Consider the following 72,089-nt stretch of genomic DNA (forward strand, 5'->3'; position numbering starts at 1 on the left):
ATTCATATCCATGAATAAATATATGCTGTGAAATTATAAAATTACTACCTTGCCTGAATATGTTCCTTCTTTATAATAGTAACCCTTGCAGCTGACTCTGTTAAACTTTAGTCTGCGATGTAACTAACTCTGTCTCTTTTTTTGTTGCTGTTTTTTGGTTTTTGGGGTTTTTTTTGGATTTTTTTTTTTCGAGACAGGGTTTCTCTGTATAGCCCTGGCTGTCCTGGAACTCACTCTGTAGACCAGGCTGGCCTCGAACTAAAAAATCTGCCTGCTGCTGCCTCTCAGAGTGCTGGGATTACAGGTGTGTGCCACCAACGACTAGCTTGTCTCATAAACATTTTTCTGAAAGGCTGAAGATGCAGCTGGTCTAGAATATGTGTTCTCAGGGGGAAATTACTCTATAATTAAAAGATTAATTTAAAAATCTCTTTAATAATAGCTTGCATCCAAATCTGGTTTGTGGTGACATTTTTAAGAATCCTGGAATTTTTGTTTCTCTAGAAAACACAGAACTTTTATAAGAATGTGTTTTCAGTTTAATCACAGATGTAGGGATATAAGGCTACTTCTGACTGTCTGTAGCCCCTGACCATGATTTGCCTTGTGCTCTAGCAGAAGCATGGTTTTGCCAGCTACAGATTTCTGTGACAGTGTACATTTGGAATTCTGGAAACATTTTGGAAGGTACATAAATGTGAGAACCCCGAGAGGCAGGGTGTTGTTGTTGGCCTTTTAGGGAGGTTGGTTGTGGTTTGTTGGTAGTTAAAGAAACAAAAGGAAAGAAATTATATTCAAAGATCTCTTTCTCCTCTATCCTTGTTTCTCTCCTATCTAGTGTTAGGGGTGAAACTGGAGGGGAGCCAGCCCTTACTGGAAGGTTCCACATGATGAAAAACAGGAAAAGGAGGAAGTATAAAGTATAAAAGCTGGGGTGAGAAGGTCTTGTACAAGCTATTTCTTATGCTATAGTAAGCTTCTTAATAAGAATACCATCTTGTATACTACTTACATGGGGGAAATGAAAGGAAACAGGAGACTTCTATGAAGCCTGCGGAAACATAAAAAGAAACTATGAAGTCAGCAGAAACATCATACAATAGGACATACTCAGAAGGCGTCTAATCAAACAGTGCTGCACAAGGGGAACTCAGCGTATCTCAACATTCCTGACCAAGGGGAACTCAGGGAATCTCAACATTCCTGACCAAGCCTATAGTGGCCTTGGGACTGATAACCACACCCCATATGTTGGAAAGAGTTGTGTTCTCAGAATCTGAATTAACTCTACCCAAAGATCCTAGCACCAAACCATTACCTGCTTCTCCTGGGAGAATAATATGATTCTTATTAGAGAAGGGACTCTGTTTTATCTCTATACATTGGGGCCTTAGGGAAAGCTCCTAAGGCCTAGGCCTCAGAATGTTACTGGCTCTGCCAAATAGGTTTCTGGGTTTCAGAAGGACCTACGCCATTCTCTGTACATTCTTTCCTCAGGGAAAGAAAGCCTTGTTTGCTCAGGCCAGCCTTCAATACAACAGTGTTTTTCCTTTTCAAAGAGTTGTCACCCTGTGTAGTCTTGCCCATGTGGCAGAACTATGCTTTTCTTAAGAAAAAAGTTGGACCTTTATGGCACACCAGGCCTCAATGTTGATTATGATCCTGTGAGGCCACACTGAACAGCTTGTTAGAGGCCTGCTCGTTGATAATAGAATGGGGCTAGTAGCTGCCTGTAACCCAGGGTTGTCTTCCTTTGTTACAGGTTGGAGCCATATTTCTGGACAATCCTGATGAACAAACTTGTGTACCCTAGCCTTCTTATCTCTTAACAGGCCTGGTTAACATACAACTTATCTGTGGGGTATTGTACAGGCAGTCCTCTCTCAGCTAAATTCTACTTGGTGTGACTTACTATCTCTTAAGCATTAGTAAATCTTTACATCATTGATTCTACACTTTTACATCGCAGCTTAATATTGGATTGCTACCCAACACATGTGCCTTTTACAACCTCCACAAAATAAACTAAATGGATTGCACACCTTAACGTTAAATGCGAAGGACAGAACTTACAAAACTAGGGCTCGCCGAGTTTCTCATCCTGCCAAGGATGTTTCTACATACAAGCCACTGTTCCAAATGCTCTGCGCAGATGCAGCCCCTATAATGAAGTTATTCAGCGGCTACTGCTGGGGTCAGCAAGTGTCTAGGACCTCACAGGTGGCCGCGGTTCCCACCCATCCCCGGGAAAGGCACACCATACCAGCTCCGACTGGTCAGCCCCCGTTGTTGGCAGTGACCCCGTGCTCACCATGTCGCAACTTCGGGGCTTGCATGAGTTGCCTCAGAGCACTCAGCATCAGGGCCCAAATCACAGAATATCTATCTAATCATTCAAGCCTGCTTAGCAGCTAAGAGGAACCTGCTACAAGGCACCTGGAAAAGCCCGCCTCCTGTCCTGACTGGCAGATCCATTTGAAGGGTCTGATTGGCCAATAGTCTTGAATGATATGAGCATTTTCCTTAAAATTAGAGCACATCTAAAAATGAAGGTGCACAGCATAGTTAGTCTTAACTTAGCTTCCTTGTCTACCATGAGAGGATGTACTTAGTTCTGAGTTCGTGCCGGTGGCGTGTGTGTGTGTGTGTGTGTGTGTGTGTGTGTGTGTGTGTGTCTGTGTCTCCCCTTCTCAGAGGTGAAGGGGATGGAACTTGGGGGGATGGGAGGAGGGGAAGGCTACGATCAGGATGTAAAGCGAATAAATAAATTAATTAATGGGAGGCTAGGGGGAAACATATCTCAGAAGCCAAGAGCAACTAAGTTCCTTCCAGAGCACCCAGGTTTCAGTCCCAATACCTAAGGCAGCTCACCACTCTCTGTAACTTAAGTTCCAGGGGTCCTGACACCATCTCCTGGTTTCCATTGACAACAGACACAAATGGGGTACAAAAACAAACATACAGGCTGTTGGTACTGGGACCTCTGAAACCTGTGACAGGCTGTTGGCTTGCTGTATATCGCCTTTATTGTGTTTAGGTATGTGCCTTGTATCCCTGATCTCTCCAAGACTTAATGGGAAAGGGTGTTGGATTTTGTTAAAGGCTTTTTCAGCATCTAATGAGATGATTATGTGCTTTTGTTTCTTTCAGTTTATTTATATGGTAGATTATGTTGATAGATTTTCATATATTGTTTCCTCCATCTATGGTAATTGCAAGTTTTGCAGGGTGTAGAGTCTGGACTGGCATCTGTGATCTCTTAAAGACTGTAAGACATCTCCCCAAGTTCTTCTGACTTTTAAAGTTTCTATTGAGAAGTCTAATGTAATTCTAATAAGTCTACCTTTATATGGTATATGGCCTTTATCCCATGAGACTTTTAATATTATTTCTTTGTTCTGTACATTTAGTGTTTTGATTATTATATGGTGGAAAGATTTTCTTTTTTGGTCCACTCTATTTGGTGTTCTGTAAGCTTCTTGTCCATTTATAGGCATTTCTTTCTTTAGGTTGAAGAAATTCCCTTCTACGATTTTGTTAAAGATTTGTATGGGCCTTTGAGTTGGGACTCTTCGCCTTCTTCTATTCCAATTATTCTTAGATTTGTTTTTTTTTTCATAGTGTCCCAAATTTCCTGCATGGTTTGTGTTAGAAGCTTTTTAGCTTTAGCATTTTCTGTGGCCAATGTATCAATTTCTTCTATGGCATTGTCTACTCCTGAGATTCTCTTTTCCATCTCTTGTATTCTGTTGGAATGGTTTTGTCTGTAGTTTCTATTCTATTTTCTAATTTTTTTAATCTCAAGGATTGCCTCACATTGAGTTTTCTTTATTGCTTTTATTTCCATTTTCAGGCCTTGAGTAGTTTTATTAATTTTTTTCACCTGTTTGTATTTTCCTGTTTTTCTTTAAGGAATTTATTCATTTTCTCTTTAAAGGCCTCTATCATCTTCAAAAGATCAGATTTAAGGTCTTTTTCTTGTGATTCAGGTGTTTTAGAATATTCAGGACTTACTGGTTCTGGTGGTGAAATATTGCCCTGGATTTTGTTATTTGTGTTCTTTTACTGGCCTTTAGCCATCTGGTTGCCTCTAGTGTTGGTATGCCTGATTGTCCCTGATGCGAGTTCTCTGGGACTGCAGGTAGAGGTGGTTCTCATTGGTAGTAGCAGGAATGCAGGCAGAGCTGGTAGATCCTGATAGCTTCTGGCTGCTAGATATCCTAGGTGGGGGCAGGCCTTCAGGGATGCAGGTAGAGCTAGTGGTCCCTGATGATTACAGGCCTCTAGACGTGTATGTGACGTTGTAGCCCTGGAAATGGCGTGCAGAAGAGACTGGACAGAGCTTTGCCACTGCTGGGTTTGCCAAGAGGAACCATCAGGCAGGGGATTGGGGTTAGGCATCTCACCTAATGATCACTGATGGCTGTGGGTGTCTGGGGTTGTGGCAAGAGATGTAGAACCAGAAGATTGAGTGCAAAGGGGTCAGAACAGACCTCACACCTGCTGGGCTTGCCAGGAATCCAATGGGCAGGAATTTGGGGCTTGGGAAACTTACCTGGTTGGCCCTGGCAGCATCAGGCCTCCAGGAATGCAGGCGAAGCTGTGGCCAGGGAAATGGAATGCCTCAATGGTTCCTTTATTGAAGGAAATTATTGCTTTGGAAATGACACCCATGATATTCTTGCCTGTTACAGGTAAAAAGTCTTTCTCAGATCCTCTGTCTTGGCTTTTGTGATAGCTATTCTTTGTAGTCAAATTGTCTACATCTAAAATTAACTAAAATCCAAAGAGTTGGGTACTGTAAGAGATTTTTCTTATTTATAGCTTTGAAATGGGAAAGCCCTTTTTTAATTTGAATCTTTTGAGGTGATAAGATCCAGCTTTAATCTGGGCCATAGCTTCTGGTGGCAGCCTATGTTTATATAAAGGTCATTGAAGATGATAACTCTTTCCCTTTTTTTACACTATCTCTGGCTGGAAACAAGTTCATTTTTTATTGGCATTGGAGCCTATTTCTTCAGAATTCTGGTATATACTGAAGAGAAGCTGAAACATCCAGCCACATGAACTGAACTGCAACTGGATTCTTCAGCTTTCTGTTGGTACACAGCCTGGTTATTGGCCTAGTTGGACCACAGCCTGTGAGACATTCTAATAAATCCATTTTCTATATATACATAGCAATTCACTATATCAGGTCTGCTTATCTAGAGAACATTTACTAATACAGCTTCCCCCCCACACACATATGAACTGAGGAAGATGTGCTTGTTAACAATAGTGCCCCACAGTGTATGTCATCTGTTTTCTGCTTTTCTGTGAGGGTTGTTTCATACCTAACAGAAAAAGAAATTGCAGTTTACCTGAATGCAGCATGAAGCATTCAAAAATCAAATCAAAATCTTGTTTCCTAAAAATCCTTCTTTAATATTAATATTCTGGGCACTCTTCCAATTGTGGGATAGATTGATAACTCCACTGCAAGTTGAGTTATAGGCTATGCAAATACTATCACCACCATGGTGTGGCAGTTCACCCATGGGGCTAGGTGGTAAGCAGCAGGAAGATTCAGCCACCTATGAGGTCTCTTGTTGTCCTAGTTTCTCCCTGGACCTGGAACTGGCCTCTGAAGAATTTTACTATGGGGGCTGCATCTACACTAAGCATTCTGAGCAGGGGCTTGTATGCAGAAACATACTTGGTAGGACTCCAGACTTGGAGAGCCCTAGTTTCTCTAGTGTCTTCTACAAGTTCTGCCCTTAGCTGTTAATATTTATGTGTAAGATCCATTTGGAGTTAATTTTATGGAGGTTGTAAAAGTCATCTCATCTGGGTTCATGATGTAAAGGATTTAACAATGTTTATGAAATAGTAAGTGACACTAAGTAGAATTTAGCTGAAGGAGGCCTACCTCTAAAACACCCCACAGATAAGCAATATGTATGCTAACCAGGCCTGTTAGAGATTAGAATGTTAGGCTATACATATTTATCAAGATTGTCCAGAAACAGGGCTTCAAACCATAACAATGGAAACAACCCTGATTTACAACCAGCCACTAGACCCAGCCCATATCAAAGAGCAGGTCTTTAACAAGCTGCTCAGTGGGACATTGCAGGGTCACAATCAACATTAAGGCCTGGTGCTCTATAAAGGTTCACTTTTCTCCTTGAGAAAAGCATAGTTCTGCCAATGGGCAATACTACACAGGGTGACAACTCTTTGAAAAGGAAAAATGCTATTGTGTTGAAGGCTGGCCTGATCAAGCAAGGCTCTCTATGAAGCCCTCATGCATGGAAAAACAATGTAGCTCCTTCTTAAATCTGCTTGACGGAGCCAGTAACGGTCCAGGGCAGAGGCATAACTTTCCTTAAGGCCCCAGTATTCCGAGGATAAAATAAAGCTTGTTCTCTAATGCCAGAAATATGCTTAGGAGAACTGGTACTGGTCTGGGCCTTTGGGGAGGGGTTGCTTCAGATTCTGAGAACACAACTCTTTCTACCATGTGGTTGTGGTTATTAGTCCCATGGCTACTGTAGGCTTGGTCAGTAATATTCTTCAGATATGATATGTTCTGATTGTACAGCATTGTTTTATTAGACTTTTCATGAGTTTGTCCCACTGTAGATAGTTTCTGCTGACTCATAATGAAAGACCCCCAGAGAGGGGAGACCCTCACTCAACTCGCAGGATAACACAACCCCCAAGAACTCATGAAAAACTGTCCTTGCTGCAATCACACAAGGTTTATTCAGGAAACCAGTACACTGAGGTCGAGCTCATATCCCACGCAGGGGTAGAGGAGTTCCGACCCCAAGCAACTGAAGTCAGGGGTATTTAAAGGGGAAAATCTCAAGGCAAGGGGTAGAGGAAAAAACAGGCACAGAATGGGGAAGTACAGGATGGGGAAGTACTGGATGGCTCAAATTTTACCTAGTTGCCAGAGCAGGATGTTCTAGCCCTGGGGCCAGGCCCAGGTCAGCCTATCCCAGAACTAAGGGTCCAGTCAGGTGGGGATCAGCCAAACATTCAGTTCCGACTCTATTTCTGGCTCAGGCTCTAAGCTCGCTAGGGGTCTAGTTTTCTCATGAGGGGGCTTAGGTCTTTCAATAGAAGTTTCCCATTTCTTTCCATTTTTCTCCTGTAAGTAGTATACAATATGCAATTCTTCAGAAGCTTACTTGGCATAAGACATAGCTTATGTAAGACGTCTCCACCACAACTTTTATACTTTATACTTATTTTCTCATCTTTTGACACCACCAAGTTGGGACACTGTCATTGGGAATGACCTGTTTGAGGGCACTGATGTACTTAAGAAATAATCCTAGGGTGCCAGGCAGTGGTGGCGCACACCTGTAATCCCAGCACTCTGGGAGGTAGAGGCAGGTAGATTTCTGAGTTCAAGTCCAGCCTGGTCTACAGAGTAAGTTCCAGGACAGCCAGGGCTATACAGAGAAACCCTGTCTCAAAAAAAAAAAAAACAAAAAAAAACAAAAAACAAATCCACCCCCCCCCCCAAGAAAAAAAAAACCAAAAACAAAAAAAAAGAAAGAAAGAAATAATCCTGGGAATCTTTGCTGTGTAATTCTACCATCTGTTTAAGTGGCTAGACTTACGTGCTCCACTCCATAGTTATATGTGGAACATGGCTTCAGCCTTCAGACCAGAACAGGAGGAATAATTTACTGTGTACACTACAAGGTGAAACAAGGTAGGTTGCCGAGGACCAGCCTTTCCTAAATCCAGATTCCTGAGAGAAGGAGTGTCAGGGAACGGTGAAAACAAAGGAATCAGTCAAATCAGGCTGTGGTGTGGAGGGGTGTGTGTGTGTAGGGTGTCCAAACTGGCTGCTATGTTCTGCTTGAGTTGGATCCCTAGATAGCTCTCTCTTGTAGTCTTTTTGAGACAGCTAGATGTTCTGGATTGAGACATTGGGAGACCCCCAACTCAATGTTTTATACCTCTAAGCAACTAGCCCATCTCAGAGTAACTTGTTTTTCTGCTTTCAGCTTCCGAAAGATAGCCCACCCTGTTCTAGTTCCAATGTTTAACTACACACTGCCCCAAGGACGTTTGCTCCAGATAATCTCTAACCTTCCTTACTTCCTCATTCTGTACTTCCCCATTCTGTGCACTTCCACCCCTTGCCTTGTGAATTGTGCCCTCCAACCCTTGTCTTGTGATTTTTCCCCTTTAAATACCCCTGACTTCAGTTGCACAGGGTCCTTAGTCCTCTACCCCTGTGTGGTGTACCACTGTAGAACCCAGAATTCTGGAATGAATAAATCCTCATGCTATTGCATGGAGACTGTTTCTCGAGAGTGATTTGGGTGACGCCTTCTGAGCTGTGGGATGCTAGGGCGCCCTCAGTTTTGGGGGGGTCTTACAGCATCTCTCTCTTTCTGTGTTCTACTCTAGATAGCTTTTTCTTGTTATTCTAAAAATCTCTCTGGTGGAAACAGCTAGCTTTCTGCTCTAGACAGCTCTCTCTGGTTGAGACAGCTCTCTCTGCTAGTAAAAATTCTAAAATCTCTTTGGATAGCTCATGTGCTTTTTGACTAAAGTGAGAAAAGTTGCTATGAAAAATTCTAAAAGTAATTCTTGTGTTTTCCAATCAAAATCATAATGAAAAAGGGGCTGAAGAGATGGCTCAGTAGTTAAGAGCACTGACTGCTCTTCCAGAAGTCCTGAGTTCAAATCCCAGCAACCACATGGTGACTCACAACCATCTATAATGGGATCTGATACCTGCTTCTGAAGACAGCAATAGTGTATTCATATAAATAAAACTTAAAAAAATAATTAATAAAAAGAAGAAAAAATCTAAAAGAGCTCTTCAGACAGATTGCTAGATAGCTGCTAGAAAACATTCTAAAAGAGACTTATCAGCTCTCTTAGTAATTCATGGGCTTTCTGGCCTTTTAGAAAAAAAATTCTAAAAAAGCTATGAAAATTCTAAAGGAGCTGTGTTCATTCTACATGGACTTTCCAACCAAAATTAGATAGTTCAGCTCTCACTAGAGAAAAATTCTAAAAAAGAAAATAAAAACTACTATCATTTTCTGCTAGTTCATCTCATGCAGATCAAAAGCCCAGTTTTTCATTTATGTATCAATTCAGTTATTTTTTCCAGGTTCCCTCTTGTTCATACCAGGAATCAGTGACCTTAGCCCCTTGACTCTTTTCTTTTCTTTCTTTTTTTTTTTTTTTTTTTTTTTTTTTGAGACAGGGTTTCTCTGTGTAGCCCTGGCTGTCCTGGAACTCACTCTGTAGACCAGGCTGGCCTGGAACTTGGAAATCCCCCTGCCTCTGCCTACCAAGTGCTGGGATTACAGGCATGTGCCACCACACCCAGCTTGCCCCTTGGCTCTTAGGAAGAAACCGCAACCATAACCACAGACAGAAAGATAGCTGAATGGGACTCCACCCTGGAATTACCATTCCAACCACACCTGGACCTAAATTCACTCTGTCCTAGGCTGACCTTGAACTCAGGAACCTGCCTGCTATCAGCCTGTCTTTGTATCTACAAGCTGGCTCTGTAATTGACTCTGTTCCTTTACATCTGTGAAACTTTTTACACAATTCATATTGCGTCCTCATATTTTTGCATAGTTAGGAAATTATTTTCAAACTCATGTTTTAAGTTTTTTCCACAGCCTTAAGGGTTTTCATGAAGGTCCCAGTGCTTACCACTTTGCTAAAGACATAGACACACCCTCGACTCCTGGACTGCTTGGGGTCATTAACAGGGAGGACATTCATTGGAGGAATGTGAAAATATGTACATTAGTATGCAAACAATCCTTGTGTCCATACCAGTCAACTACAATCAAGGAGGCCCATGCCTGCTGGCCCTGTTCCAGGAATCCTGTCATTCCACCCTTACAGAGGCCATACTGGACCCAGTACTACCCAATAGCCAGATCACAGACTAAAGTTTAAGGGAGTCAGCTGCAGGGTTCATTATGAAGAGGGACCTGATTCAGGCAAAGTGAGTAATTTTGTAATTTCCCAGCAAATATTAATTCATGCATGTGAATAATAACAGAGCATATTGGTGGGTGTACACTTTGGGTAGGGTAGCTTTGTAAGTCCCTCTACAAGGGAAGGCCTGTTCTTTTTTCAAAATCAGTATAGCTATGTGTTTCTTTCTGTTTATTTTTTCAATTATATTAATTTTTGTTGCTGATGCTTCTTTGTAATTTCAATTGAGAATGTGGAAAAATGAGGTGAATAAATTGGCCATAGTTCTAAGGTTCACTGAAAATAGTAACTTAAATTTTGCCCAATTTCCAATAATATATCATACATTTTCTGGTACTATATTTTAGGCTACAGTTGGGAAGACCATAATATTGAAGAACAATGTCCAAGTTCTAGAAGACATGGAAGGTTATTTTCATGTGCAAGCCGATACAAATATGCTTCTGAAGAAATTTTAATGTGTCCTGCTTGGAAATTTTAAAGAAAAGCAACAGTGTAAAAAAGCATAGCCTTAAGTGTAGCAATGATTATTAAATTCTCACAAAATCATGTGCCTCAATGTCAGGTATCTGGTGTGTTTGCAAGGCATTCCTATAAAAAAGAAGAGAAGGAAATAATGCCTTAACAGATATCACCATTTGATCATTAACCCACTGGAGCTATGCTCTAGAACTGCCGGTCTGTTTAGTCTCATACCATTTAAATATTGCAAAAGATATACATGTTGAATAGGTGGTAAATATAATTCCAAAACCTTCTAATAAGCAAGTAGTTCATAGTAAAGCTGGAGTTACTCAGACACTTGTAGTAATTTTGCTAAGTTTGGTGAAAGGGGCAATGTATGAGTCAAGAATGTTGTATAGAAAACGTAATCCCATGGCACATGTTTATGTATAACAAAAAGTCAAATTGTGTGAATGCAATGTGGAACCCTTTCATTTGTTGCTATTCTTCTGTTGCTGCCTGCAGTTACTGCGAACTGGGTTCCTGGAACAGAAGCTGAGGGATGGATGGGGAAGCGGAGAAAAAAATGAGGGACAGGAGGATAGTTTACTGATTGAAGTCGAAACTTTAATGGAGGTCACACCATTTAACAGTTTGGGCAAGCTCCTCCTCCCAGACTCTGGGAGCTCCAGGGAAGTCAACTGGCGGTTCTTGGCTCCACTGCTCAGGCAGCTGGGCAGGTCACCTGCTTAATTCAGGAATTCTTAGACCTGGAGGAACAATGAACTTCACCTTCACTCTGAGCACTCCAACCTAGGTGAAGCAGGATCCTGAATAGCACAGGAATCCCTGCTCAACAAAGGCTGGGGGAAGAAGTTCACCTTGATTAATGTCAAGTTCCTACCAAGTAGCAAGACAGCCTGTTATGGCTTTGTACATTTTTCTTTTAATAGGATTATTATATGTCACAATGGATACAAGCCATGTGAGCATAGGGATATTATAGTATGTGTGCTGCCGAAGCGAGCACGAGCATAGGGATATTGAAAGAAGCAGTGTATCTCTGTTTTTCCCCCCCCCCAAAAAAAAAAAATGAGAAGATATGTAGCAGTATCCACTTCAAATAGACTTTCTGAGTGTGATTCAAGTTTTCAATTACTTGGTTTTTGTTAAGGCCTATGTAAAACATTAAGGCCTAGATGAAATGTTAAGACCTAGGTAACTGTTACCTGGCTAGCCTGCCATTTGTGCTGTTGCTAAGGAAACTTTCTCATATGTTGTTTCTGCTGTTATTATTAAACTTTATTGTGCCCAAGTTATTTGCATATTCTGTTATATTCTGTGTCCTTGGAAACCAATCACAACAGAAGTCAGTTAGCAGCAATTCCTGCAACTGTGTGTAAGTTTTTATGGTATTTGCCTTTATAAGCTGCCCTTGGGATAGAACCCAGCACAAGAGAGACACCTGCATCTATTTAGAATAAGACTTCCATTTTGGGTAGAGGTTGAGTAAAGTTTAATTTCCCAAGACCTTCCTGGGAACTGACATCTTAGTTGACAGAAAGATACTTGTACGTGAGTAACTGACATTCTGGTTAATGAGTTAAGACATGAAAGTTATATAAGGGAAGTTGAGTGCTCCAATTAATGGGAACAGGAACATTTATCCTGTTCCCATTAATTGGAGCACTCAGACATATTCCTAAGGAAATCCCCTATCCCTAATTCTTGATTGGTGGAATAACTTGATACAGATCTCAGGGTTAAAAATGTCCTGAAGGTTTTTAACTCAAGGTCACAGTTCAGCTCCCCAGTCTGAATTGTAGCCCTGGATGATCAGTCCTGGGACATATACTCAATAAACTATCCCTGCCTGACTGAGATTGGTATTGGTACAGTTTGTGAGGTGACTCCTAGACCATAACAGTTTTCCATTTTTATTGGAAACATTCACAAACTCACATTGCAGAAAATCCCCACGAATACAAGGAATGTGGAAATTCTTCTGTTTTTCGTGATTTACTTTGCAAATGTGGTATGACTCATATGAAAAATTATGAATGCCATCAGTGTTGTAAAGCTCTGAGTTATTCCAGTTCTCTTCAAACATGTGAAAAGCTTCATATAGAAAAAGAATGTTATAATTGTGAAACATGTAATAAATGCTCTTATCATTATAGGTTTCTTCAAAGATGCAAATAGCCCATAATGAAGGAGAACACCATGAATGCATAAAAATGATAAACCTTTAAGATCTGATACCTTTATATCATTAGATCAAATTAAAAAATTAACTTATACATGTAGATTCATCAGTGTAACAAATGTGGTAAAGCTTTCACATGTGCCAATTACCTTTGCAGGCATGAAAGAAATACTGTAGAGAAACCTTCTGAATATACTCAATGTGGTAAAGTCTTTGCATATCAGATTCATTCTCAAAGGCATGAAAAAACACATACTGGAGAGAAAACCTATGAATATAAGCAATGTGGTAAGGCCTTTGCATATTACAGTCATCATTAAAGTCATGAAAAGAAATCATAGTGGAAAGAACCCTGTGAGTGCATTTAACATGGTGAAGACTTTGCACACTTCTATAGTCTTCATCATCATGAAAGAATTTATCCTGGAGAGAAATTCTATAAAGGTATCAATGCAGTAAATCCTTTGAGTTATAGGATCGGTTGAGATCAAATACACCTGAAACACAGATCAGTGCAAATGACAAGAATTTATTGTATCAAGCCGCAACTGATCGATTAGGGCCAAAAACATGAAGCTGAATAACATGAAGCAGAGATTGGGAACTGGACATGGTGTGTTGGTGCACATTCTGAAGCCCACTCTAAGTAACATACTTCCTCCAGCAGGACAGCACTTCTGAACTCTTCTCAAATGATACCACCAACTTAGAAGGGTTATTTTTCTGACTTCAAGCCTATGTGTTGGCTTTCTGTTACATGAGCCAATTTTTGATGAAGAAAAACTCTGTAGATAAGCCTTTAGGCGCCTCAATATCTGGGTTATAGGAATGAATGCTTACACAAGAAAAACATTCATGAGTAAAAATTCACTTGTTTAACTTTTTTCACTTTAATTATGTGAGGCCAGTGTGGGTTTTTTTTTTGTGTGTGTGTATATGCACATGCATGCTGGTTCCCAAGAATATTAGATCCGTAGATCTTTTTGTAGCAGGAATTATACAGGAAGTTGTAAAAAAAAAAAAAAACCCAAAAACAAAAAACACCTGACCTTGATCCTGAGAATGAAATTGTCTAAACTGCCCAGCCATGTCTCTTGCTCTGTAAATATTTTAAAGCCTTTATATATCATCTTGATGTCAGGAAGTAGGAAAAAACACATGTTTGTACAAATGATTTGCTAAAGACTTTAAACATAGTTGTCTTCAGTTTCAAGGAAAAAAAAAATACTGTTTTATCTCTTTTTCATCATAGCCTTAAAGGAAGTAAATTATTTGCCATGTTCACTCAATTGTGGTTTTAGTTTGTATGTTGAATCATTTGGAGTAGGTATTGATGTTTGCTGTGTTTATGGCATATCCATTTAAAGAAGTTTATTAGTATATTTCTTCTATGACTTATGTTTATCTTATATTGCACTTTCACTTGGTGATAGGTATTTTTCTGATACAATGTATAGGATGGAATGCCTATCATCTAAGTGGCCCATTGTTTATTTAAATATAAGGCAGTGTGTGATCATACTTTTCAAGTAAGGGTGCCCGTAAAAGGGTGGTGGGTGGTTTCTGGTTTTGTTTTTCATATTTTCATAAATTTCCTTCAGATGTTGTTTGTTACCCAGCCTGGCTTGGATGTCAATCATTAGCCAAGGCTACATTTTAACTCATGTGTCCTCCTCCTGAGTATGAGTCCAAGTATAGAAGGTGTAACCCCAATGTGTCCTGTTTTGTCAACACATTTCAGCAATGTTAATAGAAGAACATATAAGAAACATCAAATACCTCATGTGTGTACCAAAGTAGCATTTTAATTCCTGGTAGAGATATAAAGAAGTAGGGAAATCAGCAATCAACTGTATATCACAGCTTGGTTGATGTGGATATGCATATATTATTTGATGTTCCATGAGAGTTCTTTAAAAAAAACATTTCTGGTGTGTGTGTGTGTGTGTGTGTGTGTGTGTGTGTGTGTGTGTGTGTGTGTGTGTGTGATGTGATGTGATTATAAGGTTTTAAGCTATGACATATATATGGGAACTAGAAGAAATTTTGTTGGATCTACTTTGGCCATCTTTACATGATAATCAAGGTCAGATTGCCAACTTTGCAACAGACATTTTCTACTGAGCTGTCTTACTTGTATAACTCATTTAAAGTATTCTATGTTTTCCACATGTTTAGTTACCTCTCCTGAGGTTTATGTGACTGTCTCCTCTAGAGTCCAAGGCAAATCTCCTGTGCCTCTTTCCCAGAATCCTCTCTCTTTCTCTGCTGGATGCTCCACCTCCCATTTCCTGACTTAGTTCATTGGCCATAAGCGTTTTAAAATTGACAGGTGACGCTTCCATGAAGCCTAGAAGAGATTCTCTCTGCAGCTCAGAGCTTGTGGGATTGTCCAGTCAATGACTGGTCTAACTTGAGGCACAAGCCAAGAGAAGGAGCCCATTTTGAACATTGCCTGGAAAGCTCAAAGAACCAAACACAACTGACCTAAAACAAAAATCAGTGAAATGATTCCTAATGATATTCTGCTATACTTATAGATGGGTGCCTAGCTCAGTCATCATCAAGGAGGCTTCCTCTATCAGCTGATGGGAGCATGCCCAAACACTAGGTGGAGCCTGGGTTAGGGTTAGGGTTAGGGTTAGGGTTAGAGGGTTAGAGGGTTAGGGTGCTAGAGAGTTGGGGTTAAGGTTAGTATATGACATAGAATAATCACTACATATGTTTATTATTGTTATATTATATGACAAAATGATAAATTGAAAATAAACACTGTAGCTTTCCAGATCATTCAAGTTCCACCAAACACAAAAACATACTTTGAAGTATCTATGATTTGAGGACATAATCAAGATTGTACTTCCTTACACTCCGTCTAGCAAAGGCACAGGGTGCTAACTGAGACAACAGCACATCACACATTGACCCTCTTCCTTGGCTCTGCCTTTTACTAATGTGGGAAACTTTACATTTTACCTCTGAGAGTACTTTACATTTCAGTGGGATGGTGGTGGATTTGAGATCTTTAAGCATAGTGTAAATTATGGAGAGGGACAGGGGCCATTAATACCCATGAACTTCCTTGGCATAGATTAAAAGAAAAAATGGGAGGGAAAAAACCCTTCTGCCAGTAATAGCAAGGAAGGAGCAGGTCCTCTTTTAGCAAGATGCATATATGCTAATGTTAAATCAACATTTGCCTTATACAGATGAATTATTTGTAAAAGGAAATGGGAAAGAAACAGAGAGAGAGAGAGAGAGGAGAGAGAGAGAGAGAGAGAGAGAGAGAGAGAGAGAGAGAGAGAGAGAGAGAATTTAAAAAATAAGAAGTACATTTTTGTGGAAAAGGTTGGCATGGAGGGTGGGTTCTAAGCCCTGTTACCCTTGGAAGTTGGATGTCTCTGGACAATGAAGATTCTTCAGCTGAACATGAGTGACTGGTTGAATTTTGCTAGCATATCTTACTTATCCTTATGCCCTGAGATGGGGAGGTTTACTCAATATATCTCAGTCTATTCCCCTCCACACTTAGCATATAGGTCTCAATCTTTGCTGCACTGAGCAGATTTTATCACTTTGTAATCTCTTAAAGAATAATAGACATAGGCCCAGAGCAGTAATTTATGTTTCTTTTGAAAACATCTTGCTAGGGAAACAAACTACTCTTAAGGGTAGGCCAGTTGCCTAGCAGTAGATGACTAACAGAAAACCAAAACCAAAACCCAACCCAACCAAAACCAAACCAAACCAAATCCTCCAAAACAACAGTTTCTGGTTTTGTGTTTTTAAAGGATTACTGAGTGTGAGCAAAAATGGGTCTTTGTGGCTATATCTGGATTTGTAGCTTTTCTTGGGCTCTTTTCTCCTGTTTGTTTTGTCTACTGCATGCCTGCTTATATTTTGATAGATAGAAAGGGTGTGGATCTAGGTGGGAAGGGAGGCAAAGAACTGGGGGAACAGGAGGGGAAACCAAAATTGAGATATGATGCATTAAAAAAATGATCATTTTCAGTAAAAGAAAGGAAAAAAAGACATGGGAAATACTTTGGAAAAACAGCCTGAAACAAAGAGTGTTATAGAAGATGTTTTTATTCTCTCGTGTAATCATAAGAGAGAAATATTTAAAATAGTTTGTTTTTATTTTCTTGAGATTGTAAGCACATTCCTCCCTAATGTTACTGCATGTATTGTATTTGGTTATCTCTTATAAGATTCATAATTATTGATATTGCATATGAAAACATATTAAATAAAAAGAAAGTTTGGCCAATGATATAAATTATACGATGTATCCTAATTATAGGTATGTTATAGTTTCGAAAATATGTGTAGGATGTAGAAAGTAATACAGAATGTCTAACCATCTCTTCTGCTATGTTGACAGAAAGTATGATCTCTTCACATAGTTAAAATACATTTCTTTGCCAGACAATTCTGATATTTTTGAATTCTGAAATTTACTCTGAATGACTTCAGGGTTTTTTATCTTTTTTCTTCCTTTTTTGATCTTTTATTTATTTATTATTATTTTTTTACAGGTGATGCTAGTGACAAAATCCCAGACTTCAGGTTTATGAAGGGAATTGATATTGATGGGACATCTTGATATTTTCTTGTGTGAGGCATCTAGTGGAGAAATAGGATAGAAGCAGATGCTCAAGGCAACTGCAATATACTTATATACTTACATAAAATACATAAGGATCTGCAATATACTTCACATATTTTCTGTTTTAATTTAATGAATCTAGGAATTAACTTCCTTTCAAATTTCTGTATGATATGAGTGGGCTGGACTAGCCTTTGAATGAGAATTTACTCTTGGTAAATATTTGAGATATGAAGAATAGGACTGGAGAGATGACTCAATGGTTAAGAGCACTGACTGTTCTTCCAGAGATCCTGAGTTTAATTTCTTAGCAACCACATGGTGGCTCATAAACATCTGTAAGGGATCTGATGCCCTCTTCTGGTGTATCTAAAGACAATGACAGTGTACTCACATATATAAAATAAACAAATCTTTTTTTTTTTTTTCCCCAGACCAGGTTTCTCTGTATAGCCTTAGCTGTTCTGGAACTCACTCTGTAGACCAGGCTGGCCTTGAACTCAGAAATCCACCTGCCTCTGCCTCCCAAGTGCTGGGATTAAAAGTGTGCGCCACCACCACCCAGCAAAATAAATAAATCTTAAGAAAAAAGATATGAAGAATAAAGGATTTTTAACTGTGATGGATTGATTAAAAAGATACGCAAGGACATCACAAGAAGACCTACACAGTCAACTAACCTGGGCCCATGAGGGCTCACAGAGACTGAACTATCAACCAAAGAGCATGCAGGCCCCTGACACATTTTTAGCAGGTACACAGCTTCATGTAGATCCCCTGACAATTGGAGTGGGGCCTGTCTTTGACTCTGCCTCCTGCCATTAGATCCCCTCCCCTAGCTGGTTTGCCTTGCCGGGTCTCAGTGAGAGAGTACCTAGTCCTGCTTCAGCTTGCCAAGGTAGGTGGTAACCAAGAGGGGCTTCCTCTCCTCTGAGGAGAAGGAGGGGGCAATAGGGGGAAGGGTTTGTGAGAGTAGGACTGGGAAGAAGGGGGGCTATGATCAGTATGTAAAGGGAATAAATAATTAATGAAAAAGGGGCACCCAAAACCTTCCTATCCCACTGTATTTATACAGACAGACAGACAGATGGATGGACAGACAGACAGATGGATAGATAGATGGACACACACACACATAATCAAGTAGGACACGGACATAGAGATAGCTAAGGAAAGTAAGCAGAACATGGACAGGGAGATCTCTTAGAATAGCAAGCAAGCAGAATGTAGACAGAAATCTCCAGAGAGAAAGCAGAACATAGAGAGAAGTAGACTGGAAAAGCTGTATCAAGCAGAACCCAAGTTGTTTGCTTTGATCCATGATTTGACTTCAAGTCGTTTGTCTTCTCCACTCCCAGTCACCCTTTCTCTCAGAACCTCTCTCCATGCTGAGGCTGGTCCTTGGCAAAAGACATATTTTATTAAATAATGTATATTTTTCAATTGCATTTATATGAAAAACATTTAAAAAAATCAGTGCATGTATGTTTAATGACAAATTGAACTCTCACCTGCTCCAAATCAGAAGCATTCTGAAGCTGCTGAATTTGAAATAGGTTCTTTCTTGCTTTGCTTTTTCTTTCCCATGGACTCTCATTCTCAGCTGAATATGACTTCTCATTAATGTCCTGTAGAACCCACAGCTGTCTCCTTACCTGTGTAGAGTCTGTGTGGTACTGTGGACCTGCTCTTGCTAGAGCATGAACATGGCACATGTCTCGCTGTGTTTCTTCTTTAGGGCAGAAAACACATGGAAGGGAAGAAGTAGGTAGATTTGTATTTTGTATTGGGGGCACAGACCCAGGGTCTTGCTCGAGACCTATCTTCTCTCCTTTCACTCTGTCCATCACTTCCCACACAATTTGATCCAAACTGTTCTTTTTCGGGTTGTAAGATGATGTCAGTCGATCTCGGGAACCTGTATATAGGCACATTTTAGAGATTGCTTTCCGGAGACGTTCTTTGGGTGAGTAGGGTTCAGACTCTGGAGCCAGAATCCTGATGGATGGCACATCAGTTGGGTCGAAATTCCAGAACATGTTGGATGGTGTGAACTTTTGGACAGGTGTCTTAGACACATAGGAGTAGAGACAGAAGAAAGCATCAGCAGTGACAGCCAGCGTCTGCACCTGCTTAAACCGGCCTAAATATAAGAAATAAGGATGGTGACTCTAGGAGCTCATTAGTAAAGTACATTTTTAAAAAAGATTTATTTTATTTATATGAGTACACTGTAGCTGTTTCCAGACACACCAGAAGAGGGAGTCAGATCCCTTTACAGATGGTTGCTAGTCCCAATGTAGTTGCTGTGAATTGAACTCAGGACCTTTGGAAGAGCAGTCAGTGCTCTTAACCACTAAGCCATCTCTCCAGTCCAGCAAATTATATTTTTAACATATCTACTCAAAAGCTTCCCCAAAGCTCTAATTTCAGAGAGAGGTTTATTCACTGGTGATCGTCCCATTTGGAGGTCAGGTACTCAGTGGCCCCTTTCTTGGCTTCCAGACTTGCTATCTCCAGTAAATTCCCCAACAAAGAGATTTTAAAATGGAATAAGATGTAAGAATTTCGTGCGGATTTGATTCAGCTGAAGAACAATAGGACTAAGTGTAGTGAAAATTTTGGTTTCTTAAAAAATTCAGTTATGGGAGGCAGAGGCAGGCAGATTTTTGAGTTTGAGGCCAGCCTGATATACAGAGTGAATTCCAGGACAGCCAGGGCTACACACAGAAACCCTGTCTCAAAAAAACAAAAACAAACAAACAAACAACAACAACAAAAACAATAAAAAACAAACAAACAACCCCCCCCCCCCAAAAAAAGCAGTTATATTATGTGGATATGTTCTTGTTTTAATCTAAGATGTAGGATATGGGGATGCTTCAGATTTTTCACAGCAGTGAACTGTGATTTTTCTTGTGCTTTGGCAGGGGTCTGATTCTACCAGCTGAAGATAACTTATGTTTGGAATTCTGGGAACTCTTCAGAGGTTATATAAATGACACAGTCCCGAGGCTGCTGGTCCCACTCCTGGTGCTGGTTGCTGTTGTTTTGGTTTGCCAAGAGGTTGTGAGAAAAGAGACAAGAAGGAAATGGCTGTCTAATGGCAAAGATCAAACTTGCCCCAAGGAACTTGATGCCCCTAATCAGCAGGAAGTCATTTAATAATATTAATGCCCCCTTTACCCTCTAAACTTTTTTCTCTTCTACCTAGTGTTGGGGGATGGGTGGTGGTGGTGGGAAGGATTGGGGTGGAGAAGAATGGTAAAAAAAAAAAGCACCCAGTAAAGTAGTCAAAATAGTAAGGGCACTAGGCTTCCTGAAGATTTTTTTTATTTTTAAAGAGAAAATAAGAGCAAATACAAGGTGCTCCATTTTTAGAAAAATATAAATAAAAATGAAACAAACAAAGGACAAAGTTAACCATGAAAAAATAGCGTATGGAGCCCCTGTTGCAGATGAGAGGAAGATAAAGGAAAAGAGGATACATGGGTCTAAAGTAACACTCACTGGCCAGCATCAGGCAGGGATCCTCCATCTCCATCCTTTGCACCTGAGACTTCAGGAAGAGCTGAAAGTCAATGCCCTTGGCCTGAGAAGGGTTGCTGAAAAATCTTGCAGGGATACGAGATGTGTCTTTGTGGTCCTCATGGCCGAAGCCCAGGCTGAAAAGAATATCTTCTGCATCTTCTTGTACCTGGTCCAAAATCTCTGAGACGCTGAAGAGAGGAAATTTTGGTACATAGGTCAACTTGGAGACATATGCAAATTTATAATATCTGTGATGCTTTGAGTAAGAATGGCCTTCATAGGCATATATGCATGTATGTATATATGTATATATATATATATATATACATATATATATATATATATATATATGTCACTAGGGAGTATTACTATATGAAAGGATTAGAATGACTAGGTGTGGCCTTGTTGGAGGAAGTATGCCACTGGAGGTGGGCTTTGAGCTTTCCAAAGCCCATGCCAGGCCTAGGCTCTCTTTCTTTCAGCCTGCGGATCAGGATTTAGCTCTAGGCAACTATTCCAGCACCATTCATGCTGCCATGCTCTCCACCATGAGGGCAATGGATTAAATCTCTGAAACTGTAAGCAAGCTCCCAATTAACTTTTTTTTTAAAAATAAGAGTTGTTTTGGTCATGGTGTTATAGTGTTTCTTCACAGCTATAGAATAGGACTAGGACAATGTTTAATAATAGTATTGTAGATTTGAAAAGAGCTCTTAATATTTGAACCTAATTTCTGTGTCTAGAGAATGGGGAAGTTTATTCCAGATCTGTTTATAAAAAAAACATTAGGATAGAACTTTAAACTGTTTATACAGCTGACAACAAATTTAAATAAAGATGAAAATTCTTTGCAGGTAAAAAGCAATGCAGAGCAAAGAAATATGCCTTCAATGTCAGTTCCCAGCTGCACAGAGTTATAGATCTGGCTTTTGCCAGGTTCTTTGGAGTTTGTCACTGTACTTGCCTTAGAAGTTGTGTGAGATGTCTAAACAATTAGTATGAAAGATCTCAGGTACATTCACTACCTGATTTAGAGAGGTGTTGCTCTTTCTAGCACTTTGTTTAACTGGAGAAGTGCTATTTCACAGAAGATCAAATACCTCTCCCTGCCATGCATTCTCTTATTCTGAATAACTTGACATCTGTGTTCAATAACTGATTCAACAATGGAGTCTTAATGATGATCCTATAAGAATTCCTAAAATTATATCAGTGATTATTAAGCTCGTTTATACTGGGACTGCTATTAGATCCTTTTCTGATAGTCAAAACTGTAATGAGAACTCTATCAGTCTCCCATATGTCACCAGTTAATTGCTTCTATATAGTAACCAGACTTTCTCCTTCACAGAGCATATTCTAAGAGGTTGTAAAACAATTAATCAAAGGTGATAAAAACAGTACTAATGATTTATTACAGGTGTTAGGACAGAAGACAAAATATTGACTGGGTTTATCTATACAAAACTTTACTAATAACTTAGTTATGGTTTTTAACTTTCAGTGAACCTGTGGAGCCATAACAGGTGATGGATGTTTGGCCAGATACTTACTCCAATGTATATGCATGTAAACATTCTCCTTTGTAAACTTCTATTTCAATTTATGATTTGATTTTATGTGGGAACTTGTGGTGAGCTTTTTACCATGTGATCATGTACTCTGAAAGATGTATAAGTACTGAGGACAAAGAGAGGAGAAAAAGAAGTTTTCCCTTGCCCCACTTAGTATCTTTCTGCTTCCCCCCCTTTTCTTAGATAGCTTTCATAGGAAACTTTTTACAATGTAGTAATAAATGCTATGATTACTTTTCAAAGTGTCTCTTTTTCTTCCCGCAGCTTCCAACTTGCATCAGCATTTCAGTACAGTGAGAGAGCTAGAACTTCCAGAGACCCTCAGACTTTAAAGCCACACCAGAGTACTACTCTGTGCCTTGATTCTACTCTCTCCAGGCCAGGAGGCTCCCAGCACTAATAAATGCCCTTTCTATATAGAGGGAGAGATTCATTCCTTAAGTCCTGTTACTCTAGAAAGCCCTGACTAATACAATACCTGAATCCTACTTCTATACATTTCCATTTAATTGAATTCTATATAGGTAGAGTTAGTCACATAAAAAGAATGTTAAGTCTCAGTACCATGCCTCAAGTTGAAAATTTTTCCTCAAGTTTCTGACATTCTTAGTATAGCCCACCAATACTTATCACTTTCCATCTTGTTTTAGATTTATTTGCATGGAAATATTGTACACTCTATGGAATAATTGAGATCCTAAGTCAAACTTTGCCTCAGCTTTGCAAGTTCCATACAGTTAATGCTTGGACTTAACAAAGCTTTGTATTGCTTCTACCAACAAATTAGTTGATTAAAAAAATGTAACTCAGTATAGGCGGAATGCCAGGACAGGGAAGTGGGAGTGGGTGGATTGGTAAGCAACAGGAGTAGGGATGGGTTAGGGGATTTTTGGATTGGAGGGGACCAGGAAAGGGGACAACATTTGAATTGTAAATAAATAATTTATCTAATAAAAAATACTTGCTGTTTATTGAACACCTATTATAGGACTAGGTACTGTAATAGTACTCTTACTAAGTCTCCTGGAGTATAGGTTCAGTGGAAGGAGGTTCCTGTGTTTTGTACATAGCATCCATTTCTTTTTTTGTTGCTGTTGTTTTTGTTGTTTTGAGACAGGGTTTCTCTGTGTAGCCCTGGCTGTCCTGGAACTCACTCTGTAGACCAGGCTGGCCTCAAACTCAGAAATCCGCCTGCCTCTGCCTTCTAAGTACTGGGATTAAAGGTGTGCACCACCACTGCCTGGCTCATCCATTTCTGAGTAGAAGGTTCCTCTATACCCCTTTCTCATCTTGGTACAAACGTCATCATATTTCTTGACTGTAAACCGAAAATGTATATAAGCTCCAATATTCAGAGCCTCAGTCTCTCATTCCCCAATGAACTTAACCCTCTAAAACTTACGTTGAACTGGTTTTGTTGGTCCCACCAGTCATGCTGCTGGAAGCCAAACTAGAGCCAAGATCAAGTAACTGGCATAGTCTGGATGTCTGGAGGAAATTCCTAAATAAATGAAAGGTGATGTCATTCAATTCCAATTTCTATTCTATACCCTGACCTCAACCCCCCCACCCCATGCCCCTACTGGATGTATTTTCCCTGTGCTGAGGAAACTTAGACTGTGCCTTTTTTTTCCCCTGGTTAGAAAGTCTTTCTTTTCTAGTCTTGCTGGGACTAGATGCCCCAGGGTGGGGTGATAACTGAGAGGGGTTTCCCCTTCTTTGAGGAGAAGGGAAGGGAGTAATAGGGGAGAGATTTGTAAGGGCTGGACTGGGAGGAGAGAAGGGATGCTAAGATGGGGATATAAAGTGAATAAAATAAATTATTGAAAAAAAAAAGCCTTTCACTTTACGGTGTATTTTTGGATTTTTCCTTAAAATTTCTGACTCTGTAACCTCATATAGTTCATTGTATCCTTGGATGATAGCATTCAAACTGTCTAAACTTTATACTTACCTAGAGAAGAGGTTTCCACTGGTGGACAGTAATGTGGCTTGAATAGAAACAGAAAAACAAAAACAAGTTAGATGGAAAACTAAAAGCCCACATGCTGTTTCTCTATCCATAAAATAGCTCTACTGTTTTCCTCAGTAGTACAGTGTTTGAGATCTCAATATCATCAAACATAGCCTAAGAAATGCAACAGACATGTTAGAGAACTTTGTCAGCAGTCTGAATTAGAGGTCTAGTCAAGAGACTCTCTGACCTAAGGGTCAGCATCACTCTGATCTTTAGGATCTTTTTTCTGCCCATCACATGGCTTACCCATCAATCACATGTCTGCCCATCTTAAAAGTATCTGGAAACACTGGGGAGAGACAGTTCTTCTATCTTTTATTTAAGTCCTTATCCTCCTGCATCAAAATATGCCTCTTAAAGCTTCTCAGGGATCGGGATGTAGCTCAGTGACAGGGCATTTGCCTAGCAGTATGGGGCACTGGGTCTAATAACCAATATAAAGGTGAAGTTGGAGGAAAAGGTGGAAGAAGCTCTCAAAAACTTCTTTTCTTCATAGGGCTTCTAATAGGGAAAAGAAGTCACAAAGTTATGTCTATAGCAAATACTATGGTGCATTGATACAGTCTCGAAGCACCATGCAAAGACTGTCAGGAATCATAAAAAGCAGGTTAAGAAATATTTCTAAATCTGGCCTACTTTCTGTGTTTATCATACATCAAAACAAATTAGAACACTAAGCTATTCTTTCCATCTAGATAGGACCCCAGAGAAACCCTGATTCTTTCTTGAGTTTTCCTTCCAGCCTATTCTTAGATCATACCATGTGACCCTCTCTGTCCTGATCCCAACACCACACAGCTGAGCCACTCACCCTCTGCTCCAAGACTCAAGTCATCCTCAAAGCTTGCCCCATGGCTAGAGTACCCTACCAAAAAAAATCAGACAAGAGTTGCAAAAAATAAAGGCAGAACACAACACAACACAACACACACTGCATACTTGAGCATCTAACCACATCCTTAGACTCACATAACTACACAAATATGCTAGATATTTACATATTCACAAAGCTTCCCCCAAGCTTTACATCAGCAATCACTGTCATGGTTTGATTCAAGGTTACATACATTCATTTACAACTTATCTCTGTATTTTGTCACCTATGATCATGTGCACAATCTTCTACTAAGTCGTTCACACACGAGGTGTCTGAGTACACATAGGAATCAACAAATATAAATGTATACAGTTCATGAGGTTATCCTCTTTTTTTCTTCTTTTAAATTTTTTTGTTTTTGTTTTTGTTTTTCGAGACAGGGTTTCTCTATATAGCCATAGATGTCCTGGAACTCACTCTGTAGACCAGGCTGGCCTTTAACCCAGAAATTTGCCTGCCTCTGAGGTTATTCTCTAATAGAAGCTATTAGCAAAGCAACCACTAACAGGTAAATTCTGAACATTATGGAACATTGCTTGAGGTAGTATTTCCATTTGCACTTTCTAGACTGTTCTATAACAAATAAATGGCATTTTTCAGAACTTAAAGTTACTCATTTTCAAGCATAAACATGAATGTGGATATATATATACACAGACACAGAAGCACACACACACACACACACACACACAGAGACAGAAAGAGAGACAGAGACAGAGAGAGTGTGAGGGCACATTGCACAGCATCCAAATAGAAAAGAAAATAGAATAGCTTACCACTGTAGTTAGATTGCCCTATTTCTTCAGAAAGTCCCTCTTCAGTGTCTCTACAACTAAAAATATAATTACATTTCCAACTGTCTTTCTTCAAATATCCCCCACATATTCACATAATTTTCCAATGAGAGTCAGAACTACTGAATTTGCTTTCATACTGAAGACAACTAGGTTGTGGTTAATTGTCTGATAGGTTCATAGAAGTAGTTGTGAGAATCCGAGATTGAAATGTGTTTTATTTCTAAATGTGCTACTATTGTTATGGCCACATTGCCTGAGGTTGGTTTTGCAATGGTTCATCAATCTTTTTTTAAAAGAGTATTTTTAATTAATTTATTTATTTTATGTATACGAGTACACTATAGCTGTACAGATGGTTGTGAGCCATCATATTGTTGCTGGGATTTGAACTCAAGACCTTAGGATGAGCAGTCAGTGCTCTTAACCACTGAGCCATCTCTCCAGCCCCCATAAATCTTTATCAAAATAAGAGAGAAACACAGAAGCAAAACTGGAGAAATATGTTATAATAGGACAGAGTTTTTTAATACTATAATTTCCATCACTTCCTAGTGATCTAATAGCTAGAGTTAGACAATTTCTGATGTTGTAATTTCCATATAATGTAAGCGAATGTCAGTTATTTTCAGGCTTTTGTCAGTTCACCATATCTACCCACATCTCTTTACTTTCCCAGCATTCATGTTCTTGCTTGAATATCACATCTTTCAAGAAACAGAAGAAACTGCATCCTGGGTAGATATTTTGAAAATTTGTAATGGTACTTTATCACTCATTCGCAATCTTGGCCAGAATAACAGTGGCAAATCAATATAACAGATAGTGAGAAGTAGCAGTAGTTTTATAAACAAAACAAATTCTCTTTGTTTGAAATAAATGAGTAAAGTAATCTATAAAAGAACCTTGAGCTGGAATCAAAGCACCTGGGATTCAGTCTTGGCTTCTCTTAATTTATATATTAAGTTACAGAATAATATAATTATTGGATACAGCTTTTTGGGGGATACAGCTTTTAACAGAAGAAAATTGTGAAAATTTTCAGGTTACAAAATCCATTACTTCATAACATATTTTCATTTTAAGAAATCACTTTTTCTAAGTAGCAATGTAACTTTTGTAATCAACAATGTAAAATATGTATTTAGTGACTTGTCCAAGTCTAATTCTAATTACACTAGTTAGTGGGGAAAATGTTTTTTTTTTAAAAAAGATTATTTTATTTGTATGAACATACTGTAGCTATCTTCAGACACACCAGAAAAGGGCATTGGATCCCATTACAGATGGTTGCTGGGAATTGAACTCAAGACCTCTGGAAGAGCAGCTAATGCTCTTAACCTTTGAACTATCTCTCCAGCCCTCAAAAGGCCTACCTTTTTTTTGTTTGTTTGTTTGTTTGTTTGTTTGTTGTTTTTTGAGACAGAGTTTCTCTGTGTATCCCTGTCTGTCCTAGAACTCACTCTGTAGACCAGGCTGGCCTTGAACTCAGAAATATGTCTGCCTCTGCCTCCCAAGTGCTGGGATTAAAGGCATGCACCACCACTCTCTGGCTCACCTAACTTTAATAATCCTTTCCTGGAAGAAATAATACAGGCTGGAGTTTTTCAGAATGTGAAGTTGGTTCTTACTACTTTAACACAGAGAAAGTTGAATGCACATATCCACCATGAAAATCAGAAATACTAGAACAGAGTTGAAACTAGAAAAAAAAAAAAAAACAGCATTATGTCCCTTTTCATGATTCTTGGGCTCTTTTGCCTAATTTATGTTTTACCTTATCACCTTATTTTCAAGTACTACTTCAGGCATTACCACCTTTGGATGCTATAGAGGATAAAGTCCTTTCCTTATATGGGAATTTAGATCTCCACTTCTTTCCCCAGGAACCCTAGAAAGGAAACTGCCACAACTGCCTCTTCTTAGGATCTAAAATGCCATATCAAAAGATGGAGATATCAAGGATTCTTTGAGGCTCATTAAGGAAAAATTAATTCTTTCTGGTCAAGAAATAAAATCTCAATTCTTCCTCTGTCCTTGAGTGGAGATAGGACATTTTGATCTGCTCCCAAAGATTAGAGAATTGAATATTATGTCTTTCCTTAAGAGCTATTCCATGGACTGGTGAGATGGTTCAGTGGTTAAGAGCACTGACTGCTCTTCCAAAGGTCCTGAGTTCAAATCCCAGCAACCACGTGGTGGCTCACAACCATCTGTAATGAGATCTGACGCCTTCTTCTGGTGTGTCTGAAGACGGCTACAGTGTACTTACATATAATAATAAATAAATATTTTAAAAAAGAGTTATTCCATCTGGGCCTGTCAATTATTTGGCCAGAAGACCACTATAATTCACCTGAGAACATGCTAAGGGATGGGAAGAACCCTACAAACAGTGTACTCTCTTACAGAGCTTCTGTCATGTAGTACTGCTAAGCTTGCATGTTTTTCTAGGTTATAACTCAAGAAGATTATAACTTTTCATCTTTCTTCTTCCTTTCTCCTTCTCAGATGCCAGTCAAAAGTCTAAGAAGGATTTCTCTGACACTGCAAATATCCTAATTCATTCTCAACATGCCTGATTCCTCTGGCTTATAGCTCCTTGCCAACTTCTGTGGATGAACACAATAGCTTTCTTGAACCACAACTCAAAAGGCATGTTATTTAATTGTAAAAACATTACATCATGAAATTTTCAGGTAAATACATGGAACTGAAAAAGATCAGAATACAAAAGACAAACATCACATATTCTCTTTTGTTGGAGGACCTTAATTCCAAATTTTTAGCTGTGAAGACATTTCCTATAATAACAGTAGAAATCAGGAAAGTAAAATCGAACCATTTCTGGAGTAGGTGTGTGTGTGAACAATAGTGATGGGGATAGCAGAGTTCAAGTGGGGAAAAATTGGAAAAAAGGGAAGGACTCTAATTAGAAAGGGAGGTTGCAGACAAATAGAGAAGAAGGGAGGAGGAAGGTAAAATGACAGGAAGGATGTTTGAAAAGTTATAAGGAATAGTACTAGATAACTAGATATTAGCCATCTACCTAAAGCATTTAAAAATTATAATACATATAGCTATGTGTAAAAAATACATATAGCTTGAATGGAATTCTCTCATCTGGGCTGGTAATGCTCCCTACATGAGCCAAAGACCATCTAACAAAGACTCCAATACCAAGCATGAGAAGACCTCTTTTGAGTTGTTGGACAAGGTTGTTCACGAGACTCCAAAATATTACAAACTATTGCTATTACCCTTGTTTTCCCCATGCTCAGAAGTGTAAGGTAAGTTCCTACTGCTGAAGATACCATGTACTTCAGAAAGAGAGCTAAGAGGTCCTTGTGCTGAAATTGACAGGAAAGCATTCACCCTGAGGATTAACTTTCATGGGAAAATAAGGTACCAGGCATGTTTCCAAAGAATGCAAAGTAACCTATATCCCTACCAGGGTATAGTGGCTGTGAATTGCAAAAAGGACCAGCACTGCAAAATAACCCTAAAGGTACAGTACTTAGCAGTATCCAATAGCTCTCTAATTTGACTTAAGATCTGCTCAACAAGAGGAAAATTATGTCTGATATGAATATCTATCCAAAAACCCAGGGATAATGAACTCATAGATTATAAAGTAGAACCTACAAGCATTACTTTACTAAATCAGCATAATCCCTAATTACACTCTAAGTATTTGCCCTTAATCCCACAGATAAGTGTAATCATCAAGCTCAGCAAGGAAACTTCTTTTTACAAAAGGTGGAGACTAATTGCAGAAAACTGCAACCCATAAAAATGCAGATATTTGCCTGGCTACAGATTCCATGTACTTCAGAAAGAAAAGTACAAGTGGCCACTTCAAGCCCCATATCCTCAGGGGCTTTCAGCTAGACTCACCCCCATATTCTCCCAGGGATCTCCCCCCTCCCAGATTTCTGGCTTATCTCAGAGCTATCCTCATTGTTTTCCTCTTTTTCTCTCAACCCTCTCAGCCGCCTCCTCTGCTATCTCAACATCTGATCCTCACTCAGGTTATTCTCCCTACTGCCTCTTCCATTTAGTTTCTTCTCTCCATCCACTTTCAGTGCCTGGGAGGAAACCAACCCACCCACAAAACCTTCAACCCCAAATTTGCCCTGCCTACAAAGATATTCAAGGATAAAGATGGAGCAGAGATTAAAGGAATGACCAAGCAATGATTGCCCCAACTTGAGATCCACCCCAAGGGAGAGAGCCAACTCCTGATATTATTAGTGAAACTCTGCTATGTTTCCAGACAGGAGCCTTTGTCATCTGAAGGTTTCATCCAGCAGCTGATAGAAACAGATGCAGAGACACACAACCAAACATTAGGCAGAGCTCTGGGAATCTTGCGGAAGAGTTGGGGAGAGGGGTAAGAATTGAGGGAGCTAGAGGGGTCAAGGATACCACGAGAAGACCTACAGAGCCAACTAACCTGGGCCCATGGGAGCCTTTAGAGATTGAACCACCAACCAAAGAGCATGCATAGACTGGATCTAGGCTCCCTACACATATATATCAGATGTGCAGCTTGGTTTTCATGTGAGTCCTTTAACAATTGGAGCAGGGGCTGTCTCTGACTCAGATGCTGTTGCTTGCCTTCAGATCCCTTTCCCTTAGCTGCGCCTCCTTGTCTGGCCTCTCTGGAAGAGGATTCATTTAGTCCTGATGCAACCTAATGTTCCAGGGCAGGTTGGTACAGTGGTGGTGGGTTGGTGACTCTCCTTCTCCTCAAAGAAGGGAAGTCGGGAGTACAGGGGAGGGGAGGGGGGCGGTCTGAGGGTAGGTCTTAGAAGAGAGGAGGGAGGGGGGCTGAAATAGGGATGTAAAGTGAATAGATAAATAAATTAATGAAAAAATGCTGAGTTTGGGGCCCAGTCCTAACTGATGTATCTATAACACAACTTCTACACCCAAGGCTCAGAAATGGGGTACGAAGATTGTAAAAGCCAGAGGAATAGGGAATTTTCTGTGAGATTGTATATTCTAGGAATTTCAAAAGCTACACACATAGTATCTCACCAACATGACTGCCTAAACATGGAACTGAACAAGGAAAACACCAATAGACATGCCAAAGTGTATGGAGAGAAGCCCATGAGATCTCAGTCCCACACAAAGAGCTATGCTCCCACACAAAGGAATGCTGAGAATGGGAAAAATAGTCTTCTCCAAGTTGGAGCACAACAAATGGTTATCCAATACCAAAGATCTGCTCTGAAAACATACATACAAGTAACATTACAGACTCATGATATTATATTTAATATATATATTATGTATATATACGCATGTGACAATTAATGTAAAAAGAGGCTATGAATTTGAGCAAGAGGAAAAGGTTATATGATATGGTTTAAGGGGAAAAGATAAGCAGAAATAATGTAATCCTCTTATAATCTCAAAAAAAAACACCCCAAAATAATTCTTAATTTTTTCTCTTCCTCTTTTCTATCTTGACCTAACAAAAAGCTGTCATTTTTAGCTCACCTGGCCTGTCAGTTTTGCTTTAAACTCTAATAAAATGGGACTTAAGCTTCCCTCTGACTCTATTTCTAAATTCTTTTAAAAATAAGAACCCCAAAAGGGAATTTGGATCTCTTTATTTTTATCATCACTTAAATCTATTTGAAGCACTGATGCGTTTTGAATTTTACAGTACTTGCTTTCTCAACATCCTTTAGAATGGAGAGATTTGCAGCTCAAAATGGTGCCTGATGCTTTGAATGTAGCCTCAGGTGGAGTCTGGAGTAAAGAACGAAATTGAAGAAGATATCAGAAGATGGAAAGATTTCCTGTAAGCAATAACAGACTCAATGCAATTCCCATACAAATTCCAACTCAATTCTTTACAGATCTTGAAAGAGCAATTCTCAACTTCATATAGAAAAACAACAGAGGCAGGCAAATTTCTGAGTTCGAGGCCGGCCTGGTCTACAGAGTGAGTTCCAGGACAGCCAGGGCTACACAAAGAAACCCTGTCTTGAAAAAAGCCACAAAACCCAAAACAAAACAAAACCAAAAAACCAGCATAGCTAAAACAATCTTGTACAATGAAAGAACTTCTGGAGATATCACCATCCCTGATTTCAATCTATACTACAGAGAAATAGTAGTAAAAGTCCCATGGTATTGGCATAAAAACAGGCAAATTGATCAGTGGAATGGAACTAAAAACCCAGAAATAAACCTATACACCTTGATATATGACAAAGAAGCCAAAACCATACAATGGAAAAAAAAACATCTTCAAGAAATGGTACTGGTCTAATTGGAGGTGTCCATGTAGAAGAATTCAAACAAACTCATATCTATCACCCTGCACAGAACTCAAGTCAGAGTAGATCAAAGACCTCAACAGAAAACTATAGTACATCTAATAGAAGAGAAAGTGGAAAACTTCCTTAAACACATTGGCACAGGAGACAAGTTCTTGAATAGAACACTTATAGCACAGGCACTAAGACCAAAAATTAACAAATAGTATGACATGAAACTGAAAAGCTTTTGCAAGGATAAGAGCACCATCAATAGGACAAAATACACACACACACACACCATACACACACACACACATGCACACAAGGACAACATACATACACACACATTGGATGGAACAATAGCCTACAGAATGGGAAAAGATCTTCTCCAACCCTACATCCAACAGAGGACTGATACCCAAAATATATAAAGAACTCAAGAAATTAGACACCAACAAAACAAATAACCCAATTAAAAATGGAGTATAGAGCTAAGTAGAGAATTCTTAACAGAAGAATGTGTAATGGTCCAGAAGTATTTAAAGACATGTTCAATGTCTTTAGTCATCATGGAAATGCAAATCAAAATGACTCAGATTCCATCTTACATGTTCCAGAATAGTGAAGAACAAAAACTCAAGGGACAGCACATGCTGGCAAGGATGTGGAATGAGACATCATGAAATTTGCAGGCAAATGTGTAGAACATCCTAAGTCAGGTAATGTAGACCTAGAAAGATATGTATGGTATGTACTCACTTATAAGTGAACATTAGTCATAAAGTTCAAAATAACCATGCTACAATCCTCAAACTCAAAGAAACTTGATAATAAGGATGGCCCAAAAGAGGGGATGTGACTTTCACTCTGAAGAAATGTGTCTAGTGTAGCACCAAAATAACCAGGACTTTTCATCATGGCTTCTCATTAAAACCTGCAAACCATCTATTCTTGCCATCATCACCTTCCACCACTGGAAGGTTGCCTTTTACAGTCAATGAACTGTGTCTAAGATTGGGGTAGGAAATGCCACACCTTTTTTAAACAACTGGAAAAAAAGACAAAATAAATACTTCTTGGCACTGCCTTTCAGAGCAGACTAAAATAAACAACCCTAGACTATTCAGTTCTATTTATTTCCTGCCAAATAAGCAAGGGTGGGTTTATTTATGTCAGTTAATTGATGAGTTTAGATTAAAGGTTATATAAACCTGGGGACATTCCTGGATGGAAAATGAGGAGCAGGCAGAAGTTGTACATCTTAGAAGTAACTCTTATAAGAACAGTCAGACCTAACTAGGTCACAGAAGCTTCCCTGTGTCCAAGGAGACTGAGTCTAAAATGGTACAGGCTGGAGGACTTTTAGAAGAGCCTTATATTTTAAAGCACTTTAAAGAAAACAGACAATATACTTTAAAGCCTCTGAACTCCTCATGGTTTTGTAGCCCCTGAGCCCCTCTTATGCTCTGTTCCTGAGGAGGAATGATCTACCTTCATCTTTTTTTTTGATACATCATATAAAACTGTAGTCAGAATGGGGAAAGCCAATGGGAGGGGACTACCACTCATGCCTGTGATTCTAAATAAATTCAGAGTTCCATCTATTCTTATCTCTAGCTCAGATCTCTCCTGGATTCTCAACCTTCCTGCTGAACTTCATCTCAGCCTCGAGTTTCATTTGTTCAACAGCATGAACTACCAACTGACCCAAGTCCTAAATCTCTTTATCATGCCTGCACACCAAACCAGTGTTCACTTTTCCTTGTCTCTGAGTTCATAGGGATCATATACATCATCACAGCCATCTGCTGGCCACATCTTTGCTTTTGAGGACTTACCCACAGCCCTGCAGCCAGTCCTCAATCTTATTGACTGGATTCCCTAGAAAAAGCAGACATTGGGTGATTGTGGGAATGGAAGAGAATCACACTTCTCTATGTAACTCAGGTATCCTGCAAGTTGTTCTTACACAAGCCACAGCAAGACTCTTTTTACCCATAGTGTGTATGTGTGTGTGTATGTATGTGCATGTATGTATGTGTGTGTGCATATATGCACATATGAAAGGAATGCACCCATTTGTAAAGATGTTGGATACGTCTCCTCTTTTCTGTAAACTTCAGAAAGTTCCCAGTGTCCAGACTACCATGCTTTCTACTTCCTTTTTCCATAGTTTGGGAAAAAGGATGGTTCCTTTTCCAAAAAAATAAACAATGGAAGGAAAGAAAGAAAGAAAGAAAGAAAGAAAGAAAGAAAGAAAGAAAGAAAGAAAGAAAGAAAGAAAGAAAGAAAGAAGAAAAAGAAAGAAAGATCAGAAAAGGGATGGCTCTGTGCTTTTATTTCCTAACAAATAAGCAAGGTTGGTTTTACTGCTTCAAAAGCTTTTGTTTCAGACTACATCTCAGGTATTTCTCTGAACAACAGATAATGTAGGCTTCTGGAAAAAGAACAACTGCTTCATTGAGTATGAAAAATCTTTAGAGAAACTTCTCAAAGGTCACTTGTGTCAAAGTTGTAGCCTAAATCTGGGCATAAACTATGTCATAGTTTATATATGCTTGTCCCAGGGAGTGGAACTATTAAAAGGTGTGGCCTTGTTGGAGGAAGTGTGTCACTATGGGGATGAGCTTGAAGATCTTCCATGCTAGATACTTGAGCATGTCCAGTCTGTTCCTGGCTTCCTTTGGATAAAGATGTAGAGCCCTCAGCTCCTCCTGTACCATGCTGCCATGTTTCTGCCTTGATAACAATGGACTGGACCTTTGAAACTGTAAGCTAGGCACAATTAAATGTTGTCATTTATAAGACTTGCCTTGATCATGGTGTCTGTTCACAGCAGTAAAACCCTAAGACAGACTATATGCAGTCTTGTTACACAAACTTAATTCACAGACAAACCCTGTTCTGTTTCTTGACTCATACAGAAGTTTCTCAGGATGATATAAAGGTGTCACTTTCTGTTTCCTGACCATATATGCCTGTAGCCTCCTCACATAATTCATGTATCATATTATACTATACTTCTCCATTATAATCATTGAAAAGAGTTATAATGAGACTTCATGAGGTTCTACTCTAAATAGGCTAGATCTATCCTGTGCAGACTTGTGCAAGACACAGTGGACATCTATGTGATACTCAGCATTTTCTTACCTTCCTGGAAAACATCATCCAGGCTGGAAGGCTCAGGATCCAGTGCATCTTGCAGGGCAGCTGCTGCTTCCTCTTCCAGGACCTGAGTTTGCCAGTTACGACTCTGCCGTAGCCAGGCCCTCCGTTTTGCCCAGGATGTGGGGCTCAGCACTGATGCCTCCATCGTTTCAGTCCACTTTCAGGACTTCCTACCACACAGATGCCCTCCTGAAAGTTGAAACATGGGGGGAAAATCTTTTACCCTCTTTTCATATTAACTGCTCTAAAGGTGACTGTCTAATCTGTCTGTACAAAGAGCCTGTTCACTGACTAATTGGGAAAGAAATGATGCTTAACGATTTGCTGCTTCAACCCATCCATCACTCAGAGACCAGATCTTTTGGGTTCAGACTTTTATCTTAGAGAACCTGACCTAGGGTTGAACTCAAATTAACTAACAGACCAGTACTAGTCTGTTACCCCCCAACAAGACCTCTGTCTAACACTAGTTTCCAGATTATTCCCCAATAAATCTGCACCCCCAGGTTACAAGCCTGTTCCTGGCACTTCACTTCCTACAACCACTACCAATCAGGAAAAACACAGAAGTTAAGTTTGTGATTTGACTCCCAGCACCAACCAATTATGTTAAAGGCCATAATTACCTACCCCCCCCCCCCCAATCAGAAGTTCAGAAGTTGTGCCAGGTGAAAGATACCCTTTCTTCTTCCTCCTCCTCCTCTTCTTCTTCTTCTTCCTTCTTCTTCTTCTTCTTCTTCTTCTTCTTCTTCTTCTTCTTCTTCTTCTTCTTCTTCTTCTTCCTTTTGATTTTTTAAATTGGATATTTTATTTATTTATATTTAAAATGTTATTCCATTTCCTGGTTTCCCACCTGCAAACCTCCTATCCCATCCCTACTTACTCTGATTCTATGAGAGTACCCCACCCACCCACCCACCCACTCCTGCCTCATTACCCTAGCATTCCTCTACTGTACTGGCCCCTTCTTGAATAAAGGGACCCTAATGTGATTGCATTGGAATCAGTTCCTTGGTAGTCTTTTGGGGTTCACAAATACTTCCTGGAACACCACTACCACCACCAAAAAGAGAATGCCTGAAAAAAAAAATTTAAGTACCATGTGAAATATTTTAAGTCAGTAAATCTAAAAGCTTCAACATCACAGGAGTCATGGGCCACTGAGGAAATGTTTTGACTTAAAGTATCTCTATTTTTGGTAGCTGAAATGTTCTGTTAGAAAACACTTTCCTTAAGGCAGGTATGTTAGTGCATACCTGTAGCTCTAGTACTTAGAAGACCCAGGCAGATCTGGGCGATGGCGGTGCATGTCTGTAATCCCAGCACTCTGGGAGGCAGAGGCATGTGGATTTCTGAGTTTGAGGCCAGCCTGGTCAACAGAGTGAGTTTCAGGACAGCCAGGACTACACGGAGAAACCTTGTCTTGAAAAACCAAAAAAAATAAAAAAATAAAAATAAAAATAAAAATAAATAAATAAAAATAAAAAAAGAAGACCTAGGCAGATCAATCTAAGCCACAGTTCAATAGAGACCATGTTAAAAAGAATTGTTTCCTTTACTCTTTGTAATTTTGCATATCAGAATCTACCATTGAAACTAAAATATTTGAGGAACAGGGGAGATGTCTGAGTCAAACAAGTATAAGGGCCTAAGTTCAGATCTCCAGCACCCACATATAAGCCAAGTACAGGAGTAGGTCTCTAATTTTAGCTGTGGAGGCAGAGCTGGGAGGATCGATTTCTGGAGTTTGCTTATTGGCTGGACAACCTAGTCAATTAAATTATCTTCAGGTTCAGTGAGAAACCCTATCTCAAAAAATAAGGCGAAGACAGATTTAGGAAGATATTGTCATTGTTCCCTGCTTCCCCCTCCCCAATTAATAAAAGAAAAGAAAAAAATCTTTAAATTTCCACTTTATTTAATCCTCATAGAGATAGCTTTTTAAAAGTTCAGAATTGGCAAAGTTTAAGATCAAATTTCCACAAAAGGATGTGATCACACCTTTTGTGCTTCTAGCTTGTCTTTCTTTCTTTCTTTCTTTCTTTCTTTCTTTCTTTCTTTCTTTCTTTCTTTCTTTTTTTTTTTCTGGATATATTTGGTTTTCTAGGAAACACATGGGATTTTTTCCCCAGGAAAAGAAAAGAAAAAAAAAAAAAACTATAATAGAAACAAGACACTGAACTTACAGCCTTAAGTAACCAGCAGACCACACCTTCCACATGATCACTTTCTAATTTGTCAGTTTTCACATTGACTATAAATTACTTACTCAGCCTGTCAATGTAACTGTCACTCCACAAATTGCTAGTTAATTTGACACCATTGCACTCTTTCCCAAAATATATGATGCCTCTAGGCACAGAATATGAGAAGAATAAAGGGATGAATCATTCAGCTGTCCAGATAGAGCTTGAAAGGCAGGAGCTAATGTGCATTCAGTCATACTCATATCCCTCCACAGTGATTAGTAGATTTTCAACAAGACTTTCAGATCTTGTTCTTCCATCCCCTGGAATGGCCATGCACAGATTCATCTTCAAAATTTTATTTTGAACTATTGAAGTCACAGAAAATAGAAGAGAAAAATATAAGAATTTCAAGAGACTTCATCTAAGACTCAAAGGTACTAAATCAGCTTATTTTCTTCTTTTTAAAGAACATCCTGTACACAAAATGTTCTTCTAGTGCGATAAAATTGTTTCAGTTGTTTTTTCTTGTACACAGAGAAAAGATGATCTATAATTGTTTTAGTTTAGTCTAGTTCTTCTTTGGGCTCAGTTCAGGATTTGTCTTCTAGGGAAGGCAGCTTTAGCATTGAAAGATGTTTTCACACACACCCCCCCTTTTGCCTTTTAGGGAATAGTCAGTCATTTAACTAAGCTCAGGACAAAGGAAAGCTACAAAGAGGGTCACCAGAGGAGATTTGCTAGCATTAGGTGATTCAGGATGAGGCTGTCTCCAGGAAGAATTTGGAAAAAGTCTCTGGAAAGCCTGAAATTAGAATGTTTTCCTAGTCCTGCCTTCCAAAATATTTACTAGGCTATTTCCAGCCCAGAAAAAAATAGGTCAAAACTGACTTGCTCCTTTCTTTAATTTCTTCACATAAACCACAGGGAATCCTTGATTCCCAAGGACATTTTTGGTGGTTAGAAAAACTTAAAAGGACAGGATCCTTTCAGTCTCCCTCTGCGCCCTGGAGCTAAGGCTGTCCCACAGCCCTCCGCACCAGGAGAGAGCAGGTCTCCCCAGAAGGGCTGAAATACCCAAGAGCACAGGCTCACAGGGCCACAGGAGGGACAAGCTCCAGTCAGAGACAGCAAGACCAACTAACACCAGAGATAACCAGATGGCAAGAGTTAAGCTCAAGAACCTAAGCAACAGAAACCAAGGCTACTTGGCATCATCAGAACCCACTTCTCCCACCATAGCAAGTCCTGGATACACCAACACACTGGAAAAGCAACATTCAGATTTAAAATCACATCTCATGATGAAGAGAGAGGAGTTTAAGAGGGACACGAATAACTTCCTTAATGAAATACAGGAGAACACAGGAAAAACAGGTAGAAGCCCTTAAAGAGGAAACCCAAAAGTAGCTTAAAGAATTCCAGGAAAACTATCTTAGTTGGGGTTTCTATTCCTGCACAAACATCATGACCAAGAAGCAAGTTGGGGAGGAAAGGGTTTATTGAGCTTACACTTCCTCGTTGCAGTTCATCACTAAAGAAAGTCAGGACTGGAACTCAAGCAGGTCAGGAAGCAGGAGCTGATGCAGAGGCCATAGAGGGATGTTTCTTACTGGCTTGCTTCCCCTGGCTTGCTCAGCCTGCTTTCTTATAGAACCCAAGAGCACCAGCCCAAAGGTGGTACCATCCACAAGGGGCCCTCCCCACTTGATCACTAATTGAGAAAATGCCACACAGCTGGATCTCATGGAGGCACTTCCCCAACTGAAGCTCCTTTCTTTGTGATAACTCCAGCCTGTGTCAAATTGACACACAAAATTAGCCAGTACAAAAACATAACAAACAGGTGAAGGAATTGAACAAAACAATCCAGGATATAAAACTGGAAATAAAAACAATAAAGAAATTATAAAGGAAGACAACCCTGGAGATAGAAAACCTAGGAAAGAGATCAGGAGTCATAGATGCAAGCATCACCAACAAAATACAAGAAATAGAAGAGAGAATCTAAGATATAGAAGATAACATAGAAAACATTCACATTACAGTCAAAGAAAATGCAAAAGGCAAAAAGCTCTTAACCCCAAACATCCAGAAAATCCAGGACACAAAGAGAAAACCAAATCTAAGGATAATAGGTATAGAAGACAGTGAAGATTCCCAACTTAAAGGGCCAGTAAATATCTTCAACAAAATTATAGAAGAAAACTTTCCTAACCTAAAGAAAGAGATGTCCATGAACATACAAGAAGCCTACAAAACTCCAAATAGACTGGACAAGAAAAGAAATTCCTCCTGTCACATAATAATAAAAACACCAAATGCACAAAACAAAGAAAGAATATTAAAAGCAGTAAGGGAAAAAGGTCAATAACATATAAAGGTAGACCTATCAGAGTTACACCAGACTTCTCATCAGAGACTTTAAGAGCCAGAAGATCCTAGGCAGATCTCATACAGACCCTAAGACAAAACAAATGCCAGCCCAGGCTACTATACCCAGCAAAACACTTAATTACTATAGATGGAGAAATCAATATATTCTATGACAAAACCAAATATACACAATATTTTTTCCAAAAATCCAGTCCTACAAAAGACAATACATGGAAAACTTTAACACAAGGAGGGAAACTACACCCTAGAAAAAGCAAGAAAGCAATCTTCTTTCAACAAACCCAAAAGAAGATAGCCACACAAACAATTCCATCTCTAACAACAAAAATAACAGGAAGAAGCAATCACTTTTACTTAATACCTCTTAACATCAATGGAATCAATTTCCCAATAAAAATACACAGTCTAAAGACTGGATATGTAAACAGGACCCATTATTTTGCTGCATATAGGAAATACACCTTAGTGAAAAAGACAGATACAACCTTAGAGTAAAAGACTATAAAACAATTTTCCAAGCAAATGGTCCCAAGAAATAAGCTGGAGTAGCTATTCTAATATTGAATAAAATCAACTTTCAACCAAGAGTTATCAAAAAAGATAAGGAAGAATACTTCATACTCATCAAAGGAAAAATCTACCAAGATGAACTCCCTATTCTGAACATCTATGCTCCACATGCAAGAGCACCCATATTCATAAAAGAGACTTTATTAAAGCTGAAAGCACATATTGGACTTCACACCATAATAGTGGGAGACTTCAACACCCCACTCTCATCAATGGACAGATCATGGAAACAGAAATTAAACAGAGACACAGTGAAACTAACAGAAGTTATGAACAAAATGGATTTAACAGATATCTATAGAACATTTCATCCTAAAACACACGAATATACCTTATTCTCAAGAAATCATGGCACCTTCTCCAAAATTGACCTCAACAGACAAAAACATGCCTCAACAGATACAAAAAGTTTGAAATAATCTCATGCATCCTATTAGATCACCATGGGCTAAGGTTGGTCTTCAAAAACAACCAAAACAACAGAAAACCCACAAATACTTGGAAGCTGAACAGCGGTCTACTCAATGAGAACTTGGTCAAGGTAGAAATAAAGAAATTAAAGACTTTTTAGAATTCAATGAAAATGAAGGCACAACATACCCAAACTTATAGGACACAATAAAAGCAGTGCTAGGAGGAAAACTTATAGCACTGAGTGCCTCCAAAAAGAAACTGGAGAGAGCATACACTAGCAAATTGACAGAACATCTGAAGCTCTAGAACAAAAAGAAGTAAATACATCCAAAAGGAGTAGACGTCAGGAAATAATCAAACTCAGAGCTAAAATCAACCAAGTAGAAACAAAAAGAACTATACAAAGAATCAACAAAACCAGGAGCTGGTTCTTTGAGAACCAAGATAGACAAATCCTTAGCCAGACTAACCAGAGGGCACAGAGATAGTATCCAACTAACAAAATCAGAAATGAAAAGGGAGATATAACAACAGAAACTGAGGAAACCCCAAAAATCATCAGATCCTACTACAAAAGCCTATACTCAACAAAACTTGAAAATGTGGATGAAATGGACAATTTTCTAGACAGATATGAGATACCAAAGTCAAGATAAACTCTCTAAACAGTTCCATAACCCCTAAAGAAACAGAAGCAGTCATTAAAAGTCTCCCAAACAAAAAAGCCCCAGGACCAGACAGGTTTAGTGCAGAATTCTATCAGACCTTCAAAGGAGACCTATTACCAATACTCTTCAAACTATTCCACAAAATAGAAAGAGAAGGAACACTATCCAATTCATTCTATGAAGCAATACTTATGCTCATATCTAAATCACATGAAGACCAAACAAAGAAAGAGAACTTCAGACCAATTTCACTTATGAATATCAATGCAAAAATACTCAATAAAATTCTCACAAACTGAATTCAAAAACACATCAAAACGATCATCCATCATGATCAAGTAGGCCTCATCCAAGGGACACAGGGATGGTTCAATATTCAGAAATCCATCAACATAATCTACTATAAAAACAAAGAAAAAACCCACACGATCATTTCATTAGATTCTGGGAAAGCTTTTGACAAAATTCAACACCTCTTCATGATAAAAGTCTTGGAAAAACTAGGAATTCAAGGCCCATATCTAAACAGTAAAAACAATATACAGCAAACCAGTAGCCAACATCAAACTAAATGGAGAGAAACTTGAAGCAATCCCACTATAATTAGGGACTAGACATCTATAGACTACTTATTCAATATAGTACTCAAAGTCCTAGCCAGAGCAATTAGACAACAAAAGGATGTCAAAGGGCTACAAATTGGAAAGGAAGAAGTCAAAATATCACTATTTGAAGATGATATGGTAGTATACTTAAGTGCCCCCAAAAATTCCACCAGAGAACTCCTAAAGCTGATAAACAATCTCAGAAAAGCAGCTGGATATAACATTAATTAAAACAAATCAGTAGCCTTCCTCACTCAAATGATAAACAGGCTGAGAAAGAAATTAAGAAAACAACACCTTTCACAATAGTCACAAATAATATAAAACACCTTGGCATAACTCTAACCAAGCAAGTGAAAGATCTATATGATAAGAACTTCAAGTTTCCGAAAAAAGAAATCAAAGATCTTAGAAGATGGAAAGATCTCCCATGCTCATGGATTGGCAGGATTAATATAGTCAAAATGGCCATTTTGACAAAAGCAATCTACAGATTCAATGCAATCCCCATCAAAATTCCAACTTAATTCTTCATAGAGTTAGAAAGAGCAATTTGCAAATTCATTTGGAATAATAAAAGATCCAGAATATCAAAAACTATTTTCAACAATAAAAGAGCTTCTGGGGGAATCACCATCCCTGACTTAAGATGAATTACAGAGCGACAGTGATAAAAACTGTATGGTATCAATTCAGAGACAAGCAGGTAGATCAATGGAACAGAATTGAAGATCCAGAAATGAACCCACACATCTGTCTTGATCTTTGAAAAAGGAACTAAAACCATCCAATGGAAAAAAGACAGCATTTTCTATAAATGGTGTTGGTTCAACTAGTGGTCAGCATATAAAAGAATGCAAATCGATTCATTCTTATATCCTCATACAAAGCTGGATCAAGGAACTCCACATAAAACCAAATACATTTATCACTAATAGAAGAGAAAGCGGTGAAGAGCCTCGAACACATGGGCACAGGGGAAATTTTCCTGAACAAAGCACCAATGGCTTATGCTCTAAGATCAAGAATTGACAAATGGGACCTCATAAAATTGCAAAGCCTCTGTAAGGCAAAGGACACTGTCAATAGGACAAAACAGCAAATAACAGATTGGAAAAAGAGGGCTAATATCTAATATATACAAAGAACTCAAGAAGTTAGACTCCAGAGAACCAAATAACCCTATTAAAAATGGGGTAGAGAGCTAAACAAATTCTCAACTGAGGAATACCAAATGGCTGAGAAGTACCTAAAGAAATGTACAACATCCTTAGTCATCAGAGAAATTCAAATCAAAATAACCCTGAGATTCTACCTCACAACAGTGAGAATGGCTAAAATCAAATACTCAAGTGACAGCCCATACTGGCAAGGAGTGGAGAAAGAGGAACACTCCTTCATTATTGGTGGGATTGCAAGCTGGTACAACCACTCTGGAAATCAGTCTGGCTGTTTCTCAGAAAATTGGACATAGTATTACCTGAGGACCCAGTTGTGGAATACCTGGTCATATACCCAAAAGATTCTCCAACATATAACAAGGACACAAGCTCCACTATGTTTATAGCAGCCTTATTTATAATAGCCAGAAGCTGGAAAGCACCCAAATGTTCTTCAACAGAGGAATGGATACAGAAAACATGGTACAGTTACACAATGAACTACTATTCAGCTATTAAAAATACTGAATTCATAAAATTCTTAAGCAAATGGATGGAATTAGAAAATACCATCTTGAGTGAGGTAACCCAGTCATAAAAGAACACACATGGTATGCACTCACTGATAAGTGGATATTATCCCAAAGCTCAAAATACCCAAGATAAAATTCACAGACCACATGAAGCTCAAGAAGAAGGAAACCAAAGCGTGAATGCTTCAGTGCTCCTGAGACAAAGTATGTAGCAGAGACTGGAGGAAAGTCCATCCAGAGACTGTCCCACCTGGGGATCCATCCTATACACAGACACAAAACCCAGACACTACTTGCGAATGCCTAGAAGTGCTTGCTGACAGGAGCCTGATACAGATGCCTCCTGAGAGGCTCTGTCAGAGCTGGACAAATACAGAGGTGGATGCTTGAAGCCAACCATTGGACTGAGCATGCTGTCCCCAATGGAGGAGTTAGAGAAGGGACTGAAGGAGCTGAAGGGGTTTGCAACCCATAGATAGAACAGCAATATCAACCAACCAGACCCACCCAGAGCTCCAGGGACTATCAACCAACCAGAGTACACATGGCTCCAGCCGCATATGTACCAGAGGATGGCCTTGTCAGGCTTCAATGGAAGGAGAGGTCCTTGATCCTGTGAATGCTCATACTTAGTATAGGGGAATGCCAGGGTGGGGAGGTGGGAGTGATTGGGTGGGTGGGGCAACAACCTCATAGAAGCAGGGGGAGGGAGGATGGGATAGGGAGTTTTTTCCTTTTCTTTCTTTCTTCTTTCTTTCTTTCTTTCTTTCTTTCTTTCTTTCTTTCTTTCTTTCTTTCTTCCTTCCTTCCTTCCTTCCTTCCTTCCTTTCTTTCTTTCTTTCTTTCTTTCTTTCTTTCTTTCTTTCTTTCTTTCTTTCTTTCTTTCTTTCTTTCTTTCTCTCTTTCTCTCTTTCTCTCTTTCTCTCTTCTCTCTCTCTCTCTCTCTCTCTCTCTCTCTCTCTCTCTCTCTCTCTCTTTCTTTCTTTCTTTTTTTTTTTTTTGAGACAGGGTTTCTCTGTGTAGCCCTGGCTGTTCTGGAACTCACTTTGTAGACCAGGCTGGCCTCAACTTAGAAATCCTCCTGCCTCTGCCTCCCAAGTGCTGGGATTAAAGATGTGCGCTGGATAGGGAGTTTCTGGTGGTGGTGATAAAACAGAAAAGGAAATAATATTTGAAATGTAAATAAATAAATTATCCAACAAAAAATATAAGAAATTAGAGAAAAAAGATAAATGTAAAAGAATGGCAACAAAGCAAGGAAAGCATGGGGCAAAGGAGGAACTGGGAGGGAGAAATAGGAGGGAGAGGTGAGGTAGAGAGACTAGTGGAGGAGAGAGGGAGGGAATGGGGGAAGGAAATAAGAGAAGGAAAGAGGGAAGAGAAGGATGTAGGTGGAAAGAGGAGGAAAAGAAAGGACAGAAAGACAAGAGGGACACAAATAGAAAGGGACACGGGGCTGCCACACTGGGCTCTGACAACTTATTGTCTGTACCAAACAGAACGGGAAACACCTTGTTTTCCCTACCTGGGATGACAGGTAAAGATTCTCAGCACCATCTTTGATAAGACTAGTTTATGTTCCTTATATCTTTGCAGCTCTCATTCAAATAAATAAATTCCTTCTTCACCTCTCTTCAGCCCTGGTTTTTCTTACACACTTTTTCTCTCATTTTTTTTCATCCTAAGTATTTGCTGCACTAAACCCATAAAGCCCTCAATCTGTTCTCAACTCATTTCCTCCAGGAAGCCAGATGTGGCTTCTACAGTTGGTGTTAACCCTGTGTGTGCATGACTTCCCTGTTTGACTTTTCTTTTTGGTTATTATCATCTATATGCACTATACTATTATTAATTTATCTTATATTTTATTTACTCTCCCAATTGAAACATAAGCTCCAGGGTCAGATGTGTTTGTCTAGATTGTTCACTGCTGTGTTTCTAATGTCTAAAACAGAATCAAATGTTGTTGGCTAAACAAGAGCCTAGTGCCTTAACAAGTTACTACAGACACACTCAGCACATGGTTTCAAGGATCCCATAAGGTTTAACTATGTGCTAGGGACAGAAAGTGAGGCAACAGAGACATGATAGTTCTAAACCCTGCTCCTGCAATTCAGAACAGCATTTGCATGTACCTGACAATGCCTTTTTTGTACATGCTTATACAGACATTTTACTTATTACAACTACCTAAAGGAAAGTGTATATGGAAACAGAATGCTTAATGCTTTAAAAGTTACAAAGGAAGGCTCACAAAATTGGCTGAAGTTAGAGGCAGCAGAAAGACACAAATTAAAAGCTCTAATACTGTAAAGAACAGTCATTTTTTTTTGGCAGTTTGTATAAGAATGAAATCATTTACTCACTTTAAAAGACAACCATGGTAGGGGCTTGAAAGGTGTCTTAATCACTAAAGTGTTTGCCATGTAAGGACAAGGACCTGAACTACATCCTTTTAGAACCAATATAAAAAAGCTGAGAGCTGTACCACATGCTCATAATCCCAACACTGGGAGTGGATTTAGGATGACTCCTGGGTCTCACTTGTCAGGCAGTATAGCAAACTCCAGAGTAAATGTAAGATCCCGTGTCAAGATTTATGATGGACACTGACAGAGGAGAATGCCTGACCGTGAACTCTGACTTCTGCATGCATGCACTCGTGTGTGCGTGTGTGTACACACGCCTGTACCCTCTGCCCCCAATGATCTCAAGAGAGAAGACGCAAAGGAACTAATCTTCTAAAATGTGGCTCTTGGTGTGGAAATTAGAAAGTAAATTTCCCCAATCTTCGCCATGTTTGAGTCATCATAGTTCACAAGCATAACTACTGTAAAAATGGCTAGCGATACTGGGAAACAGAAATAAATAAATGAACGGTTTGGTTCATAGTAAGAGGATGAATATACTGCTGGGAGATAAGAAGCTAAGCTCTGTTCCTGGAAATCTGAAGGAAGAGGCAAACGATATCAGATAAACACACCAGCAGTGAGAATGCTACAGAGAAATGACAGATGGGTACAGGGATGGCAACATGCAGCTTTAGAGGATTTTGGAGGGAGGCAAATAGAGATGGGGATAGAAATATTTTCTCCAAATGTTACAGTAACAACGGTCATTAGACAAAAGTGTATTCCCACGATATAATGGAACCTGGTCGGAACGCCTGCTACACAAGCCGGACAACCTGAGTTCTGTCACTGGAATCCAAGGTGGAAGGAGAAGACTGACTCTTGAAAGTTGCTCTCGTGGGCTGGAGAGATGGCTTAGCGGTTAAGAGCACTGACTGCTCTTCCAGAGATCCTGAGTTCAAATCCCAGCAACGACATGGTGGCTCACAACCATCCGTAATGAGATCTGACACCCTCTTCTGGAGTGTCTGAAGGGAGCTACAGTGTACTTATATATAATAAATAAATAAATCTTTAAAAAAAAGAAAAAAAAGAAAGTTGCTCTCTGACCTCCCCCGACACATACCATACACATGCACACATAATGAAAATACTATCAAGTAAAAACTAAAAAATATGAATTACCATTCATATTCACATCATTTCTCTGAACAGTTTCTAGCAACCAGAATGTGAGCTTCTGCCATATTCAAAAAGTATATAGCGTGTCTGTGTTAATTGGAATACTCTTTGTAAAATCTCCTTTGAGCACCATGACAGGGCATGGTGTAAATTATCTTTAATGAAGATAATTGCTAAGTTATTTTTTAATGAAGATAAGTTAGCAAATATTGTACCTGTTGAAGAGCAAGACTCATACTTGTGCTGAGAAATTTTCCTCAACTAGTATATGTCATAGAAGAGGTATAGACCCACCTGCCTCTCTACATCTTCTGTGTATATATTACCTACCTTGTAGTGAAGGGATGCTATATGGGACCATCTTTCTGTGCTCTAGCGAATACAACATAAGGGTAACTCGAGTCTGATTAAATTTTAGAGTTCAAACTAGCAAATTATGCTGTACTGGCTAGTTTTGTGTCAACTTGACACAGGCTAGAATTATCACAGAGAAAAGAGCTTTAGTTGGGAAAATGCCTTCATGAGATCCAGCTGTAAGGCATTTTCTCAATTACTGATCAAGTGGGGAGGGCCCATTGTAGGTGGTGCCATCTCTGGGCTGGTGGTCCTGGGTTCTTTAAGAAGACGAGTGAGCCAGGGGAAGCAAGCCAGTAAGTAACATCTCTCCCTGGCCTCTGCATCAGTTCCTGATACCTGACCTGTTTGAGTTACAGTTCTGACTTCCTTTGGTGATGAACAGCTGTGTGGAAGTATAAGGGGAATAAACCCTTTCCTCCCCAACTTGTTTCTTGGTCATGATGTTTTGTACAGGAATAGAAACCCTAACTAAGAGATACACTATCTTTAGAAAATCATTTTCCATTCTAATTTTTCATTTCCTACTGAAAACTTTCTCTGAACTCTGATTGCTATCTCCCTTGATGCTAATTTATTGTAACATTGGCTGTACTATGCCCAATGTTGAGAGAGACTGTGGCAACCTGTATAATTTTTCCTTTTGTTTTTACCAATAATTTAAGAAAAGTACCATATAGTATCTACTTACTTCTTGTCTGAATTTCCCTAAAGGCTAGACGTTGCTCTAGATTTTTTTTCTTGAATTATTTTCCATAACCTACCAGAAGGTCTGGTATTAACTACAATCAAATAGAGTAAGAGAGGATGTAGGGATGAAGTCACATCTGAGGTTTAAGATCACAGGAGTGTTTAAGAACTGTGAGTATCTTCTAATAAAATAGTATCAAATACCTGTAGCAGTAGTGAAGAAACTGTTGAGAAAGTGTCATTATTGCTGAATTGAGAACATTGTCTACTTTCTATTACATTGCTGGTCCATGTCCTAGAAGATTCAGCTGCAATTTCACAATACACTGACATGGTGAATCAAAGAAGCAGGGACTAGTAATAACTGCTTTGTATAGAGCACCTAATGTCTATACACAAATATGTCGTATAAAATACTTCACTTAATTCTAACCAACACCTTAGAGCTTATCATTATCATCTGAAGCTCAGAGAATGTCTTATTCAAGTACGTGTATTTAAAGGGCTTGGATTTAAGCTTGCATTCGTTTGACTTCATGTTGTACAGTCTTTACATAAATATTGGAGTAATAAAATAGCTTACCATCATCCAAGTATCTGCAGATATACAGTCTTGGAGAAAGGAGAGAGTTGTGAGTTGTTAGCAGTTCCTCTAGGATCCACCCAGCAGTTACCTAGTAACAGCTTTTGTCTCTGCCCGCCAGGTCCAAGCCAGCTCTAGTTCTCTCTGTCTCTCTCTGTGTCTCTGTGTCTCTCTCCTCTCTCTTTTCCCACCCCTTCTAAGTCCGAAGCCTCTCTTCCTCTCTTCCTCTCTCTTCTCTGCCTCTACTAATTTCCAGGTCCCCATTCTTTCCGATCTCTTCCTTCTGTACTAGGCCTGCCTTGTGGCTTGACTTTTCGGGTGGGGGGCCACCTCGGCAGGTACTCCCTCTCTCCGTGTCAGGCCACATTTCTTAAACCACAACAGGATTAATTTAGTAAATTCTCTGCTTTGTATACTGTTCAGCTGTCCATTTTATAATCTAGTGGAGTAGAAAAAGTATAAACCTAACACATTTTGTTCTGAGGGGCGTGATAATCAGAGCAGAAGCAGTATTGCTTTGTGTTACCAGCACAGTTTTCCGCTTGACTCCATCTTGGTGATCTAGAAGCAGACTAACCGCCCTCGGGCTTGCAGGTCAATTTTCCAATAAGGTTCAATTTGGGATTACATGAAAATTCTTGATGCCTTTCAGACTGTGGAATTAGAATATTTAGCAGCGACTGTAGAAAAGCGCTGAATAAAAAAAATTAATGGTTACAGTGTGGCCAAGCTCAGCACAGGCCTAGTTACTGAATTGCTAGATTTTTTGGAAATAGTTTGGGAAATATTTTTATTTAAAACTGGAAGTTGTGTTGACACATTTCTCTGGGATGCGATATATTAACCATGTGCCCCTGGGCTGCTGCTGACGCTTCCTGACCCTCTCCTCCTTCTTTTCGTCCTCTTCCTCTTCCTCCTCCTTTTTTTTCCATGTATTGAAAATAGACCTTTTTCATATATCTTGGTTAAAATTTCCTCTCCTTCTGCTCCTCCCAGTTTCCCCCCACCTATCTTAATATTTAAATATAACAAATGGGCCTACCACTGTGAAGCTGAGAGACAATAGTACTGCTTATATATGGTTCAGTGTAGGGATATTTTTAAACTCCCAGTAACATGGGCAATGTTTCTTTTCTTCACAGTTTTATTTAGAAATACAGGGAAAGAAAAAAATGTAGGCAGAGCTTGGGACTTGGAATCGGAGTATCCCTTTTTAAAATCATAGTCTGTCCACTTACACCTGTGAGGTTTAGGCAAAACTATTCAACCTCTCTATATCTAAGTGTTTTCAATATGTAAACTGATAATTGCCACACATTTTGGGTTATTGAAGATTAAAATTGGGTATTATATAATAAATAATATGCAAGGTTGTTGTTAATTTTCTCTCAATATAAGCCAGTCTCAAAAAAGGGAGACAAGGGAATGATCATTAGAATACGCTAGAGTGTACCATATCAGAATGTTAAAGAGAGGTGTTCATATTAGGCATAGATGAAATGTGAGAAAAATAATCCCTTATTATTTTCTGTTTATTTGTGTGTGTTATATTTACATATGCATATATCCATATATGTACCTATAGAGGCCAAAGGTCTATATTTGGTTTCTTCTCCTATTATTCTCTGAAATAGTCTACTAAATTTGGGATAGATTGATTTTCTAGGCAGGCTGGACAGTGAGTCCTTGCGATTATTATATCTCCACTACTTAAGCGTTAATAACAGATTTCACCACCACCTGTGGCTTTCACATGAGTACTGGGGATCTGAATTCAGATCCTCATCTAGTTTTATTCATTAAATCATTCTCTACTTCAATAGTGCCTACCCTTATATAATGTCTAGAGGGACCAGAGAGAAATCTAATCCTGGACACTCATTTTAGAGTAAAAAAAATTAGACAGAGATAAGAAAGGATAAGGAAAGATGAGGGAAGGAGGGAGGAAGGAGGAATGGAGGGAGGAAGGAGGAAAGGAGAGAAAGGAGGATAGAAAATAGGACTCAAGTTTGTATTGCAAATGTGTTCTTTCTTCCTTTTATCACACACCATTCTTCCTACCACTTTCAGGTTCTAGATCAATCTTCGGTGCTCTGAACCTCCTTCAACCAACAGGCCAGACAGGCCTCGCTTCTCTGTTTGTATGTTAATTACAACCCAAGCAGTACATGTGAATTGGGACTGAGAGTGAGATCAAGAGTAAGAAAACGGAAAAAGGAAATAGAGTTTCCATGATGTGGCCCAACAGAATTTCTGCATCCTCAGCCCAGGCATAGTATTACCAATTCAGAAGTCTGGGGAAATCCCAGAGCAGACAGCATTTCTCTGTGGACAGGGCAAATTTAACTTAAAGTCAGGTTGACCCTATTCAAACTTAGGTATCAAAAACCTACAACAGGCTGTCACATTCCTTTTAGATCAATGGTAACTTTATTTCTGGTTTCTAATCATCAGTGTGGCTCCAGGAAGATTATTAGATCAAAACTTATTCTTATGATGGTGAAGCACTCTGAGACATCTATGACCTACGGGAGCACTTCAATCTCTGCTTCAGGGAAAAGAAAAAAAGGATGTTATTTAGTAAATAGTAGACGCTACACAATGTAACTTATTTGCCTTTCTTTTTTCATGATTTACAGCACTTCAGTCTTTGTTTCAGGGGGTAGAAAAATGTTGTTACTTAGTAAATTAAAAAAAAAACTAGTCTTATTTAGTAAATAGAAGAAACTACGAAAAGTAACATAGTGGAGTCATTCTGGGGGAGCTGCAGTGGGCAAGTGAGCCTCCTGGAGATAGCACGCCATTTTGCACAGTTGCTATGAGTATACCTTTGATAGATATAGCACCGGGGCTTCATCCCAGGATTGCTTCTTGCTACTGATATGCCTTCTCATATTTGTCGTTGTTATAGTCCTTGTCTATTCAGCTTGGGGTGATTGGGTGTGAGGAGACTGTCACTCCCTGTAGCTCTCACTTGGGGTGATTGGGTGTGGGGAGACTCTCACTCCCTGTAGCCCTCACTTGGGGTGATTGGGTGTGGGGAGACTCTCACTCCCTGTAGCCCTCACTTGGGGTGATTGGGTGTGGGGAGACTCTCACTCCCTGTAGCCCTCACTTGGGGTGATTGGGTGTGGGGAGACTCTCACTCCCTGTAGCTCTCACTTGGGGTGATTGGGTGTGGGGAGACTCTCACTCCCTGTAGCTCTCACTTGGGGTGATTGGGTGTGGGGAGACTCTCACTCCCTGTAGCCCTCACTTGGGGTGATTGGGTGTGGGGAGACTCTCACTCCCTGTAGCTCTCACTTGGGGTGATTGGGTGTGGGGAGACTCTCACTCCCTGTAGCCCTCACTTGGGGTGATTGGGTGTGGGGAGACCCTCACTCCCTGTAGCTCTCACTTGGGGTGATTGGGTGTGGGGAGACTCTCACTCCCTGTAGCCCTCACTTGGGGTGATTGGGTGTGGGGAGACCCTCACTCCCTGTAGCCCTCACTTGGGGTGATTGGGTGTGGGGAGACTCTCACTCCCTGTAGCCTGCTGTGATTACTTCCAGGGTGACAGCCCACTCTCTTGGGCAATTTTCCTGCAGATCATCATGAAGATGAACTTTCATAGAACAATATTGTTTAGATGAATTAATGATTGTACAGACATTCTGACGTGATTTAAATAGTTTTAGGAAGTTAGAGAAGTTGATAGAAAGTTTAAGGAGATGGTTTAAGTTGTTTTGCCAGAAACATATAATAAAGTTAGAATTAAGAGCAGAATATGCTCCCTCCCTTGAAGTACGATGAGGGCTGCATAAGTTAAAAATGGAATACAGTGCTGGGCAGTGGTGGCACACACTTTTAATCCCAGCACTTGGGAGGCAGAGGCAAGCAGATTTCTGAGTTTGAGGCCAGCCTGGTTTACAGAGTGAGTTCCAGGACAGCTAGAGCTATATAGAGAAACCCTGCCTCAAAAAACCAAATAATAATAATAATAAAAGGAATACAGTGAGCCTTCATGCATTATAAGCACATAATTGTTCTTGAAAGAGAAAGATAGGCTTGGGACAAGTTAATGATCAAAGAAAACATTCATTCTAGGCTGAGTCTGAGTTCCTGGATCTTGTGATCTAGAAGTGTGGCGATATGTTTGCTTTACACTAGGAAATGATAAGGTTATAAATAAATAGTAAATAATAATAATAATAATAATAATAATAATTCTGAGTGTAAGATGATTACATTTGTTCATTTTAGCTGAACAAGACTACAAAAAAAGACGTAAGATGGATGATGATCTGTTTCTTGGTAAATACAGACTGTCAACTAAGCATATAAAAATACTTGCTGCTGTAGACATGTGGCCTAAATCTTATTAATCATGACAAAAAATTATTGCTTTGGGGTTATGATAAACTTGTATAAAGAAGGTTAGATTGAAAATATTTAGCTATTAATATGAGTTTCAAAAGAAAAATATATAATCAATAATCTTGTAATTTCCTTCTGTGTAATGATTTTAATCTATTTTGAAGAATACATTTTGTGGTGATTTTTTAGAGATTATGTAACTTGTGGCTATGATGTAATCTTTTTCTTACATACAGAACTTTAACTTAAATGGTATAAAAAGGCTAAGAGAAAAAATAAAAAATAAAGTTGTTGGAGTTAACTTGTTGGAGTTTGATCTATCCAATTATGTTTATGTGTATATATGTATGTGTATATTTGTATATGTATGTGTATATTTGTATATGTGTGTATATATATCTGTATATGTGTAAAGTTGGTTGCATTGCTCCATTCCCCCAGTGTGTGAACGTGTGTATGTATGTATATTTGTTTGTGTGTATGTGTGTATATATACATATATATACATATATATTAAGTTGTAGTTTTTTCTTGTTTCAACCACTCATTGCATGTGTGTGTGTTAATGTTCATGCATGCATGTGTATGATTCCCCCCCACACTCTTTTTCTTTCTCTAGTTGCAGGCTGTCATCAACAGCAGCCCTTGTTGGTTGCTATCAGAACTTGTTGCTATCAGCACCAGCCCCCAGTCACACTCAGCTCTCCTCAGTTTACACTGTGGTGTTGAAGCTTGCCTTCAACAGTAACTCCTTTGCCTTTCCTTTTCTATGCCATTTCCCTATAAACAAGTTTAGCTGAATACTGAAAGCAAATCATCTAAGCTCTTTTCCTGTCATTCCCTTTGAACATTCAGATATGAGTGGATTTTCTGGAAGGTTTATAAATGACTATATTTAGGGAAATATTAAAGTTATATATTTGCATCAAGTCACACTGTGTTGTTGGAGTGTGAGAGATGCCATTAAAAATCCATGGGCAGGCTAAAAGGTATCAAGAATAAGAAAACAGCTCACCATTGCAAGTTTCAAACAGCTTTATCTAGACTTGTTTAGGATAAGTGAAGAGATTTCTTGGCCACTAAGTGATCTCTGTGTATTGCTATCATTAATTCAATGTCTTGTTTTCATGGTCATGAAGTTATTTCATTCCTGTCCTCGCTTTCTCCTTTTATTACACCATAGATACATATTCTTCTCATCCTTCAGCTTATTTGACTGAATTCTTTTCTCAGCCCAAATCTGTGCTTTGACCATTCTCACTGGGCCTGGGTATGGGTTGAGCATAGGGCTGTGACTTTTGGGTTAGTCACTTTCCTTGATCTCTAAGTGGAAATTAGGCAGCCATGAGTCTACACATAGAAAGAAATGCTTGCATCATTTCCCCTTGCTGCCATTCAGAGTGAAGCTTGAGTCATGGCATGGGTCAAGACCAAGACATGAGCCAAGACCAAACTTTCTATTGGAATCTGAATTTCAGACTTTGAACCTAAAAGTATCTCCACATCACTATATAATACTTCATCCTAGAAAATATCTTAACATTTAGAGGATGAAAGGAGTTAGGAGAACACTATTAGTCCAGTTATAAATAGCCTCTGCATGTCCTAAGTGCCTGTCTTTATTGGCTCTTTTCCTATCACTCCTACTATAGCTTTATCTTGCTATCTATGATAATATTCTCTGTAGAAGACAACCAATAAACCTGGCCTTTTGAGCTCTTTTTACCAATGTTCATGATATAGGAGGCTGCAAACCCATGGCCTTTATCACTCAAGCTGAACATCTGCTGAATCAGAAGCTTGGGCACCCAATTTGCAAGCTTCCAACCTCTAATTCCTCATGAATTGTATAAAACCTCCAATTAAGGACCTTTGTGATATACAAAACTCACAAATATTTCCTTGGGCATTGTTTTTAAATGCTTATTATCTTACTAAACCATTTCTACAGTACACTTTTATCTTGATGGGGCTCTGCCTTAAATCCCTATGTTTCCTTATCTACCCACGGATAAATTTGGATTGCGGGAAAAACCCCGTGTGAATGGTATTTCTGTGCCTCATCCCTCCCCAGGATACAGATGGATAGCTACCCTGAAACAAAGGGTGTTGGAGACTCCAGCTTCAATATTATGTAGATCACTGAGACGTCAACATATTTAAATGAGATATAAGGCAAAACTCTAGTCTTCATAAAGTGTAGACCATGGGCCTTTAGTAAATTTGGCGTGTCATTATCCTCCTGTGTAAATTTTCCTACATAGTAACTTTTACATACCTCACAACACTTTATCTCCACATCTTTTGCTGAAGATTCCAAAGAAAAACTGAGAGAAAATTCATGCCAGATTTGTATATTCTCAAATTCAGAGATAAGGGCACTAAACAGAACCTGTCATCAAACCAGGAAGCTTCTCTTGTTCACAACTTTTCAAAATTGAAAATAGAACTAAATGAGTTCAGCAAGATGCTAAGAAGAACTCTCATGAGAAAAAAGAAATTTTGTGAATAGCAATTCAGTTCATCAAAAAGGTCATGATTCACAACCCCAGAACAATAACATCTGGTAGCCAGGAAGATGGAAAGAGGCATCTCTGCTCAACAGTTCCAATAATGAGGTTGTAGAGTCAGGGTCAGAAATGAAAGGTTTTCTCCTGATAAATCTCATAACTTGGAAGCCAGATTTTTTTTCCCTGACCCGTCTATATCAGCTTCACCATAAAACCAAAGTAAAATCTACACTTACCAGAGGTAAGAAAGTTCTCAAAACAGGGCTGAACTTTTCTCAGGAGTGGTGCTAGAGATGAGGACAGTGCGACAGTTTCCTTTCACAGACTGTGACTTTCTCTCTGTTCTCATTCAACTGTCAGCTCAAAAGAGGAAGCGGATGTGAGACAACACACAGATATCTATACACGCATCTGCACTGCCTCCACCCACTAGCCAGCCGCATCCTCTGCTCTAGCTTAGGAGACTGAAGAATAAAGCCTCTATTACCCATAAGCTTACAGGCAGAGCCCATCTTCTGAAATGGCTGCTTGCTGTGAGTTCAGTTTTCTACACCTAGGGAGGGGTATTGCCCACTAGACAATGGGAATCTGGGAAAGTCTCCCTCCAATATAATTAGAAATAGTTAAAATCCACTCCTGCAGCAAAATGCACATAGAAAATGTTTTAAAAATTAGACTTGTCTCTCCATAAAATCTACTCACATTTATTTCATACATGAGAACTTCTCCCTTCCTGGACTTTTCATAACTCTTTCACATTCAGGTAAATTCTCGAGACGCTTCTTCTTAAATACTATCAGTGAAAACAATTTTAATGCATTAATTTCTCTTTAGTTTTTTATTGGATTTATTTGCATTCTCTCTCTCTCTCTCTCTCTCTCTCTCTCTCTCTCTCTCTCTCTCTCTCTCTCTCTCTCTCTGTGTGTGTGTGTGTGTGTGTGTGTGTGTGTGTTTATGCCCCTGTCACAGCATGCATGTGGAGGTTAGATGACAGTTTGAAGGAGTCAGTCTTCTCCTTCCACCATGCAGATCCTGTGTTTGAACTCGAGTCGTCAGGCTTACTAGAAGGCGATGTTTCTCACTGAGCTGTCACACTGACCGTGTGTTCATTTCCTAACACGTTGCTTGTTATGCTTAAACCTACTCCATGTTCCTTATTCTAGGAAATAACTACTTTTCTAATAAAAATTTTAAGAGTTAGACCTTTAATGGTGACTACATCCTGGAACTGTCTTCAGTTTGCTGTCTTTTAGTTTCAGGGACGCCTTACTAAACTCTAGAAGTTTCCCTCTTTCAGTTTCATCCTGGGTAGCATTTAGCACCACTGACCATTCCTCCACCACAGTTTCAGCATCTCCTATTGGCCTTGCTTCCTTGTGTCTTTGATAGTTCCCTATTCTCAGTTACCTTTCTAGCCACTGTGATAAGAGATTTTGATAAAAGCAATTTAAGAAAGGAAGGACTGATTTTGGCTCATGGAAAAGTCATAGGAAGAGGTTGCTTTAGCTGGTGACATTGCATCTGCAGTGAAGAGAAAGCCATAAATGTTTGTGCTCAGCTCACGGTCTTCTTTTTTATACAGGTCAGGATCTCTGTCCAGGGAAAGGCGCCACACACAGTGAGCAGGTCTTCCAAATTCAATAGCTTATTAAGATAATCACTTATAGCCATGACCATTTCCTAGGTAACTCCGAGTCTCATCAAATTGACAACTGAAATTAAGCATCACCCTTATGTAAGCACCCATGCTTACTCCAGTCCAAGGTCTCCTGATATGACCTCAAGGAGTTATATCAGGTTAGGCTGGGGTAGCTACAGTGCTACTGAGGCCGTGGCAATTTTATTGAGAGCAACCAGACTTTTTATAACTTTATCAGAAAGAGAATATGATGATGGTTGACAGGATCAATAAAGTGGGGGTTGCCAGGGAACAGTGACATTTGCAAGCTATACAGAGTACACAAGATTAATATCTACAACCAATTGTTCTGTCAACCGTCCTTGCTTCTTAGACTTCCAAGGGAAACAAAGAGACCTGGATACCTCCCTGCCTGAGGGAGTGCATCAGTCTTTCAGGAACTGGAAGGCACATTGTGCTCCAGGAGTCATGGACTCTATCCTGAAAAACCTATGATGCATGCCTTTCAAGGCAGCTGGCCAAGCCAACTCCATGGCTGCCTGTACACTTACTATAAATATTTATCAGAATAGTCATTGTACAAAGTACTCTTCTCGAATGCTAAATGTAACTGCTTCCAGATATGCGTTCTTTTTTTTTAATTTTAGGGTTGAAATGATAGTTGGGTTTCCTTTTTTATTATGGCCCCAAATTGCATTTCAAATCCCAATAAGACAACCCACTTGAATAGCCATATACAATTTAAATACAGCTGTAACATGGTGGGGAAAAGCTCAAATAAAGTTTTTCCTCAGAAAATTACATTCTAGGAACATGATTCTCTTTTCATGTTTTTTTCTTTATTTAGTCTCTGAAAATGTCAGGCATTTATTCATTGCATCTGAATCCTATCCATTCTTCATTTCCCATCCTCCTACTCCTCACAGGACCACCCCATAACATTTACTTCTTCCTTCATATTCTTTAATCATTTATTTTTAGATCGCTAACTTCAAGTAGTGCCACACTCTTAAAGATGCCTCTCCCTCCTTCAATAGTCATTAATTGCTCCTCAGTTAGGGGTAGGGTTTTAGGATTCCTGCCCTGCACCATGCTGGAATATTTAACTGATTGGTTTTATCTGTAGATCTTGCATGGCTAATGACTGCTGTACTTGGGTTCATGTGTGCAGCAGCCCAGAAGACAGGTTTTCATACCATTCCTCCACATCCTATGGCTCTTATATTCTTTCCCCCTTCAGTGGAGTTCCTTGAGTTTTGGGTTGGAAGTTGTTATAGGTGTCCCATTTATAGCTGAGCACTCATAATCCATTATTCTCCACAGTTTAAACAGTAATGTTCCTCTGTATTAACTACTACTAACTGAATAATTAAGACGCTTCTCTGTCTAGGGTTGGAAGCAGCACCAAACTATACATCTTTAGAAGACATTTTATAACATTTAGAGAAACAACAATTCTTCTCCCATAAGATCTATGACTTACCTAGATCATGAGTTTTGAGCGTGGTTACAGTATCATGCATGAATTTACTTTTATGAAGAACACCTTATATCTAATCAAGAGAAGAGTTGATTAATATCATAAGTAACCTTGCCACTATTGTACCAAATGTGCACATTTGTCTGACACATTGTATCATGCAGGGTCCATGATGAATAAGATCATTGATGCTCCCTTCTCCTACCAGCTTTCATAGAACCTTTCAGAATTTTGAAAGTCAGCCATCAGAGAGACTCTGGGTCCATCTGATTGAGGTTTTGTGTCTTGCAGCTAAAGTATGTGATGTTTTCAGGAAAAGGGTCTTACCATTTAGTTACAGTGGTAACAAGAACAATGGCAATATCTCATATTGTTTTTAGTGGCTCTGGGGTCCTACTGATCAATAACTCACATGGAGGTAAAACTTTAATATTTTTATATTTAGTGTGTGTGTGTGTGTGTGTGTGTGTGTGTATACGCATATGCCAAAGTTCACACTTGAATGTCAGAAGACAATTATTAGGAGTCAGGTTTTGCTTTCCAGCATGTGAGTTCCAGGGTATCAGACCTAAACCTTTTCTTACTGAACCACCTCACCAGTTCTTCTACAGATTATTTTCTTAAATATACTATAAGGAAATGATAACTGTATTTTCTGTCTTTTATCTCTCCATACCTCCACTTTACCATATTTCTTTATATCCAGGGATAAAAATGTCAAACAAAATCTCCAATATAAGATAGATGTTAACTATACACAAAAAATAAAATTAAAACTTATTATAAAGCCACCACTCCTTGTTCTTCATTAATAGTATTTTCATCTACAAACTATCTGTAAAAATTGGGAAATTATTAAATTTCATATAAACTTTGCTTCTGGAATTCATTAGTTTCTTTAACTTTATTTTATTTTTTTTTTTAAAAAAAAACATGTTTTGGATATGGAGATTATCCATGTCAACTGGGAATCTAGAAACATGAAGAAATTTTAGGTTTCTCAGAGCTAGGATACTGATATTGTCATTTAGTGTCCTAAAGGCAAAGATACTGGATGCCTTTAAAATCATGTGGTTGTTCAGAATGAAACAAATAATTATTATGTCTGAAATGCCAGAATATTGTTAACACTGATATATCATTTTATTGCTGGAATGTCACTTTGGAATGACAATCCAGCTCTTAGTGCCTTTACTGTCATGGACACATTAACATCTTCAGGTCTTCATATTCCTGGCTGCAAAATGGGGATGATAATCCTGAAGGAGTGGTTTTAAAGGTAGAGGGGATAAAGCCATCTCGAATGTTCAGTTATGCCCATCTCAAAGAAATGCTCAGTGATCACAGAATTTCTTAATATTTCTAAAATAAAATGCTTTTGATTTATTCAGCTATGTCTCAGTTTGAAAAAGCCTTTTTACAAAAAAATTTTTGGAGATATTGATTAAAAAATTGCTAATTGACTTTTTTTTTAAAGAAAAAATGTTTTCTCTTTCTACAAGTAATTGCTGAAACACAAAGATAAAGACTGGTTTCTATAGAGTTTCTTTGTGCTTACCTTCTGGCTCAGTTAGGCCTCTGCCCTCTCAGACACTCAGTCCCCATCTTCCATCTGCACCCTCTGACTGTATTCAATACCACAAACTTCACTGATCATGTTTTCACATGGTTCATGAAAATACCCACTTGACATTTATGATGTTGATGCTATTCATGATTTCAACATTTTAAAAATATTTTTGTTTATTTTTCCTTTGTAAACAAAAACTCTGCTGCTAAATGAGATAATAAAGTATCTATAACCTGTGTATATACGTCAAGGGTTTGATGTCACATCTTATGGACAATTTATCATTCCAAGGTGACTTTATTCTTTATAGAATTTGGCAAAAACATAGGGTTGGATTAAGAACCATCTGATTTCAATATAAATATGTGCTAATTACTTGATTTTATTGAATATCAGTCTTCTAACAAAGATAAACAATCCACTAAGATTCTCATAATTTTAAAATCTATAACATCTTTTTTAATATAACACATAAGCATGTCATTCATTTAATATAAAATATGTGAAAAGTTATGTACATTGTTTTAAAGACAGGATCTTACACTATAATCCAAACTTCCCTGAAACTCTTGGCAATTCTTGGTTGAAGCTTGCCAAGTGAGAGAATTACAGACATGAGTCTCTTGGCCTGGTTCACAGTTTTGCATATGCATACATGACTTGTAAAATATAATACTTTAAAATGCATACTTATGTGAATATTAAGATACATATGAATGCATACATCATTGTGTAATATGTAGATAATAAGTGCAAGCATATTTTATATTTTGTTTATATGTAAATATATTTCTTTTTTTTAGATTTTTTTTTAACCATAAAATATTAAGGACTTTTAGAAATCAGTATTGAGGCTGGAGAAATGGCTCAGTATTTCACAATATATGCTTCTCCTGCAGAGCCTGGAAGAAGGTTTCCTGCTCTCCTGTCCTGTGGAGCCAATGTTCTCTGTTGCCTGCATAAGATTCTGTATGCATAGTACACATAGACTCAGGTAAACACAACCTACACACTAACATAATGAATAAGTGAATGAATAAATAAATATCTTAAAAATTCAGTATAATCCTCCAATTTAAAAAGTTACAAATATTTTAGTAAGCATCACTTAATACTGCTTATAAATAGTGGACTTCAGTAGAATCCAAAGCCTGGTTTCTATGATGGTGTTATAACACTATAACCAAACGGCCACACTCGGGGACTGTCCTCGGTGTTTTATTGCTTCTTTTTTTCTCTTACATTCTTTTTCTATGATCACCCCTCTTTTTTTATCTCTGTAATCTAAAGATATCAGATTATCTTTAAAGCTAAGAGTCTTTGAAACACAAGGATCAGAGAATAGTTGCTTCCAAAGGGAGGATTCCACGCACTTATGTCATTATGTACAGCAAATGAAACACTGTTTCTGTTATATTTGAAAGATGTCTTTATATAACACAGCACAATATTTTATGTTTAATTTTACAAATGTTATACATCTAGAGATAGATGTTTTGTCAGTGCCATATATGTCCTTACTATCTAAAAAGCTAAATTCACTGTCCTTCCATTTTTATCTTGTTCATTTAAATAAGATACAGAATGTATTTTTTTATATCTTTGTTCAGAAACTATGGTTGTTATTACCTGTTCCTTTAAATGACGACGTCTGGTCTGGATTGAAAGCTGATTTATTTATATCTAATCACCGAGCAAATAAAAAGATTTTAGTTTTGAGAAGTTTAAATATTTCAAATAGCCACCTCTTTTTGTTCACTTATTTATGATTTGAGAACTCTATCCCAAAGTAAGTTGTTTGAAAATAGTTGATTCTTTGTAATAGGTTGTTACTATAGTAATTATGTTGATTTTAAATAATTGTTATAAATTTGAAATGAACCATTTGAGTGTTTGCACAGAATTTCCTTAGACATTAATAGGTAACACTTAAAAATTGCACTTCCTTGTAACAGTCATTATAAGATCACCTTACATATTTTCATTGAAATGAAGCAAAAGTCTCCAGGTACTGCAAGATTGTAGGGCTCAAAAGAAGTATGAGAACATTTTGGGAGGACACACCTTACAGATGGCAACTAAAAACTGCCTAATGCCAGAACATAGCCATTGGACATATTGACTATTTCCATAGAATCTATTTCAACTGAAACAAATATATTGATCCATATGTACAAGCCCACTTTTTCCCCCAGCTCATAAGAAGGAATTTCTTGCCATCCCACATGGCCATAATGACTGCAGTTGTTCCAGGCTCATTTTCACATGGTGTCTGGTAGAACTAACTTTTCGTTTTTTTAAAAAAGTTTATTATAAAGTACACTATCCCTATCTTAATTTTCCAAACCATATTTGCACATGTGTACTAGATATATTGGGGTTTTAAAAATATGCACTTATTCTTTGTTACATGATTTGACTTGCATAGAAATTTAACTGTAGATGTAACAGATTGGTAAAATTAGACTTTTATATATAAATGCCTAAGTTTTATGGGTAAAATTTTGTATTACCTGTAGATATTGCATTATTTATTATTAAAATATTTACTAATTGGTGAGTATGAAATTTATAAAATTAATATCTGTTTTTATTATTCAGTTTACTTTATTGAAGAAGAATTTTAGAAACACTCCTTTGTTGGTGTGTCTATATTTGAAGGAAGGGAGATATAAAAGAATTGTTTCAATGGAGAGTGAAAGGGTCACAACATGAAACCAGCACTAAAGTTATGGCTGTTTCCTCTTAACAACAAAACTGACTAGGAATGGTGTGACTCCTCTATAATATCACCAATAAGAGATTGAAGCCAGAGCGTTGTGGGCTTAATGGTAGCAACCTAGAAATAAAAGAAGAAAAACACCTTAAACATGGACCTTATTTTTTAAAAAACTTTTAATGAATAAGAAATAACCATTTACAATAAAATGGTGGACTGTAGTTGTATGAATAAAGGCAAAAATAATTATTTGTATGTATCTAATATCTTGGTGAATTTCACTAAATAAATAAAAATGTAGTTGGTAGACATTTTGAAATGTAAAATGCACTATATTAGCAAATGCTGTGATCATTGAATTTTTCTATTTCTAGTAAAGCTTTTACCTTTTGGGGGGACAGAATTTAACTTCATTCAGTATAATTCTAAGCCCCTTTAGAGTGTTTATGTGAGCAAAAACTTACTAATATTTTTATATTCTGGTATCTCCAGAACTAAAAGGAGGGTAGTCCTGATTACGTCTTTTGGGTTTAGTTAAATGACTGTCACATATAGCATTACACGATGGAGAAGAGGGAAATGACGAATGACATCAGAGTGCTCAGACATTGTAAATTTTATCATCTACTAGGACATCACCATAACAAAAACACTGCAAAATAAGTTCCAAATGTTTTTATTCTACAAAAGAGATCCTTTTAAAAATATATTCTCAGCCGGGTGGTGATGTAATCCCAGCACTCTGGGAGGCAGAGGTAGGCAGATTTCTGAGTTCGAGGCCAGCCTGGTCTACAGAGTGAGTTCCAGGACAGCCAGGGCTACACAGAGAAACCCTGTCTCGAAAAAACCAGTATATATATATATATATATATATATATATATATATATATATATATATATATACTCCTGATAGCTAAAATTGCTACAAAATGTATTTTAAGAGAATAACACTGACACAATTATATTGCTTTTGTAAATTTGAAAATATTTCTAGTATGTTTCACCACATTGCTGGAATGCTTTTGTAAGACAAATAACTAAGAAATTTTCTCCAGTTTTGTGAGCTAACAAAAGAGAGCCAATAGATGGAAGCTTTATCTCAAATTAATAAATAATTCAGTGTATTTGTACAATAAGTAAACACCACTAAAATTAAGGATTTGTATGATTTATTTAATTAAAGTGATTATTCAGTAAAAAAAAAAAAAACCCTTATAGTATCTATACTAATTCTTTTTCTTCATTGTCTAATATATATCATTTAATTTGTTATGGAGATGAGGATATTAAGTAAGACATAGTAAAAAGTTAAAAAGGTAACAGAAAATGTATTAAAGATTCTAGTCCACTTCAAGCCAAATATATATCACCTTTGAATAATATCTGTTCACATGCAATGTCCAGATGACTTCTGAGCTCTGTCGGGCCCATCAGACAGATGGAAGGGGCCAGGCACAAATTGAGTTGATGAAGCTGAGGAGCTAAGGCTCATCTGGAAGGTTGCCCAGACCTGGGGCACAGCCAGGGCAGCTGCCCAGAGAGGAAGCTGCTGCTCAGAGCCCGGCTCTGTCTAGCAGCTGGGCCCCTCTGCCCAGGCCCAGGTGCATGACATCTGCTCCATTTAAAGCTGGGCTCCTATGATATGAAAAAACAAAAACAAACAAACAAAAAAACCCCACTACTTTGTGTAGGAATCTTTTTTTTTTTTAACTGCTCATGTGAGATGTTCAGTGATTTGTTTCCTACATGTATCAAAGGACCAGAGTAGGAGGAGAGCCAGATGTGGAGCACTTGGGAAGCAAAAGCAAAAAGCAAAAAAGTTTGCCAAGCACTACATAGTGATGCCCGGGCCAGCCTGGGCTTTAGTGGGAAACACCGCGAGTAGAAAGGAGGAGACAGTGGCAGCCCATCAGGGGTTTCTTAACAGGACAAATATGTCTGTCCAGGTGCTGTTGTCCTTGGCCTCTGCATTCTGGGAGTGAAAGATCTTACACTGTGATGAGATAAATTGGGGAAATAGAAAAATTTAAAAGATCAGATTGTATATTTAAAGCTTAACTTCTTGGAGATGTTCATAAACAGATTTGAAACGTGCATCTTCAAGGAAGATGGAACAGTCTATTTTGCATGCATGTGTGTGTGTGTGTGTGTGTGTGTGCGTGCGCACGTGCGTGCACGACACACACACACACACACACACACACACACACACACACAGGCACATGTGCCCCAGGGTGTATGTGGGGGTAGAGGACAATGCCACCTTGTGGTGATTACCATTGCACAAGTGCTCTGCCTACCCAGTCACCTCATCAGCTCTGCTTTGTCTGTTTTTGACGGTGTTAGTTTTGGAATGTTGTCCCTTGTTTCTGTTCTTTCTGGGTTACACAGTGATATTTGTAACTTTGGCTATACTCACATTTACTTTTGATAGGCTTTCTTCTGTCCAAGCTCTTTCAGTTCAGAAGCATTGAGGCTTATGGAGATCTCAAGTGAATTTAGATGATGTTTTATACCAACCCTAGTGTTTTATCACCCAGGGTGTAATAATTCGGGAGGGTGCAACTCAGTGGGCCCTGGTAAGGTGTTCCCCTGAACAATCAAGCCACAGGACAGGCCAAGTACAAGAGGAAGTTGGTTACGGACCGTGTGGGGGTCTGCTGTGGGGGAACCGAGGTTCCTTGGTCCAGGAAGACACAGGTCCGGCGGAAACAGGACAAACTGACATGACCACAGAGGTGGTTTAAAATCTGAGCATATTTCTCGGGTACCTCTCAAAGTCCAATCAAGTCAACATCTCGAATTAAGCATCATATACATCTGTAAAAGGCTAGCTAGGCTTTCTCAGGCAATACAGGGTGTTTACCCCAAGTCCAGGGCCCACGTGGCTAAACTGCTTCTTCATCTTGGTCGCCGTGTTGCGCCGGCTGGGGAGCTGAAGAAGGATGGTGTCTAGCCTCCTGGCGATCTCGTGCTTAGCTTCCTGGTGAAAATGGCGACATTGTAGAGTTTGGGAAGCTGTCTGGCTCGCGCTGTCTTTTAAGAGTCCTTTTGCCTAGTCTGCCGTTTGCATTTGTCTCTGTGCCATGCTTGGGGCCATCGTAGGCCCTGGGCAATCAGCTCTAATGATTAGCTCTGGTAGCAGTCTCTAGCCTCTAGCCTGGTAAAGCTAACTGGCTACAGCTTGAATTAACTAACTCATTCCTCCTCCGAGTGTCTCTCTCTCTCAGGTAGAGAGAGTCTACTGCCTCTCTGTAAAATCAAAAGTATCTATTGTCTCTCTGTCTGCATCTCTGACATTCTCTTCCTCTCTCTCTCTCTCTCTCTCTCTCTCTCTCTCTCTCTCTTTGTGTGTGTGTGTATATGTGACTCAATGACTCAATTTAGTCTCTCTGAGTTAGTAAGTATGAATTGTATCCTGAATCACACCTGGATAAACCAAGAAAGGCTGTTTTTGTCAAGATCTCCCTGCGTGAGGCCTGTAACAAAAGACAGTTCCTCATGTAGCTTCCCTTGCTATTCAGGTGGGCCTGAGATAGCCTGTCTGCAAGCAAAATCAAAAATCAACAGGTGGAACTAGATTAACTTGTGGGGGAAGGTGGCTAGGGAACCAATTTAAATGTAAATTCTTTCTACCTAGCCCAAATACTCATCTTTCTGGCAGGGACCTCATAAGATTATTCAGATGTAAATATTCTTAGTCTGGGCTATTGTTTGGAAACTATCTGCCCTGAAAGGTAGTAGACTAGAACCTGTGACTGGAATTTCTGGAATGCCTTTTCTACCATAATAACATAAATGGTTGAAGCAAAGCAGAATTTTTTGTTATAAGATGGATTCTTATATTTGCTTGGTTAGGCCATGTCTCAGCCATCAGAATTGCCAATGGAGATTCTTAGCTTCTGAATATATGGGGAGGTCCATTATTCCCAGGAGACATTTTTTCTTTCGCCTCTGTCTGTAAAATAACATTTTTCAGACTTTCACTGGGCCACCGTGGCAGAAGTTTATTGGGGTAAGTTTATTGCCAGGAAGGGGAGCAGGGAACTGGAAAGGGGTAAGGCAGGGAATCAGGGACAGAGAAGGATAGAGAAGAAAGAGGAAGAGAGGAAGAAGCCAGCCAGGGACATGTAGGGAAGAGAAAGAGAGAGGGAGAGAGAGAGGGAGAGGAACAGGGAGGTGGAGGGAGAGGGAGGGGAAAGGGGGAGAGGGAGGAGGAGAGAGAGATGAAGGGAAAAGGAGGGGGGAGGGGGAGGGGAAGGGAGAGGGAGGTGTGGGGGGAAGGGGGAGGAAGAGAGGGAGGTGGAGGGAGGAGGAGGGAGAGGAAGAGGGAAGGGTGGGAGGAAGGGGGAGGGGGAAGAAAAGGGGGGAGGGTGAGGAGGAAAATGAGGAGGAGAGGGAGGGTGAGGGTGAGGGAGGAGAACTGAACAGTCAAGTCTTTATATGCGAGCCAGGCTCATACCTGAGCATTGCTAACTGTTGGGCAGAGCCTAGAGGAATTGCTAACACCTACAATGAGATGGACCTGCAGTGGAGAAGGACCATTTGGGGATTGAATAGTATGGGAGCCAGTTACCCTGAGAACTTACAACAAACAAGCAAGCAAACAGACTATTTGGAGAAACCTATGGACTTCAATAATTTCAAATCTGCTCTCTCTACCTAGAAGAAGGCTTAAAGTAACCTCTCATAGGGAAATAGATGAGGTAGAACGAAAAACAGGCAATTTAGAATTGAAATTTTTCTAGTCTATGTGGGCTATGTTGTGTAGCAATTTCTTCTGAGATAAAGCGTTTGATCTTAGAGGGAAGCATCTTAAGACTGGGATGCTCTAGAGTTCATTGAACATTCCTTTCTGATCTTAAAACCCAGGAAGTAAACAGTTTAAGTCTTCAGGAAGTCCCTGAAACTGACCAGAAGAGTGTCATAGAACAGGTTGTAATAATAAAAATAAAGTGGATAGTTTATAAGAAAAAGAGATAGATTTCTCATCAGTTGTAAAGGCTTGAAATCCATGCTCAAATTGAGCATGTGTCTAGTGAGGGGTTGCTGCCTAGTTCAAAGTCTTTTGTCTGTCTTCACATGATAACACTAGAGAGCTAGTCCTCTAGAATTTTTTTTACAAGAGTATTAATTTAATCCACAAAGGCTGTGTTCTAATGAATCAATCATTTCCTAAATTACTGTCTTTTAATATCATCACCTCGGAGATTAAAATTTCAAAATATGCTAATAAGAGAAACTTACTTCTGTAATGGGCAACAGTTAATGCAGAGACTCATAACTGCTAAGAATGTGTGACTGTCCAGTGCTTGGTCAGAAACAGAACATCTGTGTCAATCTTCCCTCTTGCCCCCGCCAAGGCTGGCAGAACACTATAGATGAGAGGACAAAAAAATGTAATAGCTGCAAGAAGGGGAGGAGTTTTATAGAATGCAGTCTTATGCATCAGTTGCTCAAAGGAAATGAGACAACAGCTGATTTCTGATCAAAGGATGTCTGCAGAGGCTCCTGAGAGGGGTCAATGCAGGAGACTTAGTTCAGAGCTCTCCTTCTCAGGCTCTAAGAAAGAAGGGCTTGTAAAGTGAACAAATAAATAAAATTTTTAAAAGTTATTTTAAAAAAAGAGAAGAAAGAAGGAATGGAGTAGAAGAGGGGAGGAAAGAAGAGAAATGGCTTCAGAGACAGGGACAGAACCTGGAAAGAAGTGACTCACCAACTGGAGAAGGCGAAACTGAATTGTAAGGGTTGGGAATTTGTCTTGCCCAAGCACACACCCAACCTCCACCCCCTGTGTCTTACACTGTGGGTCTTTGAAGACCAGAGTTGTGAAAAAGTGGGTATGGATGTCCCGACCCGCAGGACAGTCAACAGGGTCCCCGGACCACCTAGGAGAAGGCGAGAGACTAGAAACTAGAAAGACAGACAGCAAGACAGTATTCTTATCAAGCTGTCAAATTTTATTTTTTACACAAGGCAATTTAAAGGGAAGGGTAAAGGTGTAGGGAGGGGTGAAGGGGTACAATTTCAGGGGGCTGGCATCATTTCGAAGAAACAGTTTTTCAGAGTTTCTGGGTAAAGCTAGTTATTGCTGCTGGAATCTTGGCATGATAAAGGGGGTCATGAGGAGGTGAAGTGGAAAAAAGTTGCTATAGTAACCTATCCACAGATGAGCTTTGAGAGGAGGGGGTTTTGAGATATAAGTAAGAATGGCTCCTGGCATGGAGATCTAAGTGAGAATGACTCCGGGTATCGAGATCTCCTGGCACTGAGATCTAGGTGGGGGTGGCTCCTGGTCTCGAGATCTCTTGGCATCGAGATTTAAGTGAGGATGGCTCCTGGCATACGGATATGATCTAAATACCTTAAAGTGGATGTACTCTAATTTGCTGTAGTCCACATTCAACTTGTTTCTTCTGTTGTGTGTTTAGAGAAGGGGTGAGGAACAAGAGTCAGCTACCTGCTCTGCTTCCCTTCCAAATTCTTTCTTTTCTTTTTTCTTTTTTCTTTTTGGCAGGTGCTAATTAAATCCACTGTGGATGTTAACTATATTTATTTATTTATCAATTTTTACTTATTCATTTTACATCTCACCCACTGACCCCTCCCAGTCATTCCCCCTCACAATACTTACTCTGCTCTCCTTCTCTGAGTGAGTGGGTACCCCTCCTGGGTATCCCCCCTACCCTGTTACTTTAGGTCTCTGCAAGGCTAGGTGTTTCTTCTCCCACTGAGACCAGACAAGGCAGCTCAGCTAGAAGAACATATCTTAAGTACAGGCAACAGCTTGTAGGCCCCATTCTGACTCCAGTCATTTGGGACTCACATGAAGACCAAGTTGCATATCTGCTGCATATGTGCGGGAGTCCATGTATGTTCTTTGGTAGGAGGTTCAGTCTCTGAGTCCCAAAGGTCCAGGTTAGTTGACTCTGTTGATCTTTCTATGCTCTTCAGACCACAATCATTCTTCCTATTTTTCCATAAGAGCCCCCAGGCTTCATTCACTGTTTGGCTTGGATGTCTGCAAGGTTTCTTGAATCTCACTTACAAGGGGGAATAAAATAGTCATAAGAGGCAGATTGAGGGAGGAAACTGGGAGGAAGAGGAGATGGGGAGAGGAATGGGGGAAGGGGTGCAGGATCAGGTATGGGAAGGGACAGGAGAAATGGCCAGATAGCCATGAGAATGAGTAGAAATCTTCAAATGACAGGGGTGAGGAGGTGGTGGGCATCTCCAGGACAAGACAGAGACCTGGGATAAGAGAAGTGCCCAGGAATCAGTAGGAGTGGCCTTAGCCTTGACTCACAACATGGAGGATATGGAACCTGAAGAGGCTATCTGCTATATCCAGACAGGAACCCCAGTGGATCGACAGAGACACCAACCCATCCACAAAACGTTCAGTCTCTCCTATCTACAAGGAATGCAGGTACTGGGGAGGAAGCAGAGACTGAGGGACTGGCCAACCAATGCCCAGCCCAACTTGAGACCCATCCCATGGGCAAGCACCAAATCCCTGACACTATTAATGATACTCTGTTATGCCTGCAGACAGAAGCCTAACATGGCTGTCCTCTGAGAGGCTTCACCCAGCAGATTTTATGTTTTATTGTAAAATGATGAAATAAAATAAAATCCTTCGCAGTATGATTTTCTTTAATATCAATTAGTAACAAAACAAATAGCATTCATTAACTTATTAACTGTTGTTAAACAATATTTTAAATAATTATAGGGTTCAACTGATGAATGAAATGATTTATTTTATTTTTTATTTTATTTTATTATTATTTTTGTTGTTGTTTTTTGGATTTGGTTTTTTCAAGACGGGGTTTCTCTGTATAGCCCTGGTTGTCCTGGAAATCACTCTGTACACCAGGCTGGTCTCGAACTCAGAAATCCACCTGCCTCTGCCTCCCAGAGTGCTGGGATTACGGGCATGCACCACCACTGCCTGGCTATGATATTTTTTTTAAACTGATTTTTTTCTCCTACAAATTTGAATTCAGAAACGTTCAAGCTGATGTACTGTGTATCACCACCAGGTGGCAGCCGACACCCATTTCAGAGCGCGCAATTACAAAGTTCTTCCTAAGTTGACCTCAATCAGAGCAGCATGTGGACCAACACGTTTATCTAATTTGAATAACTGGAGGGGACATATTTGCAGCTAAAAGGACAGTAAAGGCATTTTTTCTTAGATTATTCATATTTTATTAAGGATGCCCAAGGTTAAAAAGAATTTCAAAGGTGAGGTAGCCCAAAAAGGTCTGACTAGGCACAAAGAATGCTAAATGAGCACATTTAAGATGTAAAGTGGTAGGTAAATTTGAAGAAAATCAAGTGGTTACACTGTCAGTGGGAAATGATCAAACTCTAAGGTGACATGATGTGAAGCTAAATATAGGGAACTCAGTGCCTTGTCTCAGGATCTAACTTTGTGGAAATACCCAGTTGTTTTGAAAGTATTTCAATTTTACAGAGGTTGTAACTCTATGCCTGTCATTATAATTTATGATTATTAATACATTGCTTTATTATACCTTCTTCCTGAACTTTCTGAGAATATACTGTAGACATAATGTCTACTTATTTATTATTCAGCTTAAAACAAGGATAGTAATTTTC

General features: G+C 39.1%; 1 protein-coding gene across 4 annotated transcripts; it reads right to left on the minus strand.

Moving 5' to 3' along the window:
* Positions 1–11,039: 11,039 nt before the first annotated feature.
* On the minus strand, positions 11,040–56,406 carry Tespa1 (thymocyte expressed, positive selection associated 1). 4 transcript variants are annotated; one of them, XR_007974571.1, is made up of 11 exons: positions 56,290–56,406; positions 35,477–35,683; positions 34,162–34,204; positions 26,025–26,080; positions 25,183–25,236; positions 24,309–24,345; positions 23,757–23,855; positions 20,760–20,968; positions 18,761–19,392; positions 12,397–18,649; positions 11,040–11,204 (listed from the first exon to the last, which is right to left on the minus strand). XR_007974571.1 is itself a non-coding variant. In XM_052164786.1 (10 exons), the coding sequence occupies exons 2-10, from the start codon at positions 35,637–35,639 to the stop codon at positions 18,620–18,622; spliced, it is 1,317 nt and encodes a 438-aa protein (XP_052020746.1). In that variant the 5' UTR covers positions 35,640–35,683; positions 56,290–56,406; the 3' UTR covers positions 13,150–18,619. The 4 variants fall into 4 exon arrangements, 3 of the variants coding, with proteins under 3 accessions (XP_052020746.1, XP_052020745.1, XP_052020747.1); XM_052164786.1 differs by lacking the exon at positions 11,040–11,204 and having other exon boundaries at positions 13,150–18,643; XM_052164785.1 differs by lacking the exons at positions 11,040–11,204; positions 56,290–56,406 and adding an exon at positions 36,174–36,270 and having other exon boundaries at positions 13,150–18,649.
* Between the last annotated feature and the right edge of the window lie 15,683 nt (positions 56,407–72,089).

The sequence above is a fragment of the Apodemus sylvaticus genome, chromosome 20, assembly GCF_947179515.1.
Source record: "Apodemus sylvaticus chromosome 20, mApoSyl1.1, whole genome shotgun sequence".
NCBI classification, from domain to species: Eukaryota; Metazoa; Chordata; class Mammalia; order Rodentia; family Muridae; genus Apodemus; species Apodemus sylvaticus.

Bases quoted from the DNA above. Each gene is read 5' to 3' on its own strand.
- Tespa1 (XM_052164785.1), bottom strand. From the start codon at position 35,639: ATGGAGGCATCAGTGCTGAGCCCCACATCCTGGGCAAAACGGAGGGCC. The intron at 24,346-25,182 runs GTGAGTGGCTCA...TTTCTATTCAAG, and splicing joins CTTGAGTCTTGGAGCAGAGG to CCACATTACTGTCCACCAGT. The intron at 19,393-20,759 runs GTGAGTGTTACT...TCTTATATTTAG, and splicing joins TCCCTGCCTGATGCTGGCCA to GCCGGTTTAAGCAGGTGCAG.